This window comes from Euphorbia lathyris, chromosome 2, assembly GCF_963576675.1.
Source record: "Euphorbia lathyris chromosome 2, ddEupLath1.1, whole genome shotgun sequence".
Taxonomy (NCBI): Eukaryota; Viridiplantae; Streptophyta; class Magnoliopsida; order Malpighiales; family Euphorbiaceae; genus Euphorbia; species Euphorbia lathyris.
The window spans coordinates 40780587-40852675 of record NC_088911.1 but is presented as its reverse complement, the minus strand read 5'-3'; the positions used below and the strand labels follow the sequence as shown (position 1 = coordinate 40852675).

General features: G+C 35.3%; 4 protein-coding genes and 1 long non-coding RNA gene across 7 annotated transcripts; 3 read left to right on the top strand and 2 right to left on the bottom strand.

Annotated features, from left to right (window-relative positions):
- Positions 1 to 39817: 39817 nt before the first annotated feature.
- LOC136220601 (uncharacterized) lies at positions 39818 to 40521 on the top strand. The gene is made up of 2 exons (XR_010684583.1): positions 39818 to 40023; positions 40097 to 40521. It is a non-coding gene; the product is annotated as an uncharacterized lncRNA (long non-coding RNA).
- A 1947-nt stretch (positions 40522 to 42468) lies between these two features.
- Positions 42469 to 45882, top strand: LOC136220535 (uncharacterized). Its single transcript, XM_066008348.1, has 6 exons — positions 42469 to 42823; positions 43745 to 44044; positions 44138 to 44221; positions 44306 to 44809; positions 44898 to 45128; positions 45218 to 45882. Exons 2-6 carry the CDS (start codon positions 43793 to 43795, stop codon positions 45506 to 45508), a joined length of 1362 nt encoding a protein of 453 aa, XP_065864420.1. The 5' UTR covers positions 42469 to 42823; positions 43745 to 43792; the 3' UTR covers positions 45509 to 45882.
- A 2717-nt stretch (positions 45883 to 48599) lies between these two features.
- Positions 48600 to 52123, bottom strand: LOC136217903 (single-stranded DNA-binding protein, mitochondrial). The gene is made up of 4 exons (XM_066004601.1): positions 51733 to 52123; positions 51276 to 51502; positions 49117 to 49217; positions 48600 to 48892 (listed from the first exon to the last, which is right to left on the bottom strand). The coding sequence occupies exons 1-4, from the start codon at positions 51988 to 51990 to the stop codon at positions 48804 to 48806; spliced, it is 675 nt and encodes a 224-aa protein (XP_065860673.1). The 5' UTR covers positions 51991 to 52123; the 3' UTR covers positions 48600 to 48803.
- A 4599-nt stretch (positions 52124 to 56722) lies between these two features.
- LOC136217901 (uncharacterized) lies at positions 56723 to 65016 on the bottom strand. Of its 3 annotated transcripts, XM_066004597.1 has the most exons (8): positions 64808 to 65013; positions 63961 to 64174; positions 63086 to 63209; positions 62640 to 62980; positions 61229 to 62384; positions 58950 to 59143; positions 58037 to 58543; positions 56723 to 57076 (listed from the first exon to the last, which is right to left on the bottom strand). In XM_066004597.1, exons 1-7 carry the CDS (start codon positions 64888 to 64890, stop codon positions 58460 to 58462), a joined length of 2196 nt encoding a protein of 731 aa, XP_065860669.1. In that variant the 5' UTR covers positions 64891 to 65013; the 3' UTR covers positions 56723 to 57076; positions 58037 to 58459. The 3 variants fall into 3 exon arrangements, with proteins under 3 accessions (XP_065860669.1, XP_065860671.1, XP_065860670.1); XM_066004599.1 differs by lacking the exon at positions 63961 to 64174 and having other exon boundaries at positions 64808 to 64954; XM_066004598.1 differs by lacking the exons at positions 56723 to 57076; positions 58037 to 58543 and having other exon boundaries at positions 59048 to 59176; positions 64808 to 65016.
- LOC136217902 (peptidyl-prolyl cis-trans isomerase CYP26-2, chloroplastic) lies at positions 56860 to 58246 on the top strand. Its single transcript, XM_066004600.1, has 2 exons — positions 56860 to 57713; positions 58048 to 58246. The coding sequence occupies exons 1-2, from the start codon at positions 56860 to 56862 to the stop codon at positions 58148 to 58150; spliced, it is 957 nt and encodes a 318-aa protein (XP_065860672.1). The 3' UTR covers positions 58151 to 58246.
- Positions 65017 to 72089: the final 7073 nt, after the last annotated feature.

The following is a 72089-nucleotide window of genomic DNA, read 5'->3' as shown; positions in this document are numbered from 1 at the left end:
TCACCTTGCCGAATACCCCTAGAAGGAGAGAACTCCTCCGACATATCCCCATTAATCATGACTTGGAAGATAGGAGAAGAGATACAATCTTCAATCAGCCTTCTCCAGTTCTCAGGAATGCCAACTCTATCTAAGCTATCCATAAGAAAGCTCCAATTTAAGCGATCATACGCTTTCTCCAAGTCCAGCTTAAGAGCCACAATTCCTTTCTTACCTTTCCTCACCTTCATGGAATGAACCATCTCCTGGGCGATAACCACATTATCCATCATTTGCCTGCCAGGGACAAAGCTACCCTGGTTCTGGCTAATAACCCCAGGAAGGATAATCCGGAGTCTATTTGCTATAATCTTAGTAACAGCTTTATAAATAACATTACCAAGACTGATAGGCCGCATTTGCAAAAAAGAAGAAGGTTTCTCAACTTTAGGGATCAGAACGAGGAGGGTTTTATTAACCAGACTGATGTCAATGGAACCCCCAAACACCCCAAGGATAAAGTTGTAAACGCCATCTTTAACCGTATCCCAGTGTTTATGGTAAAAACTAGCAGGAATACCATCGATCCCAGGAGCTTTAGTACCTCCAATACTAGAAAAGGCGAGATCAATCTCTTTAATGCTAATAGGTCGAAAAGCTTCTTTTCTAACCTCCTCCTCTAATCTTGGAAATGAAATCCCAGAATGAGCTCTACTCAAATCCACCTCATCAGCTTCAAAGAGATTTTTATAGAAATCGAGAGCAAGGCGGCGAATGATTTCCTCCTCATAAATCCAATCACCATTCGAGTCTTTGATGGCGTCAATTCTATTTCTCTTCCTCCTGATAATAGTAGAAAGATGGAAAAATCTAGTATTCCGGTCGCCATCCTTAATCCAAGCTTTTCTAGACTTTTGGAACCAGAGGAGCTCCTCTTGTCTGAGAACCGCTTCCAACTCATTCTGGAGGCCTCTAAGTTGACAGCTCAGACTGTGGTCGAATCGAACCTCCAAACAACGTTGAATCCCTTCCATCCTACTTAACAGTTTATTTTTCCTTCGGATAATATGGCCAAAGATATTTTTATTCCATCTATCCACCTTCCTTTTGAACTCCTCCGCTGCCAGAAGAACATCAGAATGGGGTTGCCAATTATCTTTAACAAAGTTACCAAACCCAGGATGGGCATCCCAAGCAACGAGGTACCTAAAAGGTCTGTTCCCTTTCAGCTTATTACTCTTAACCATTCTAACCAGGATAGGACAGTGATCAGAGTGGGCATTAGTAACTGATGCTCATGTTTTTAATCAAGTATAATTTCTTTTTGAATTTAATCTAATGTCAAGATTTTTAATTTGGAAAGAATCTTATAACAATGTTTTTAATCGAAGTATATTTTCTTTTTTAATTTAATCAAGTATAGTTTAAAAGCCTATAATAGTACCATATATTACTATAATTGGGCCCCTTTCATCCATGGGCCTGGGCAAGCGCCCCTTTCGCCCATGCGCAGGGACGGGCCTGGGTTTGACAGCCACACATGGCGCCAGATTTGGCGCGTGGCTTACACGCGCAAGATCTGGCGTGTATGGCGCCATCTACGGCTGTTGTTTTCATGTCACCATATATGATAAATTATTTATTCAGTGCGTGATAAACTACAGTTTTGATATCTATTTATAATTAATAATATTTTTTGACCCCATAAAAATTTTAAAAACTCATCTCTTCTAGTGGTTATTATCAAACATTGTTACTTCCCCCTCTAAAATCACCGGGAATGAAATAAAAAATAGTTTTTTTGTTTCCTAACATTCACGGTCTGTACATGGTGATTGAGTTTTATTTTAATTTAATTCATTTTTTTATATGTTAATTAGGTTTTTTTTATATATAGAGTGATATCATATCACTACAAATTTATATTACTAACATATTGTGAAGGATTATTTTATTAATACTAGACTTTTTAATATTTTATATCACACAAATTAATTTTAATTTTTCAGGTTTATTTTATTTTTTTTTTTTTTGGTAGAAAAGGAAAAGAAAAACGAATAACAACAAACTACCCAGGAATTAGCCTAGGGAAGCTAACCCCAATCCTATCTTCTAAGAGAAGATGAGAGATGAAACTAGGGGAAACAGGAAGGGTAGTAACGCCTAACGTCCCTTCATGGCCCGCCGCCGCCAAGCGATCAGCAACACGATTCTGCTCTCTAAAAATGTGTCTGAACTCTACGAACTCAAAGGAGGAGCAAAGCCTTATAATAGCTTTGATGAGGTTGCGACTGTTAAGACCCATAGAATGATTCTCAGAAATCATTTTGATTGCTTCCAAATTATCAGACTCCACAGAGAGCCTCTTAACACCCAGCCTTTTAGCAAGATTGATTCCAGTAAGAATAGCCCAGAGCTCCGCAGAAAAGGAAGAACCCAACCCTAAATTCTGGGAGAACCCAGAAAGCCAGACGCCCCCTACATCTCTAAGCACACCTCCAGCCGCAATCTTACCGTTACTGAGGCAGGAACCATCAGTATTCAGCTTCACAACCCCCTCTCTTGGCCTGCTCCATCCCACGAGATGGACATCACAACACTGAGAGGCTCTGGCAAGGGACTCTCCTTTGAAACTATCGATAATAGAGAAAAGTTTTTTCGAGAAGAAATCAGCTAAGTTTGTCATAAAAACAGTTTTATCTCCAAAAATCTCCTCGTTTCTCCATTTCCAAACTTGGTGACAGATAATAGCAAAGAAAATGTCACCATGCTCCATGTATGGAAGCAACTTTCCTCTAACACCATCAGAGAACCAGTCGACCTCAGAATGTGCCATGAAGGAAGAGAAAATATGGTGTGGGAGAATTTTCCTCCAAACCTCTTTACTATTAGAGCAATCTCTAAGAGCATGGCACAAAGTCTCAACATGGCCTCTGCATCTACTGCAAGCTCCAGAATCAGCCAAGTGCCTTCTGTGCCTATCCGAATTAGTAAGAAGCCTGTCCTTAACGCCCAGCCACAGGAAACTCCTAATACGGAAAGGAACTTTAAGGGTCCAAATCGACTTCCACACATCCGAGGGAGGATCAGATCTAAAGAGAGAGAAAGCTTCAAAGGCCGATTTGCAAGAATAAACTCCATTGTTAGTCAGCGCCCAACAGTGCCTATCCAAGTCCTCCTCTTGATTACTCACCTTCACTCCCCGCATTCTAAGGAGAGTCTCAAGGCTAAAGAAAGTATCAAACTTTGACCAGATCCAGTCCCCTTCCGAGTCAACCATATCGGCAATCCTCCAGTTGCGTATATCACTAGGCGGGGGGGAAGAACACACCTCAATTAACGGTTTATCCCCAATCCAGTTATCAAACCAGAAACTAATGGACTTACCATTCCCCACCTCCAGGCCAACTCCCAAGCAGAACTCATCAAACACAGCACTAAGTCCTTTCCAGAGGAAGGAACAATTAGCAACTCTCTCTTTCGGGCCCCCGAAGATTTTGTCTTTCCGATACTTACCACAAAGGAGGCGAACCCAAAGAGAGGAAGGGTTTTGCCACATACGCCAAAGGAGTTTCATTAATAAAACTTTATTATTGTCCTTTGCTTTCCTAATACCCAGACCCCCAGAATCTTTAGGCTGGCAAACCTCACTCCAAGGCACAAGATGGATCTTCCTGCCCTCCGCAGCTTCCCCCCACAGGAACCTACGGTTAATCTTGTCAAGATCATTAAGCACAGGATCCGGAAGCTTACAAGCCTGCATGATGTGATTGGGAGCAGCACAATTAACAGATTGAATTAACGTGAGGCGGCCAGCGAGAGACAGAGTCTTGGCTTTCCAAATGGCACACTTCGAATTAGCTTTATCCAAAGTCTCTTTGAAGGAGCCTTTAGACACACGCTCACTATGGAGGGGAACGCCCAGATACTTCCCAAGAGAATCAGTAAGAGGAATACCTGAGAGATCACTTAATCTCTTACAGACTCTCTGATTCATATTCTTAGAGCACATCATCCTAGATTTCTGGATATTAAGCTTCTGCCCAGAGGCCGAACAAAAACAATCCAGAATATCCATAATGACTCTCAACTGCTCCTCATTACCCTCAAGAAAGATAAGGACATCATCTGCAAAGAATAAGTGAGTCACCTGGCGACAGAAGCTGTTGATCGCCACAGGGTGGAAACTCCCATTATCAATCGCATCCTGAATCAGGTGAGAGAGCCTCTCCATAGCAATAACAAAAAGGAAAGGGCTCATAGGATCCCCCTGACGGATTCCTCTGCCCGGGGAAAATTCCTCCGACATATCCCCATTGACCATAACTTGAAACACAGGAGAAGAAATACATACCTTAATTAAACTTCTCCAACTGTCCGGGATTCTAGCTCTCTCAAGGCTCTCCATCAAGAAATCCCAATTAATTCGATCATAGGCCTTCTCTAAATCCAGCTTCAGAGCCACAATGCCTTTCCTCCCCTTCCTAATCTTCATCGTGTGGACCATCTCTTGGGCGATCACCACATTATCCATCATTTGTCTACCAGGCACAAAGCTACCCTGATTCTGACAAATGATCGCAGGAAGAATGCCACGGATTCTATTAGCCACAATCTTTGTAACAGTTTTGTAAAGAACATTACAAAGACTGATAGGTCTCATATGCAAAAAGGAAGAAGGCTTATCAATCTTAGGAATCAGAACCAGGAGGGTTCTATTAACCAGCTCAATATCCTTCGAACCACTGAACACCCCCAAGACAAAATTATAGATGCCTTCCTTCACTACATCCCAATGCTTATGGTAAAAGCCCGCCGGAAGACCATCAATCCCAGGAGCTTTAGAAGCCCCAATGCTGAAGATAGCTTGGTCAATCTCTTTTCGGGAAATAGGTTGAAAGGCCTCCTGACTACAATCCTCACTGATTAAAGGAAATGTAGCAATAGAGTGAGCCCTCTCCAAAAGAACAGGTTCCTCTTTGAACAGCTCTCTGTAGAAATCCAGGGCTAAGTTCCGAATAACCTCATCTTCATAAACCCAATCACCATTAGAATCCTTAATGGCCTCAATTCTATTTCTCTGCCTTCTGATCAGGGTAGAGAGATGGAAGTATTTGGTATTACGATCCCCATCTCTAATCCAGGACTTCCGAGACTTCTGGAACCAAAGGAACTCCTCCTGCCTAAGCACAGCCTCCAGCTCCTTCTGAAGGGTTCTGAGGAGGCCCTCAAGGCTATGATCAAACCTCCCCTCCAACCTGCGTTGAATGCCCTCCATCCTCTTTAATAACTTGTTCTTCCTTCTGATAATATGCCCAAACACATTCCTATTCCACCCCTGCACCTTATTCCTGAACCCTTCAGCAGCTTGCAGTACATACGAATGAGGTCTCCAACTCTCATGAACGAACTCTTTAAACTTAGGATGGGACTCCCAAGCCAACTGATACCGGAACGGTCTCTTACCCCTAGGGTGCTTACCTCTCAAAAGTCTAAACAAAATAGGACAATGATCCGAATGACGGAACGGGAGGTTCAACACAGAGCACTCGGGGAAGGAAGTTAGAGCTAAAACATTAGCGTAGACTTTGTCCAATCGAACAAAAGTATTATTACGCTTCCAAGTGAATTTATGACCAGAAGCCCCCAGATCGGAAAGCCCACATAAATCCATACTATTCTTGTGATGCAGACAGCGATTAACATAATGATTGGATCCCCCTCTCTGATCACTCATAAAGGCGATATCATTGAAGTCACCCGCCACAAACCAGGGCTCCGAAATGCTGACACTCATAGAATAGAGAACCTCCCAGAGCCGTTTTCGATTAGACAAGATAGGGTCAGCATACACAAGGGTAATAAAAAAGGAAGTATTGCCGGAAATACTCACTTTACAATGAATGAACTGCTTATCCATGCTAAGAATATCAAAATGAATCCGATCTGGCCTCCAAAAAAGCCAAATCCCCCCAGCCCGGCCAGTTGCCTCCGATCTAACACAGTGCCAGTTCTTAAACTTCTTAACCACCTCATCTGCTTTCTCACCACTAATCTTAGTTTCCAAAAGAGCAAAACAAGATGGATTAAACTGCTTAATAAGATCATTAATATGGATACGGGTAGCCTTGCTAGCCGCACCCCTAACATTCCAAAATAACAAATCCATAGAAAGGAGGACAACTGACCACACCCCTACCCTAAGCTAGGTATTTACTAGGGGCTCCTGAGAGCCTTACCGAGGTACCCCCGGGCCCCCTCTTATCTGGAAACGCCAAAGTGTTAAGGCCACTTTTTTGTTTTCCTTTAAGCTTTTTCATATTAGTTTTGTTAACTCCCATAGATTTCCCAATCCCAGGATCAATACCAGGAACAGGAATACTAACCTCATTTGAATTCTTCATCCTTCTAGCTGCAAGGGTCAGGGTCCCCCCCTGGGCTTCATCCTTAGAGACAAAAAGTGGGTTCACAGATTCAACCACCTTCTCGACTGGATCTACAGACTCTAATCCTGGAATACTCTCATCCATATGATTCTCATCTTGGTCTGACTCTTGAACTTCCTCAATCATCAGGGCCCCAAATCTGGACCCAGGCAAGGCTACTGAAGAAACCCCAGCCTCCTTTCTAGCTTTGAGGACAGGCTTCTCCTTGACATTTGGAATAACAGTAGCTTTAGGAGAAAGGGACTTAGAATTTGTGTTGATATCAGGAGGACGATTGTGAACCACTGCAGGTTGATTCCTACGTCTAGCGGGCCTCTTTGCCACCATCCAGGGACCAAAGTTCCCTTCATACCCCTGGTTCCCTCCAGTAATCCGCACACTACTCTCAACCCTCTCTATAACAACCCTCTCCCTTTTAGGGCAACCCTCCTGAGAATGACCATACATGCCACAATCATAACAGATGTTATGTAAACCTTCATACTCAATAAAGAACACTTTATCCTGAACACAGAACTTAGAAAGTAAAGGTTTAGCCAGATCAACATCTATACATACCCTAGCAAACTTACCCCTAATGGCCCCAATTGTAGTCTTGTCCACATGGTGGACCTTACCAACCAAACCTCCTATTTTACTCAGAAAGTTTTCACTGTAGTACTCAGAAAGTTTTCAGGTTTATTAATTATTAATGTTTTTATTTTTATTTATCTGTTAAATATATTATTATTATCTAATTAATTTTAATTTTATTGTATTCTGATTCCAATTCTAAAATTTGAACCAAATACTTATAAAAGTAATTGAATTTCGATTCCGATTTTAATTTTGATTCCAAAGTTTGAACTATATGGAGACATATAATTATTAAATGGTCTTTCTAAAATTTTCAAAATATGGATAGGAATTTATAATATATAGAAAGTAAATAAATTAATTTTACTTAGACTTAAGGAATAAGTAAATTTAAAATATTATAATAATGAATAATGGACTTAATATTCCTATATAATATTATAGTAATAAAAATAGATCTTATATATACATGTATTATTTAAAAAATGGAAGTTTTATAATATAAGAATTCCTATAACATAATTGCAATGATAAACAATGAATCATACACAGATGTGTAATTATTAAATGGTTTTTCTAAATTCTCAAAATAGCGTTGCATTTTATGGATAGGAATTTATAATATTAAAAGAATAAATAAATGAATTTTACTTAGATATAAGGAATAAGGAATAAATAAATCTAAAATTGAAATTCATTGTTTGTTTTTTATGTGAAATTCTTAACAGCTATTTTATTTTATTTTATCGTATTTGAAATTCTAATAGATATATTAAAATAGAAAGAAATTTAGATATTTAGTCAAATTTTATAAAGACTCAAATTTAAATAAAAACCAACATAAAACTTTTATAAATTTATAATATAGGAATAATATTTTGTTTATTAAGTCAATGTCATATAAATATAAAAAGTAAATTACCTAAAATTATAGCATGATTTAGGGCAATCAACAATTAATATTGTAACGTTTATTTAGGACCGTCATTATTATAATTGAACTTTTCTTTTATGTCGTTGTTTCTTCTGTCTATAAATAAAGAATAATTTGTTCACAAAATTATATGATTTATTTTAGTATTGAATTGAAAATGGCTAAGAGAAGAAATTCAGAAATTGAAAATAGTTTGAATACAAATAATAACAAAAAGCCCGCCACAGTTTCATTTCAAACTGTGATATTGGACTCAAGTCCTTGATTCAGATAAACGATGATACTAAGGATCCCAGAATCATATCTTGTCTACCCAAACCCCAGCATTACAGACGTACTTGTACACCGCCTGCTACTCCTTACGGTGGTGGTGGTGGTCTTCTCTCCAAGCTCTTGGATCCTGCTCTCCGTCTTGCTTACTCTGGAGCCAACCTGCTATTCGGTTCCTTCTTCTCCAAATCTCAATCTTCTACCAATCTCAATCATGGTGGAAGTTTCAGTCCACAACTGGCTCCTATTGTGGATGCCGTGGTAATAATTAGTCACCAGAAAATTCTAATTGTCATAGGAAGGTTTTTGAATTGCATTTTATGCCTATTTCACAACTCACTTTGGTGTGATTGAAATGTACTTCTGTTAATTTGCTACCATATCTTCTTTTCTTTTTAGTTTAATTAACGAATTAATAGATAGAGACAAAGCTATTTTCTGTGCTTAAATTCCTTAATCTGGCTTTGTTTAAATGTGTAAAACTGTTTGTAGCCAGTTTGTTCTTGCAAGTTTCATGGGTCTCTAGTGACATATCCATTCTCCCATTTAAGATTCTATTATTTTTCATTGATGTTTTGGTGGAGTTGGAATATATACTTGTAAATTGTTGTTATCTATTTGCTCTTATACTAAGATTGTTTTAAAGAAGTTGCATCTGTTTATTCTGTGTATTTGATTAAGATCGGTCTTAGAAGAAGAAAAGAGTTCATCTCACTGCATAGTAAATAAACTTAGTTGGAGATCCTCAACCCCTATCCTGCCCTGCAGTCATTACCACTATTATCAGGCTTTTTGTGTCCTAGGCCATGTTTAAGCCACTGGCTTGATATTTTCTGTATTCTTGAAGAATGGAACATATAATTGACCTTATTTTTTAGCCAAATCCTAGTTTGTGAGAAATCCAATCCAGCATGTGTACCTCAAAATCTAAAATATGTATAAACACCTTGACATTGGGAACCAAATTGGGTTCAGTTGGGAGTTTCTTAATATTGTATGTTGCTGTTTCTCCTTTGTTTGGATTGGAGGGCTTGTGAAAGAAGTAGTAATATATTTTTTATGTATTGTATTGTATGGATGATAAATGCATTCAATTTTAATGGTGTTTCTTTTTCACCTACTTTCTATCCATTTACATTTTGTTTCAACAGCTGCAAGATGATATTGGCTCTTCACCAATTGAAATTGCTAGAGCCTATATGGGACATCGAACATCAGGAGTAGGCTTTGGTACTACCAGCTCAATGTCAAGAGATAGTAATGAGCTTGTGGGAAAGCCATCGGAAGCACTTAGGTCTACCCCACGCTGGCCTGGTGCCTTAGTGCAGGATCATCATGGTTATATGATCCCACAAACTCAGAGAAAGAGATTTGGGTTTCATAATTTTCCCCGAACCCCATATTCTAGAACCAATCATTCGAAGGCCAAGTTTAGGGTATGTGAAATTATGGTTTCATTTTATGCTATGATGCTTTAAAAATGAATTATTGCTCTTATTCTTAATAGTTTTGTTCCTCTGTCTCATCAGTTGATCCAGTTACAGGGAAATCATGGTACGCACCCTAGCATAATGACAAATCCATTTGAGCAGACTACAACTCCATAGTTTTGTTTCTTTTATGAAATTTTGTTGATCAAGTTTCTGGGTTGATTCTTATTGTCCGAGTCTTTGTTGTACTGCATAGGTATATTCAAAGACCAATGCATTAAATGCTTACCAAAGATATGTGGGACCCATTCGTAGGCTGCGGCACAAGTTTAATGTTGAAACTCCCGCTAGAGGATCAGTGAATTTAAAAGGTGCTAAAAGGGGGTACTGGTGTAACTCAGAGGGCTTATTTTCTGCTCCAAAGCAAAATGTGGAAAAGGGACGAATAGATAGTCAGTGTACTAAGCCACAGAACACTGAACTATTTACTGTAGGAGTCCCTGCTCAATCTAGTCGGGTGGCTCGAAAAATATTAGAGCACATTGATAGAAAGCCACCTACTCGTATAGATAAGTCTGCTGAGTTGCGGATAGCCTCGTCATGGAAGAAACAGCAGCAGGAGCCTGGTAATAAGGTGAATGCAGTGGCAAAAGCTTCAGATATAAAAGTTGGCACTACTTTAACACATGGCAATTATGCTTGGCCTTCACAAGATTTGACAAAAACCCAGAAAGCTCAACACAAGGGTGCCAACAAGGTTTGTATTTCCTGTTTTATTATTTATGCATAGCATCTTTTAGAATTTGTTTGTACTCAAATTTTGATCTGACTAATTATGGTACAGGATGTTTTGAAGGTGCAATGGGACGCTTCTGCTTCTGCTTCGGAACAGAAATCTGCTGAGTTGCAGATAGCCTCGTCATGGAAGAAACAGCAGCAGGAGCTTGGTAATAAGGTGAATGCAGTGGCAAAAGCTTCAGATATAAAAGTCGCCACTGCTTTAACACATGGAGATTATGCTGGGCCTTCACAAGATTTGACAAAAACCCAGAATGCTCAACACAAGGGTGCCAACGAGGTTTGTATTTCCTGTTTTATTATTTATGCATAGCATCTTTTAGAATTTGTTTGTACTCAAATTTTAATCCTGACTAATTATGGTGCAGGATGTTTTGAAGGTGCCATGGGATGCTTCTGCTTCTGCTTCGGAACAGAAGTCTGCTGAGTTGCCGTTAGCCTCGTCATGGAAGAAACAGCAGCAGGAGTCTGGTAATAAGGTGAATGCAGTGGCAACAGCTTCAGCTTCAGCTTCTGATATAAAAGTTGCCGCTGCTTTAACACATGGCAATTATGCTTGGCCTTCACAAGATTTGACAAAAACCCAGAAAGCTCAACACATGGGTGCCAATGAGGTTTATATTTCTTGTTTTATTATTTATGTATAGCATCTTATGGAATTTGTTTATGCTCAAGTTTTGATCTTGACTAATTATGGTACAGGATGTTTTGAAGGTGCCATCCGATGCATCTGCTTCGGAACAGAAGATTCCGCCTAGAACTTCCAGTGCAAAGCCAATGTTACCTAACATTGCCATTGATAATAGCATGGGATTTAGCTTCCCTGTTATTGCACCTTCATCTGATCCACCGACACCCACATTCAAGTCAACTTTCTCGGTGGTTGGTCAGAGCGAGGGATCATCAGTCCCGTCTTGCAGTTTCCCTTGGACGAGCAGTGGCTCCATAAAATACATCCCGCCTGTGCCAGATACAGTTTATCTGATAACCCTTTCTTTCCATTGCATGAAAGAACAGTTTATCTGATAACCCTTTCTTTCCATTGAGCAGTTGTAATCCATTCTGTAGAGCAAGCCAAATACATCTTCCAAGAAAATCTCAATAGTTTGCCAAACATTCAGTGTTATATCATCACTAGGATCAAGACCATAAACCACCAAACCTTTGCATCTTTAGGAACATCAGTATCTCCCATACAAAAAGAACTGGTCTTTGAAATCTTATGAATGCAAGACTACTTCCAATTGGCATTAAAAACTAAGTCTTTTGAGTTTATTATGCAAGGACTTTTAAGATCATATAAGGACCTTTTCTTATAACCAACAACATTCTATGCCATAAGAGCACTAGAAAAAATCAATTCTACTACGTAATTGACCTTTAAACTCAAAATAGTTTGTTTAAACTCTATTAGATACCAACCATTTCCAAAACAAAACCAACCTTCCCTTTACATAATAAAAACAAATTTTTAAAGGTCGACGACACTAGAAACGGGTGACATCCTTGAGAGTCACGGAAAAAACCTTGTTACTTTTCATTGATCATAATAAAGAAACTAGTTGATAAAGAATTTATCTCTTCCAAAAGTTCCTCTAAATACTTATGAGATCAGTTTTAATAATATAATTAGGAACAAGCTCATGAGTCATCTAAACATTTTCAACAATTTGTCTCCTAAGGATAAAAGCAGATTTTAAAGCTCCTTGTTTTTAAAAGCTACATGTACAGTGTTTTTAATTAGAACAACAATACATGCTTCCATAGCATCTTTTTAGAATTTGTTTGTACTCAAACTAGTTTTGATCCTGACTAATTGTTTTGAAGGTACCATCCGACGCTTCTAAGCCACCGATACCATCTTTCTTGCTCACAGTCCCATCTTTCTCTTTCTCTTCGACGAGCAGTGAAGAAGAAGAAGAAGAAGATGATGTAGCTGGCGGTCGTCGCGACAGTTTTATTTCCTGGAAAAAGAGGAAAATGAATTAGTTAGAGAAAACATGTAAATATTTAGGAAATCAGCAAATCCAATCCAAACCATGTTTATAATGTCCATCATATATATAATATATATTGTTTTAGCTTATTTAGCTTTTCAAAAACCTATCTACTTATGCAACAACAAAAGATTTCAGATAATAAGCCAAGAGTGCAAGAGAGACAAAACAATTTTAATAGCTTAAGTAGAAGAAATATAGCGTTAAAAATATGAATAAAAATTATACTAACAATAATATTTATTTAATTGATAAATTTATTAAAATTCAATAAATATAAAAATTAAAGAAGAGATACACTTTTAAACTAAATAGTTGTTTCTTTATTAATAATAATAACACATAAATATGATAAAATAATAAATTTTATGATTCAATTTAAAATATATAATTTATTATATTTCTAAATTTTAATTGTATGTATTTAAAGTTTAAATGGTAATTAAAATTTATTAATATTGAGAAGATAAAATAATTTTTTATGAAATTTATCTAAGTATAAAATAAAATAATATTTTAATTTATAACGTAACTATATATTTTTAAATAGTTAATAATAATCATAATTGAAATAATGGTGTAGTGGTGGTGAGTTTTAGTGTTTAAAGTCCAATGTTCAAATCCCGTTTTTGTTAAAATTTACATTTTTTTTAAATAAAGATATGACTTTAATGCGGGTTGTGGTGCTTGTACGAAGACTGGTTTATCTCTTTAAACAGTGCTTTGTCAGGATTTCAATAGTTTCGTTTTTTATTTTCCCTTCATTTTGGATATTTGATTCTTAACCTTTTTCCTTCAACAAGTATTTCTATTGTTGTGAACATTAAGGATAGTGGCACTTTTTTTGTTCTCGCGGGGTTCGATAGAGGGATCCGCTTTCTCGGTTACTTTTCTTTATTGTAGATTTTCCTACCCATTTCTTTTATGTTGATGTTGTCTTACTTTTTATGCACAATGTCATGGAGCTTACTTCGATCTTTTAGGCATAAGTCTACCTTTTATGCGAACAACTCCATTCATACCCTGCTGCATTTTTGACAATAGAGTATCTTCAATGGTTATAGTGAGGGACCATTTTGCATTTTTTCCTTTGAAAAATACAATGTCCAACCAGTATAAATGTCAATTCTACATAGTTGACCCACGGTTACAATTTTAAAAAAAACAATGGGTTGCTGTTATTTTGTATATTGATTTATATATTTTTACTTGGTTTTATTATTTGTTACTTTGTTTTTTCTTTTAATTTTGTACACGAACAGATAGTATTTATACTAGTATTTAAATTTAATATTCAAACTAATATTCTTTTTTATACTGTGTTTTTAATAGTGTTTAAATTTAATATCCAAAAGACGACTGTTCATCTGATAGGCTGGGATAGACCAGATGAAGGGATGGTAAAGTTGAACACTGATGGGTCGCGTAAAGAGGACGGAAGAATTGCTGTCGGCGGTGTATTGAGAGTTGCAGGAGGTGCTTAGTTAACAGGTTTTGCTCAGAATCTGGGTTTGGGCTCATCTTTTATTGCTAGTGGAGTCAGACAATCTCAAAGCAGTCAAGATGATTTCTGATCAAAAGGGCTCTGTGTTTAGGGAGCTACAATTTAGTTAAAGCAATTAGAAGGATTTGCTTCTCTTTCGATTCTATCAACTTTTGCCATGTTTTCAGGGAGCAGAATCGGGTGGCAGATCAGCTTGCTGCTGAGGGCCATGAGAGGGCTTTGGGCGTCTCTATTTTCTATTCTCGTCCTGATTTCCTGTTATCTTTGCTTTTTGAAGATATTGTGGGGGTTAGCTTTCCTAGGCTAATCCCGGGTTAATTTGTTGTGGTGTTCGTTTTTGTGTTTACTTTCTTTTCCCTACCAAAAAAATAGTGTTTAAACTAATATTCATTCAATTTTTGTAAAAAAATATTTATTTAATTAATAAAAATAACAAATATTTTTATTTATATTATTTAAGAACATTAATATTATTTAATAATATAATATTTAAAAATATTATTAATACAACAAACTTATAATTAATTTAAAATAAAAAAATAATAAGATATATGGGAGCCATCGAACAATGAAAATTTATTCGACCATTACATCATTTTTTTTGTTAGAAAGTGTTTTTTTGGATGAGTTGACATGGTTGGAGGGCTAAAAACTCTCCAACAATTAAAGATGCTCTTAGGAGCTCCATTTAGACTATAATAGAAAGAGTTTATGGAGAGCGGATTGGTTGTTCCTCAAATTTTATTAAATTTAATTTAGTGGATTCTTTAAGTTTCTTTTAGTTCCTAGATTTAGGCTCACTGGAACCACACCGTTATCTATATTGTTTGGGTGATTTGACATATGGGAAATGAATATGTCTTTAAGGACACGATGCCTTTTATTGAAAATACTATTCGTTTGATTTGTAAAGTCGTTAAAGAAATTAGCTTCTTCAAAAATGGGTACATGCATAATAATGTTTCTGACCAAGAGCCTTCCATTAGAAAGAGCTGAGTACCAAGGTTATTTCCCTTTTCACACCCTCAAACCTATAAATAGAACCACTACTCACTATAATTGAGTATGGTAACATTCTCTCACTACTCTCTCCTTCTACTCTTATCTTTTCTTTATATCTTCCGCTCTCTAATTTGATTGTCGGAGTGTACCTCAAGGCATTCTAACGCAGGTTGGCGAACGACGTGCACATATCTCAACTCCTCATCATGTACTTTTCAACATTTCTAAAATACTAAAAAGTGTTCTCTCTCCCATCAAAGGCTAAATGCTTTCTTTCCTCTCTACCAATTGTTATTCTTCTTTATTTTCTCCATTACTGGAATTCAACTTTTATTCTTCTTCGTAGATCGTCCAACTTATCCATTTCTCTCTATTGGATTCTTCCAATGTTATGCTTGAAAATAATTTCCCATCTTATTCCAACTCCTCCACCTTTTAGAGTTTATGTCTTAATCATTTCTCTGCTAATGGAAATAGAGAGCCCATATGTGAGTTCTACTATTGCAATTACATGTGTTATTTGGTTGGGAAGCAAGCAATAGTATCAGAGATGGAGGAACTAGTAAGGAAAATAGAATTATGATTTAGTGAAACTAACTCATTAGTCCATGGTGGGTTAACTAGATTGGAGAGATATGGATCAAATGAGAGGTCCATTTACATATTTAACTCATTTACTAAACCTACTACATATCTAGATTGTTTTTGTGTGACTTTTCCATAATATCTCTAACCTTCCCACTTCCCCCAACGCGAACGGTCTCTCCCCCCTTTCTCCTTGGTTGCGCAAAACAGTTGGCTCCTCCATTAATGATTACAAGATTTTTGATCTTTCTATCTTTCTTTAAATTGCACGAAATGTGCACTATTTCTCCAAATCACAATATATTTCTCTTTTTCCTCTCTTCATCTCTTGATTCTACAACTTCTTAATCCTAGAAAACGAAGCAATGGTTCTTCATCTTCCTGTTCCTGCTCGTTACTTGGTTTCTTTCTTCTTGTTACCATCAAAGAAATGGTCATTCTACGTTATTTTCATCGTTTTTCCCAGTTTATCATATTGTTATTGTCGCTTTTAAAGGTGAAAGGCGCGAAAAATGTAAGTATATGTTGTTTCTTTTGTGTTTTTCCATGAAATCACTTCGCATAGTCGATGATTTTGCGAAGATCTGCGAAGAGAAAGAGCATGAAACGTGTCGATCTACTTCGCGAGTCGATTAGTTCACGAAGTCTATAAGTAGAAAAGTTCATGATTTCACTCGCAGACTTCGCGAAAGCATCGATATGCGACGTAGATCGTCACGTTTCAGACCTCGCAGACTTCACGAACACATCGATTCGCGAAGTAAAATCATCCTTTTCCCTGAATATTTACATTCGCATGCTTCGCTAATCCTCATTTCATGAAGCCAAAATCGTCTTTTTCCCTGCATAACACGATTAATTTTTCCTGAAGGTGGCTGATTACATAACATCCCTTTCTGGAAGGCGGTGTATTAAGCTGCATGGGAGATGACTTTCCTTCCTGTATAGGGAGAAATTTCCCACAAGATTGGCAAATTCACTTTGAAATGATTGGTTAGGAGAGATTGTGCCGATCTTGGTGTGCACCATGGGACACGTCCATCCCAAAAGGTCTGGATTCCATTTCTCATCCCAAAAGGTCTCGACTTCCAATACAGGGAGAAATTTCCATCCAGATTCGTTACGTTGACTTTGAAATGATTAGTTAGGAGTTCATTGTGGCTAGGGGTGTGCATCGGTTCGATTTAAACCGCATACCTGTAACATCCGTGTCTAAAATTTTGTTTTTCGAAATAGATAGCGTTAACTATTTATGAATTTAAATATACTATTGGGTTTAATTTAATATTTTTAGATATAAATTAAAAGTATTGGGTAAGTTTAAAGAAATTATAAATTAGAAGGACCTTAATTAATATTTGGGTAAAGTTCAAATAAAACCCCTGTGGTTTCACTAATTTTCAGATAAAGGACTGTGGTTTACTTTTTGTCAAAACAATGACTAGGGTTTTCAGCTTTAGCAAAATAAGGACTTTTTCGATTGATACTATTAAAATCACCATTAACAACTTCAAAAATGACATATTTTAAGAACTACTAATATTCTAAGCAACTTTAATTCTTCAACTTTTTTATTTCGAGATTATTTAGATGATGTTTGGTAAAGAGAGAGAAAGTTAATGTTTAGAGAGAGAAAGTTCCAAAAAAGATGATTTTCTAAAATCGAAAATGTAGTTCTATAGGAAATATGACATTGAACAACTTTAATTCTTGAAAATTTTCATTTTCAGATCGTTAAAGATAGTTTTAATAGTATTATTAAAAGTGCGAAACCTAAATCCTCGTTTTGACAAAAAGTAAACCACAGTCCTTTATCTGAAAATTAGTGAAACTACAGAGGTTTTATTTGAACTTTCCCCTTAATATTTTGACAATTGTATTTAACCATTCTTACGGTTTAAAAAATTGTTAAAAATAAAGTAAATTGAATTTTTTTTATATTATATTATTATTAAGTTAGTAATAAATATTTACTTGTTAAAAAAAATATAATAATATTATATAGGGATGAGATCAGGTGTGACACATTTCTTATGATGTGACAAATCTTATTGTGTGGTAAGAACCAATTTTGTAATTAACCAAAAGGAGGTGGTAATTTTGTAAATAAAAGGAAATAGAAATTTTTTTATTTTTTTTCTTTAAAATGCATTTTCCCAACTTTTCCAACTTCGTTTTCCAAAAAATTTTATATCGTTGGACTCATCTTAATTAGACGGTCATTTTAAGATCCATGAAGCTCAAGTAAAAAAAAAATCTGGTGAACGGAATCCGGGTGGACTTTTTCCGGCGAGAAAAAAAATGCCCATAAAATTCTTAAAAAATTCCAGAAAATGTAAAACATTATTCTAAGAAACTTTAATTCTTGGGTCGAAATGAGATTTCTTACGTTTTGGTCCCAATAAAACTTTTTTCTTAATTTTATCAATTTTACATGTTTCAACAATTTGTTGGGTCAAAACTGTAAGGAATCTCGCTTTGAGCCAAGAATTCATGTTTCTTAAAATAATGTTTTACATGTTTTGGAATTTTTTGATAATTTTCTGGGTACATTTTTTATCCTACTTACATTGTTCCAAATCAGTCTACCATTTGTTCCAACATAATACTTATATTGTTCCAACAGAAAATTGTTTTATTTTTATTCTTTAAAATACATTTTTCCGACATTTCTATCCTTGTTTTTTGAAATTTTTTATACTATTAGACTCGTTTAAATTAGGTAGCCATTTTAAGATCCCTGAAGCTCAAGTAAAAAAAATTCGGGTGAACGGAATCCGGGTGGGCGTTTTCTGGCGAGAAAAAAAGTGCCCCGAAAATTCTCAAAAAATTCCAGAACATGTAAAACATTATTCTAAGAAACTTTAATTCTTGGGTCGAAGCAGGATTTCTTACGGTTTAGTCCCAATAAAACGTTTTCCTTAATTTTATCCATTTTACATGCTTCAACAATTTATTGAGTCAAAACTGTAAGGAATCTCGCTTTGAGCCAAGAATTAAAGTTTCTTAAAATGATGTTTTACATGTTTTGAAATTTTTTGATAATTTTCTGGTTATATTATTTGTCCTACTTACATTGTTCCAAATCAGTGTACCATTTGTTCCAAATTAGTGTATCATTTGTTCCAACATAATACTTATATTGTTCCAACAGAAAAATGTTTTATTTCTTTTCTTTAAAATATATTTTCCCAACATTTCTAACCTCGTTTTTCAAAAAATTTTATACTATTAGACTCGTCTAAATTAAACGGTCATTTTAAGATCCCTGAAGCTCAAGTAAAAAAATTTCCGGTGAACGAAATCCGGATAGGCATTTTCTTGCGAGGAAAAAATTGCCCAGAAAATTCTTAAAAAATTTCAGAAAATGTAAAACATTATTCTAATAAACTTTAATTCTTGGGTCGAAGTGGGATTTCTTACGGTATAGTCCCAATAAATTATTGAAGCATGTAAAATGGATAAAATTAAAGAAAACGTTTTATTGGTACTAAACCATAAAAAATCACGCTTCGACCCAAGAATTAAAGTTTCTTAGAATAATGTTTTACATTTTATGGAATTTTTTGAGAATTTTCTGGACACTTTCTTTCTCACCAGAAAATGCCCACCCGGATTCCGTTCACCGGAGATTTTTTTACTTGAACTTCAGGGATCTTAAAATGACCGTCTAATTTAGACGAGTCTAATAGTATAAAAATTTTCGAAAAACGATGTTAGAGATGTCGAAAAATTATATTTTAAAGAAAAGAAATAAAACAATTTTCTCTATCCTCTCTTTCATTTTATTTACCAATTTATCACCTTCCCTTTTTAATTATCATCAAAACTACGTAGTTTTGTTATGTCACACAATAAGTTCATTGTTACAACTTAAGCCATTGTCACGCTGGATCTCTCCCAATATTATATTATATTACATATAACTTAGATCCATCATCAACATTTAATATCCAAATAATGATTAAATGTTCTTTGATTTTCATGATAAGAATGATAAAATAATAATAATAATAATAAAATAATAAAAAAAACAAGTGAATAACACTTTTTACATTACATGTAAATGTTTTATTTTACTCTAAATACAAATGTCCAACATCATGGTAACTTAAATGTAATGTTGACATATGGCAATATTAGTTGCCATGTGTCATATTTAAATACATGTTATATTTACCATATTAATTTTATGATCATATACTTTATATATATATATATATATATATATATATATATATATATATATATATATATTATATTTACCATAAATTTTAGAGGGAAATGGAGAGCAATTGTGTTCAATAAATGTTTTCAAGAGTTTGATTTCAATTTGGAAAATCTTATGAATTATGGAGAGGATTACTTAAGGAATAAAATAAAACAATCCTTAATGTTGCTCTTTATTTTTTATCGATGTGATATTCCGACCACATTTCGGATCAGCCGTCAACGGATCATACCGGTAAATTTTCGGTGACCGACGACGACATTTCGGTAACTGTATTTTAGATTTAAATTATTTTAAAATATTATAAGAATGATTTTGAGTAAGTTAGGTTCCGTTTCGTTAAATTCTAACATGTTTACGATTAATGATTTAGCGTCTATCAATTACTAATAAAAATATAAATATTAGACAGTTGTCCTTAGATGTATTAAAGTGGAATTTAATTCGGTATTCATAGGCTTTTAGTAACGTCGTGGGTTTAAAGGTATAATTAGTCGAAATCGACTATGTCGGTCTAAAAATTACTATCTCAGTGACCGAAAATAATCCGATAAGACTATTTCGATTATTTAAATTTTATCAATAAAATATTCTAAGAAACTTTAATAGTTAGAGTTAAAATAAGTTGAAAATAGAAGGACTAATACTGATATTTTTCAAATAGGGTCGAATGTAAAATTAGTACGAGAATTCGAATATAAAGTTAGTACAAATAGACTTATGATATAACGTGTCTAACGGTATATTCAAAATAGTTATTTCGGTGATAGATAAAAATAAGTTTCAGTTTTATATACTTTTAATATGTTTTAAGTGGCTTTGAATAATTATTTAAATTATTTAAGTGGCTTTGAATATGTTTTATTATATTGTTTAAAAATATATCGTTTAAAGTATTTATATACTTTTGATTTGATTATTTAAAGAATAATTATTTATTATCGTAGTATTTCCGAAATTTGATCCAAAGAAATGAATTTGACAATCCTATTCGAATTGTTTTTGGATTGAGAAAGCTATTGCGGTTGTTATTATTATTATTATTTATGTGATTTGGATTGAAGTTCAAATGTGATTTTTATGTTGCGATATTTTATATAAAAATGGTTTTGTCCATCTAGGATTTTCCGGGGTAGGAGTTGTAAATTGTAAGACCATACTTAAGGGCGGTATGGCAGAGTGCACGGCTGGTAGTCCTAATGTTAGGCAAGGCGAGATATGAATGAGATATCTCGATTATTGATATGATTGATGTTATGATAAGCTACACGGGTGGAATTCGAGGATGGACACACACACGCAAAGTTTGTATTACGTTTTGATAATGTTTGATGATTTGAATTATAATGTTTTATGTTTGTTTGATTACGAGTTGATTTGTTAAAGCGATTTATTTAATTACAAGTTGGTTTGTTAAAGCGATTTATTTGATTACGAGTTGTTTTGATAAAACGTTATTCGATTTGATTCGTTTTGATAAAATGATTATATATATATATATATATATATATATATATATATATATATATAAATTATATAGTAACAAAGTGAAATATACCATTAAATCATTAGCAAGTTAATCAACGTATCAATAAGTTAAGAGAACTACTTAAGTTAAGAGAACTACTTAATTTAAGAGAACCACCTAAAATAGGTAGAACTACGTGGCTTTGATTCCCGATTTAAAGATCAAAAGACGTTCGGGATACGTAGGAAGCTTGATAGAATTATCGAGTCCAAGCCAAATAATTAATAAAACTTTAGGTAGTCCAAATAAATTATTATCTATTAGAAAATAGATTCGTGTTTCAGACCGATAGGCGTTCGTTATCCTGTTTTCCCTTCATACCCGATGCCGTTTTGGGTCGGGTGTGACAATACCGAACCGAACCGAGTGAATTTGGTTTTTTGGTTCGGTTTTTTTAACAATTCGGTTCGGCATCTGATGCGTGTAACGTACGGTAGAATTTCTACGATGAAATATTTATATTATGATAAGTGCGTTATGACTATGGATGTGATCTTTCTAAATGCTCTAGCTCTACTATACGCCACAACTTAGGGGCAAGTGTACCCCGTCGTATCAAGTAATAATCCGGTTAAGACTGGGTATCAAATCCACGGGATTTATAACTACAAGTATTAGATGATTCGGTTTTATACGTTATCTAAGCGGTGAATACTTTGAGTTGATTCGGAGAACAACTACAAACTACTCCTAACTACGGGTGAGACAAGTTTATATAGCAAAACTCTACGAAATGATATGGATGGCGATAAGTTATAAATATGACAAATAATGACTCCCAATATATAAACGGTTAAGGTTTTACTCTTGCAATGATGACTACGTGTAGTGCGACCGATCCGTGAGGTACTTAGACTACGTGATTCCTAGTCAAGGCGTGTCTAATGCTTGGGACCAGAAATTAGGGCCCGTAAGTTCCGTGGTTTTTCAATTCCTACGGTTTCTAGAGCGTCACTTCCGGTAAGGCAACACCTATATGAATCCCTAAAGATAGCCCGAATGGCGTCGGAAATCGCGTTCTCCTACACAATAATCAATTACGAGTATCAAAACAAGTAGCAACCATCAACACAAATATAGAGAAAGAGATTATGAATCATAAATTATAAATATGAAGAATGTAAATGTGAAATACAACCAAGCCTAGTACATAGGAAGAGTACAAGCTAATTAGCAAGTGAAAAGGGAAGAATCCACCCTCGGAACTAGCTAACCGGACTCAAGGCCGTCTCTTAGGACTTGGAGGTGGAACTTTCGAGCTTGGTGAACGGAGATGGAACGGAACTTTGACGGAATACCGGGATCAACGAACAAGCTCTCAAGGTGGAAGAGAATTGCTATGTAAACTAAAATCTCAAACTATCTAACAAGAACTATATTAAGAATCAAAAAGTGTATATAAAGTCTAAGATGTGTAAGGTAAAAGAGATGTCTAAATGAGTGCTAGTCACTCTTATTTATACACATCAAGCTAGGGTAAAGTTGTAATTTCATAAGATACAAGCATGGAGGAACATAATTTTCTGCAGATTTCCCATGACACGCCTCGCGTATAGTGGAGTACGCCCTGCGTAATTACCCATTCCGTCAGAAATCTCCTGCATGTGGACCAGATCCAGATCTTGTTGTCTCAATCACGCCTCGCGTAGACTGGGGTGCGCCTCGCGTGTTTGAGTTTCTGAGATTTTATTACTTGAATTGGGCCTTTTACGCACCGCGTAGCTGAAGCACTCTTCGCGTAAATAAGTTTATGAGCTTTTTGGATTGAAGAACTTCCTTACACGCCCCGCATGTAAGGTGGTACGTCCCGTGTAGGGTAGTTGACTCAGGGAGACCATGCAGTCTGACTTTCAGGATTAGGCTTATCATTTCTGACACATGTTCCACGCCTCGCGTGGTGGTTGATACGCCCCGCATATTGGTGACTAGATCCCACGTGATGCCTTTGGATTGAGCAATTATTTCTGACCAAATGTTCCACGCCCCGCGTGAAGGGTGATACGCCCCACGTATGTCAAAGGATTTTTGCTCCTTGCTCGTACCTGAAATACAATTCTCGAGAGCCGAGTTAGCTTGACGTTTTATTTTCTAAATTAATCAAAAATAAGGAAAATTATCCGAAAGTACGGAATTTATTTTTATTTCGTTATTTTATTTAAAACACTCTATTTTTGCAATTAAACTTATTTATTTCATCTAAAACTAAACCGTAAATCACGCTAAAAGATAGGGACGAAATCCCCTATCAGCATCGGTTTTAATTTTATGTGTATTTCGGTATTTGGTTCGGTTTGACAGAAAATGCAAAAAAATCGAACCGCACCGAATTACACATATTTTACATTTTTATATATAAATACACACATATATTTGATTATATAAGTTTAATTTTTATTATTATTGTCGAGATAATAACCCAATATAGATATATTTTGGAAATATTTCAATTTTTATTGTTGTTGAGGTAAATTTAATGAGAAAATATAGTGATTTTTATTTGTTATTTGTTATTTTTAACTTAATTTGGTTTGTTCGGTTTAAACCGAACCGAACCGCATATTTCGGTTCCGTTTTAATTCGGTTTTACCTGTTATTCGGTTCGGTGTCGGTGTGAATTATTTTGATCATTTCGGTATTCAGTTTTTTCGGTCCGGTTCGGTTTTGTACCGATGCACACCCCTAATTGTGGCAATCTTGTTATAAATTTTGATAATGTTATGATTTTAATGTTAGAATCCGTTGTTGTTTGACATTTTTTGTTATATACCACTTCATGAATTAGCTTAAAAACACATCCAAGCTTCGCATATGCTAATTAAATTCATCAAATAAACCAAACATTAGCTTCGCATATGATCGAATCTGCGAAATCAGATGGGAGGGAGACAGATGCGCGTAAATATTGAGGGTATTATGGGAAAGTCAAACAAAAACAGTCTAGATATGTAGTAGGTTGAGTAAATGTGTTAAATATGTAAATGGGCCTCCCATTTGACCTATTTTTGTAATTTACACTAACATTAGGGTTAATATTTTTTCAAAATAGTTTCAGACAATTTCATACATATTTCAGTGACATATATATATATATGGTTGTTTTCAATGGTGAGCACTAAATTATCTCCATGGGTGGTGAGTGATTAATATCCATTGGATCAAGATCTAGTGGTCCATGATTTAAGTTGTGATTTAATATTAAAATTGGTTTACCTGATGACATGTCAGTTGTAACTTAGAATATTATGCTTTGAAAAACGTTTCTCTTTCCTCAAGATATAACCAACTTTCAAGAAATAATTTTTTTTCCGCATGTTTTTATTTTACATAAGAAGACGTCTTCTTTTAAGTAATTTTGTATCCGTCTAATCAATGTTATATGCATTAAATCTTAATAAATGACTATTCATTGGAAACACGAAATGTTTGACATTAAGAATGTACAGCATTATTTATGATAACCAAATACAACATTAATGATGTTCTAATTAATGGTGTTGTCCCCCTATTTATTACCTTAGAATTGTAAGCTCAATTTATAAATTTCTAGGATTGTAAGCTCAATTTGTAAATCCATAGGATTCCAAGATCAATTTGTAAATCCTTAAATTTTTTTTTTTATTTCTTTAAGCATTCATTTATTTATAAACAATCATTAAACTTGCAATCTCTATAATTCATATATTCTAACGACACGCTAATAACAATAATAAATGTCTAATGTCATCCATTTAGATTTTGTATTAAATACTACTTCTTTCATGCAATTGATTTATATCCTCACACAAACATAATGTAACGTAATGTAAATATCACTGAACAGAAAACTTTACGGAACTCAAACATCACTGAACTGAAACATTACTTAACTGAAATATTACTGAACTGAAACATCATTGAACTGAAATATTACTGAACTGAAACATTACTAAACTAAAACATTACTGAACTAAAATATCACTAAACTGAAATATTACTGAACTCAAATATTACTGAACTGAAACATCACGAAACTTAAACATCACTGAGCTGAAACATTCTGAACTCAAACATTACTGAGCTGAAACGTTACTAAACTAAAACATTACTGAACTGAAACATCACTCAACTAAAACATTACTGATCTGAAATATCACTCAACTGAAACATTACTGAACTGAAATATCACTAAACTGAAACATTACTCAACTAAAATATCACTTAACTGAAATATTACCGAACTGAAATATTACTAAACTAAAATATTACTGGACTGAAGCATCACTAAACTGAAATACTACTAAACAGAAACATTACTCAACTGAAATATCACTAAAATTAAATATTACTAAATTGAATATCACTGAACCAAAACATCACTCAACTGAAATATTACTGAACTGAAGCATCACTGAACTGAAATACTACTAAACATAAACATTACTCAACTGAAATATTACTGAGCTGAAACCTCACTAAACTGAAACATTATCGAATTGAAACATTACTAAACAAAAACATTCCTGAACTCAAATATTACTGAACTAAAACATCATTGGACTAAAATACTACTGAACTGAAACATCACTAAACTGAAACATCATTGAACTGAAACATCACTCAACTGAAATATTACTAAACTGAAATACCACTGAATTGAAATATTACTAAACTGAATATCACTGAACCAAAACATCACTGAACTGAAATATCACTGAACTAAAACATCACTAAACTTAAACATCACTTAACTAAAATATTACTAAACTGAAACCTTACTCAACTGAAACATTACTAAACTGAAATATACCGAATTGAAACATTTCTAAACTGAAATATGATTGAATTAAAACATCACTAAACTGAAACATCACTGAACTGAAACATTATTGAACTGAAACATCACTGAACTGAAATATTACTGAACTGAAATATCATTAAATTGAAACATTACTTAAGTAAAAGATTACTAAACTGAAACATTAGTGAACTAAAATATTACTGAACTGAAATATTACTGAACTAAAACATCACTGGACTGAAATATTACTGAACTGAAATATCACTGAACTGAAACGTCACTGAACTCAAAGATTACTAAATTGAAACATTACTGAACTGAAACATTACTAAACTCAAATATTACTGAACTGAAATATCACTGGCTTCAAACATAATTGAACTCAAACATCACTCAACTGAAATATTACTGAACTGAAACATTACTAACCAAAAACATTACTAAACTGAAACATTACTGAACTGAAACATGACTAAATTGAAACATTACTGAACTGAAATATTACTGAACTAAAACATCATTGAACTGAAATATTACTAAAATGAAATATTAATGAACTAAAACATCAATGAACTGAAATATTACTGAACTGAAACATCACTAAACTGAAACATTACTGAACTAAAAGATTACTAAACTGAAACATTACTAAACTCAAATATAACTGGACTGAAATATTACTGAACTCAAACATAACAAAACTCAAAAATCACTCAACTAAAACATTACTAAATTGAAACATTACTAAACTGAAACATCATTCAACTGAAACATTAATGAACTGAAACATTACTGAACTGAACGTTACTAAACTGAAACATCACTAGACTGAAATATTACTAAACTAAAACATTAATAAACTAAAACATCACTGAACTGAAATATTACTAAACTGAATATCACTGAATCAAAACATCATTGAACTAAAACATCACTGAACTGAAACATCACTGAAACGAAATATCACTGAACTAAAACATTACTGAACTGAAACATTACTGATCTGAAACACCACTTAACTGAAACATCACTTAACTGAAACATTACTAAACTGAAATCTTACTCAATGGAAACATTACTGAACTAAAAAATCACTAAACTGAAACATTATCAAATTGAAACACTACTAAGCTGAAACATTACTGAACTGAAACATTACTGAATTAAAATATTACTGAACTAAAATATCACTGAACTGAAATATTACTGAACTAAACCATCACTGAACTGAAATATTACTGAACTGAAATATCACTAAACTAAAACATCACTAAACCGCAACATCACTGAACTGAAATGTCACTGAACTAAAACATCACTGAACTAAAAAATCATTGAACCGAAACATCACTAAACTGAAACATCACTAAACTGAAACATCACCGTAACGTAACGTAACGTAACGTAACATAACGTAACGTAACGTAACGCAACGTAACATAACGTAACGTAACGTAACGTAACGTGACCTAATGTGACGTATCCTAATATAATGTAATGTGTCGTAACATAAGTAACGTAACGTAATGTAATGTAACATAATGTAACATAACGTAACGTAACTTAACGTTTTGTTACATTACATTATATTATGTTACGCTACGAGAAGTTGTGTTATGTTAAGTTGCATTATTTTATGCTAAGTTATGGTACATTAAGTTAAGTTATGTAAAGTAACGTAATATACTGTAACATAATATAACTTAATGCATAAAATATCCAATTAGTCCCCTAAACTTGTGTAAAATCTAATCAATTAATCACTCAGTCGTAAAAAAACTAAGTTAAATATTTGGTTAGTCCCATGAACTGAAACGTCACTGAACTGAAACATTACTGAACTAAAACATCACTAAACTGAAACATCACTGAACTGAAACATTACTGAACTGAAACATCACTAAACTGAAACATTACTAAACTCAAATATTACTGAATTGAAATATTAATAAACTAAAATATCACTGAACTGAAACAATACTAAACTGAAACATCGCTGAACTTAAACATCACTGAACTGAAACATTACTAAACTAAAATATCACTGAACTGAAACATCACTAAACTGAAACATTACTCAATTGAAACATTACTAAACAGAAATAATATTGAACTGAAACATTACTTAACTGAAGCATCACTAAACTAAAACATCACTAAACTGAAATATTACGAAACCGAAACGTTACTGAACTTAAACATCACTGAACTGAAACAACACTGAACTGAAACATCATTGGACTGAAACATCACTGAACCGAAATATTACTGAACTAAAACAATACTAAACTGAAACAATACTGAACTGAAACATCACTAAACTAAAACATCACTGAACTAAAACATGACTAAACTAAAACATCACTGAACTGAAATATTACTGAACTGAAACATCACTAAACTGAAACATCACAAAAATGAAACATTACTTAACTAGAATATTACTGAACTGAAATATCACTAAACCGAAACATCACTGAACTGAAATATTACTGAACTAAAACATCGCTGAACTAAAATATCACTGAACTGAAACATTACTAAACTGAAGCATCACTGAACTGAAACATTACTAAACTGAACTATTACTAAACTGAAATATTACTGAACTAAAACATTACTGAACTGAAATGTTACTAAACTGAAACATCACTGAACTGAAATATTACTGAACTGAAACATCATTGAACTCAAAATCCTTAAGATTGTAAGCTCAATTTATAAATCCTTAGGTTTTTTTGTTTCTTTAAGCTTTCAACTTAGTGTAACGTAACATAACGTAACTAAAGTTAGCGCAATTTAACATAACGTAACCTAAATTAGTGTAACTTATCGTAACGTAACTTAACACAACGTAACGTAACATAGTGTAACTTAACCAAACTTAACATACTACAACTTAGCGGAACTTAACGTAACATAACTAAGTTATAAAGTAACTTAATGTAAGCTTAATTTATAAATCCTTAGGATTGTAAGCTCAATTTATAAATCTCTAGGATTGTAAGCTCAATTTGTAAATACTTAGAAATATAAGCTCAATTTGTAAATCCTTTGGGTTTTTTTTATTTCTTTAAACTTTCATTTATTTACAAAAAATCATTTAGCTTACAATCCCTAACGTAACATAATGTAATAAATATAAGCTCAATCTAAATCCTTAGGGTTGTAAGCTCAATTTAAAAATTTGTTAATGTTAGGGGTAAAATCACTCTTCACTGCCAATGTTAGGGGCAAAATTACACTATTTTAGGATTGTAACCGAAATATTACTGAACTGAAACATTACTAAACTGAAACATTACCGAACTGAAACATTATTAAACTAAAACATCACTAAACTCAAAACATTACTAAACTAAAATATCACTGAACTGAAACATCACTGACCTAAAATATTACTCAATTGAAACATCACTGAACTGAAATATTACTAAATTAAAACATCAATAAACTAAAACATAACGTAACGTAATATTGCGTGATGTAAATTAACATAACATAATGTGGCGTGACGTGATGTAACGTAATATAATATGGCATGATGTAAATTAACATAACGTAATGTGGCATGACGTGACGTAACGTAATGTAACGTAACGTAACGTAACGTAACGTAACGTAACGTAATGTAACGTCATGTTATCGAATGTGACATCCTTAAGATTCCCATATCTCAGTAGAGATCGCGACCGAGATTCCCAAATCTTGATTGCGACACGCCTTTTTCAGGCATTTCGCCTTTACGTTCTGAAGACCAAAAAATTGCTCCCCTAATCTCGGCAGGGATTCCATGATCTCGGTAACATCAGAAAATCTGGCAGCACATCCTTCACATGTTTTAATTCAAAGAAACACGTTCGTTCGGGTGGATAGAAACGTCTCTTCGTAGCGGATACGACTCTTCACAACGGACACGACCTTTCAAACATGACTCTTCAACATCTATAAATAAAGAGTTGATTTCAGAGTTGTGATATATAGAGAGAGTTAGATTATTAAGATTAGTGCAGAAGTTATGCAGAAACTCTGACTCAGAAATGAGTCAGAGATTATATTTCTTTCTTGTAAAAGCAATCTGATGTACACACATTGTTCTTAAATTAATTACAAACATAGTAGCAATTAGATTTAGATTAAGATATGTTCTTAGATTAGTTTACATTTTGGTAGTAGAAGAACCATCTCTTCATTCTGCCTACGTATTTCCTCCCTGATCTGTTCAACTATAGAGCCCTGATTCCTTCTTAGGCGTCTCCTACTATGAGATCTACTCCGCTGAGAGGAGGAGGAGCTAGATTCTGATGAGGGATCCGAGGGTGATCTTCTTCCACCTCTTCCACGGCCTCTTGGTGGGGAACGTCTGCCTCCTCCTTGATCTAGTGGCGACAGCGGTATCTCCTAGCGGGGTGATCCAGCTCGGCGTCCGCCCTCTCCTCGTTCCAGGGGTGGTGGTGACCTTCCCCGACGGGGTGATCCAGCTTGGCGTCTATGGTGAGAACGTGATTTGGATCGTTTTTTATCACGTGATCTGGTCCGCCTTTTATGTCTGTGATCATCACGTCCGCCGCACGGGTGACCATGATCCGTGGCCTCACTAGTTTGCCCTTGACCAGCCTACGTTCTAGTATGCTCCGAAGGGATTCGAGGACCGCCAATAGTGATTCCTGGATTTGTTGTATTCCCTAGAGGAGCTTGAACATTCCTCCGACTTCCTTCTGGAATTTCCTCAAACAGTCTCCTATTCGTCGGTAAAGCACTCCCTAACTCAGGATTGGTGACCACTGAATCTGTGGGTTGAGAGAGAAAAAATGTTGATCCATGACGAGCCTCTGGCCTAACAAAGGCGGGATGCCATGTTGAAGCCCGAGGCCGTGGCAGGGGATGGTTAAGAGGAGGAATAGTTCCTATTGTGGGTCCATCTGCAACGAGATTCGCCAGAGAAACCCTTAATCTATCCGCCATGATTGGTCCATATAGGGTTCCCACCACGTCTGCACATATTTCCGAAAAAGACTCGGGTGACATTCCTCTTTCATCATGGACAATTGGTGCATCAGGATCTACATGGCCAGTGTTTGTTTGGGGATTGACTGAAGCGGGTACTATTGGTGTTGTCGTTCCAATAGGAGGGTTTGACCCTCCACTTGCCATTTTTGCAACCGTGAACTAAGTCCTTTTTTTTATTAGAACCTCCACCTTCACCGCACCAATTGATAACTGGTGGTGAATTCTCGATCGGTGTCCTTCCCTGCAGGGGGGCGCCATTAGGATCAACGGGGGGAAGCTCCGATGCCAAAGTCAGTATAATGTAATAGAATAAACTATAAGCACAAAGTAGGGTTTAGGAGAGCGTGAATGTGTACCTCAATAGCTTGGGATGCAAGCTATTTATAGTCATGTAGCTGTAACCCTCGGACGGGTGTAGTGATAAATGGGCAAGGGTTGATAGGTCGTCGCCCCGAAGCGGCGCGCCACCCCAGGACCCGGGGGTGGTGTCAAATATGCAAGGGTTGTGGGTAAATAAGCTAGTCCATGGTAATGGTAGGGGTAGGGGAAGGGATAAGGGTAGTAGGTTACGCTTTGGGACATGGAACATAGGTTCTTTGACAGGAAGATTAGCTGAAATTGTAGATGTTATGAAGAGGAGGAGAATAAATATAATGTGCCTACAAGAAACCAAGTGTGTTGGAGCTAAGGCTAGAGAGATAGCTCCTTGGGGTTATAAGCTTTGGTACTCAGGAAAGGATAAGGGTAGAAATGGAGTAGGTATTCTTATTGATAGGGAGTATATTGATGATGTAGTAGCGGTGTCTAGGAAGAGCGATAGAATTATGAGTGTCAAGCTAGTGATAGGGGATGAGGTTATGAATGTCATTAGTGCATATGCGCCATAAATAGGATTAGATGTCTCTATAAGACAAGCTTTTTGGGAGGACTTAGAGGAAGTGGTGCAACAGGTTCCTAGGGATGAAAAAATGGTACTGAGGGGTGATCTCAATGGACACGTGGGTTCTCGGCGAGATGGGTTTGAGAGTGTTCATGGAGGGTATGGTTTTGGAGATAAGAATGAAGCAGGAAATGATATTTTGGAATTCGCATCAGTCTATGACTTGAGTATCATGAACACATGGTTTATGAAGAGAACATCCCACTTAGTGACTTATTGGAGTGGCGGTAATGCGAGCCAAATTGACTTCTTCTTAGTAAGGAGTGCTTGGAGAAAGAGTTATATTGATTGTAAGGTGATCCCTGGTGAGAGTACGACAACCCAACATAGAGTAGTGGTGATTGATTTTCGAAGTAGGAAATGTATAAGAAAACAAACACCACAAGTAGAGACTAAGATTAAGTGGTGGAAATTGCAAGGAGATAATCAACAAAAATTTGTGGATGAGATGACCAAAAAAGATGTTTGGACTTGTAATATGGATTTAGATATAGATTCGATATGGACTAAGATGGAGCATAGTATAAGGGAAGTAGCGAAGGAAGTTCTAGGGGAATCTAAAGGTAGCATGCCACCGGGTAAGGACACATCTTGGTGGACAGAAGAAGTACGACAAGCAGTAAAGAGTAAGCGAGAATCTTATAAAATATTGGGGAAATGTAGGAGTGACGAGAACTACGAAAAATACAAAGAGGCTAAAAGGGAAGTGAAAAAGGTCATACGAGATGCTAGAGCAAAGGTGAATCGGGATCTGTATACCAGATTGGATATGAAAGAAGGGGAAAGAGACATATATAGAATTGCTCGGATGAGAGATAGGAAGACGTGAGATCTCAGAAAAGTTAAATGTGTGAAGGATGTGGACCAGCAAGTCCTAGTTGGAGATAAGGATATCAAGGAACGATGGAGGTCCTATTTTGATGACTTATTTAATGGAGATCACAGACAAGATGTGGGAGATATAAGTATCCATCACGATATGATAAATCATGAATGCCTGCGGAGAATTCAAAAAGGTGAAGTCAAAATGGCATTAAGTAAGATGAAGTTGAAGAAAGCAGTAGGACCTGATGGCATCCCTATTGAGATTTGGAGATGTTTGGGAGAAAGAGGAATCGAATGGTTGACGACGTTCTTCAACAAAATTTGGAGAAGCAATAAGATGCCATCAGAATGGAGGAAAAGTATCTTAATCCCTTTGTATAAGAACAAAGGCGATGTCCAAGATTGTGCCAACTATCGGGGAATCAAATTAATGAGTCACACTATGAAACTTTGGGAGCGAGTGATCGAACAAAGGCTAAGGAGGACGGTGAAGATCTCGAAAAACCAGTTTGGCTTTATGCCGGGAAGATCAACTATGGAAGCCATCCATCTAATGAGACAATTAATGGAGCAGTATCGAAATAAGAAGAAAGACTTGCATATGGTTTTCATTGACTTGGAGAAAGCATATGATAAGGTACCAAGGGAAGTACTTTGGTGGGCCTTGATAAGGAAAGGCATTTCGCGGAAATATATTGACATCATAAAGGACATGTATGAGGGAGCATGCACGAGTGTACGTACTAGTGTTGGGAAGACTGAAGAGTTCCCTATTACGATTGGAGTGCATCAAGGCTCCGCACTAAGCCCATTTCTTTTTACCATCGTTATGGATGAACTAACAAGTTCACTTCAAGATGGTATACCATGGTGCATACTGTTTGCAGATGATATTGTGTTGGTTGATGAGACGAAAGAAGGAGTGGAGAGGAAGTTGGAACTATGGAGACAAACTCTAGAATCTAGAGGCTTTAAGTTGAGCCGAAGCAAGACAGAATATTTGGAGTGTAAGTTTAGCGGCCATAGGAGTAGGGAGGTAGGGACAATCACCCTAGATGGGAGAGTTGTTCAGGCCTCGGATTGCTTCCGGTATTTAGGATCTATTATCCAAACGAATGGAGAAGTAGATGGAGATGTTGCTCATAGGATTAAAGCCGGTTGGTCGAAGTGGAAGAGTGCTACGGGTTTCCTTTGTGACCCCGACATGCCTAATAGATTGAAGGGGAAATTCTATCGGACGGCAATTAGACCAGCATTGTTCCATGGTACGGAGTGTTGGGCAGTGAAACACTGCCACATCCATAAGATGTCGGTGGCGGAGATGCGTATGTTGAGATGGATGTGTGGTCATACGAGAAAGGATCGGGTGAGTAACGAAATAATTAGGACAAAAGTAGGAGTCACATCTATTGAGAATAAAATGAGAGAAAACCGACTAAGGTGGTTTGGTCATGTGAGACGTAGAGCGCTTGATGCGCCGGTTAGGAGAACCGAAGAGTGGCAAAGGGATGTAGTGGTGAGGGGTAGGGGAAGACCTAAGAAAACTTGGAGGAGGGTGATCGAGAGTGATATGAGTTTACTAGGAATTGAGGAAAATATGGTAGTGGATAGGACGGAGTGGAGGGAGCAAATTTGTGTTGCTGACTCGACTTGATTTCACGGTTTTATATGATGGTTCATGTTAGCCGACCCCGAATCATTTCGGGACTAAGGCTTTGTTGTTGTTGTTATTTGTTGTTGTAGCTGTAACCCTCGGTAACTAGAAAGTCCCTATTAATGCTCCATTAATGGCGGTTACTGATCTCATTCAAGTATGACCATTAACTCATTAATGGGTTATTAGTTGCTTTTATCGGGAATCGGCCCAACCGTTCTGAAGGCGGATCGAAGTGAGATGGCGGGTCTCCCATAGGTTTGACTATGGATAGTGTATGGAGGAATCCATGTGATCCGCCGCCCGGGTAACTTGCTTGATACGCCATAGCTTTCCCGATCGTCTTGATACGCGGTCGTTTGGTCAATTACCCTTTTGGTCCCGCGGATAATATCTGGATGTTATCAGGTTTATAGAAAGTATCAATTTAGGTCTCACGTACAAAATAGCACCAATATAGGCTTAACGTTTACAAAATAATACGAATTTATGCTTAACGTTTATAAAATATATCCAATTTAAGCTCGTCATAATTAATCATATTATATTCTTTCCCTTTTCACTTTATAAGTTATCTTTTTATTTAGTTCTATTTTCATATTTATTATAAGACAATTAATTAGTATTCTTACCCATTAAGATCTTATATTTGTTTTTCATCAATGATTCCATGACTCATGGCCTAAATTGATATTTTCTATAAACCTTAGGCCTATTTTGGTACCTTATGTGACATGGCGCTGAATTGGTAGACTTAACGGATGATGTGTCACATTCTGTTAGTAATTCCTAAATTGATGCTATATTGTAAATGTTAAGCCTAAATTGATGTTATGTTGTAAACGTTAAGCCTATATTGGTGCTATTTTGAACGTTGAACCTAAATTAGTACTTTTTCAAAAACCTTAAGCCTAATTTGGTACTTTATCCTAATTTATTATGAATGTTTATAATGGAAACTATGAGTGGAATTAATAGTTCATAAAAAAAATTGAAAAGCATAATAACATTAATGGTATTGAATCTAAAAATCTGTTATTAATATTAGAAAATTTTAAAAATTGCCAATACAGCTGTGTGAATGGAGAATAGAAGAGGGGGGGGGGGGGGGGGGGGGTGATGAACAACAGCTGTGATAGAAGAAAATGGGAGTGATGAAGAATTCACACAATTTTAGTTTTTTTTAATGATTTTCGTATATGATTTTAAATGATTTCATGTACACATTATTTTTATGAATTTATTATAGAGAGAGTATTTTTGATAAATGTAGACAATCATTTATTATAGAGAGAGAAATATACATTTAAGTAACCTGATAACTTTTTGGTAACCTGCTATAGCAGGTCATCTATTCAAAATATAATAGTCTCCATGGATGGAGACTCACCATTGAGAACTCTTCCATATATATATATATATATATATATATAGAAAGAGAGAGAGAGAGAAATATAAATGTTTTATTCATAAAAAATATTACATCTTGACATAAGTAATTAAAAAATACAATCCAGAAGTACGTAAGAGGAGCTTGAATATTTATCTTCAATATCATAAATCGTGATAAAGCAATGGTAGGCATTGCTTGAAATTATTTTTGCGACAATAGAAGGAAACAAACTCCATCCAGAATCATGACGAAAGTTATAGCTAACAGGTTAAAGGGCATCTTGAATCATATTATTTCTGCAAACCAAAGCGCTTTTATCCCTAAACGCTCCACTACAGATAATATTATGATTTCATATAAGGTTGGTCATGCTCTCAAATTGAGGAAAGGAGGCAAAAAAGGATATGCAGCTTTGAAAATTGACATGTCGAAGGCATATGATAGGGTTGAGTGGGCGTTTCTACAAGCTATTATGATTCAATTCGACTTCCCCAGTCAGTTCATCGATCTAGTATTGAGCTGTGTATCTTCGGTTGAGTACCAAATTGTTAATCACAGCTCTGAGTTCCCTGTTTTCAAACCTTCAAGAGGACTTCGACAAGAGGACCCCATCTTGCCGTATCTCTTTATTCTATGCACCGAGGGACTCTCAGCGTTATTACAGAAAACCGAGGTCGATGGAAAGCTTCACGGCTGCCGGATTAGTCGAGGCGCACCTATGATTACTCACCTCTTATTCGAGGATGATAATTATTTTTTCTTTCGAGCTTCGGTGGAAGAATGTATGGTAATCTAGGAGATATTTCATCAGTATGAATCAACCTCGGGTTAGAAAGTAAACATCCACAAATCCAAAATTTCATTCAGTGCAAAAGTCCCTTAGGAAAGGAGGACGGAATTAGCGTCACTGTTACAAGTTGAAACTGCCGCTCTACAAGATAGCTACCTTGGCCTACCATCAGCGGTTGGACGCAATAAAATTGCTGCTTTTTGGTATATAGTGGATCAAATGATAAGAAGGGTTCGAGGTTGGCAGAATAGACAGTTAACACAAAGCGGTAAAGAAATCCTGATAAAAGTTGTTGCACAATCACTCCCGTCTTATGTTTTTCAGGTTTTCCTCCTGTCAAAGTCCATCTGCAATAAGCTAGAAACCATCCTCAATGTATACTGGTGGGGTAGAGAGATTAAATGGAAAGCCTGGGAGACTATGTGTACGAGGAAAGACCGGGGGGCTTAATTTTAGGTGATTCCACGAGTTTAATCTGGCGTTTCTGGGCAAGCAAGCGTGGAAATTCATGAACCAGCCTCTCTCATTGGCCAGCCACCTGTTTAAGGTGCGCTACTTCCCTAGGACCGATTTCTGTGAAGCGAGTCTGGGAGCAAACCCGAGCCTCATCTGGGCTAGTATATTTCAGATGTAACAGCTGCTTCGTAATGGGGTGATATCGAGGATTGGAAATGGGCAACACACTCATATTTGGGGAGACAGATGGATTGGTTCAGACTCGAGGGTGCCTGTTATGGTTCAGTCAGGCTCAGATCAGAATTGGACAGTTGATAGAATTATCAAAGACGATGAATGGAATGTCGAGTTACTCACGGATCTCTTCACAATTGAAGACAGACAAGCTATACTTCAGATCCCTATTTCTTCTTGTGGAAGAGAGGACCGTTTATGTTGGAGGAGGGATAAGAAAGGAATCTACAGCGTTAAAACGGCTTACTACACTCTATCTGAGGCATTTCCCAAACCACCGGACTCGGTGTGTAATGCCCCATGGAGTAAGCTCTGGCAATTAGATTGTCCCCCAAAGGTGAAAAACTTCATGTGGCGTGCTGCATGGAATATTGTTCCAACCAAGGTAACCTTATACAATCGTCGGGTTGATATTGATATCAAGTGCCCTTTTTGTCAAAACCATGCGGAATCTTTAATCCACATCCTTTTCCAATGTCCGCCCCTTGCTCATGTATGGAAATCTCCATTGATGCTTAATCTCAGAAATCTTGATCATGTCGACACGACAAGTTAGTGGAGCGAGGCGTTGATTAACATTAATCAAGAGGTTGCAAGCAGATGGGCAACAATTTTGTGGTTTGTCTGGTCATGTCGCAATAGCTGGTTATGGGACAGCAAACGCACTCCTCCTGAACAAATGATAAGTCAGGCTATGGAGATTTGGCAAGCGTGGAAATCAGAGAACAGTATGGGTGGTAGCAGAGCCACTCTAGAAAATCGAGTTGCTGCTGAGTATTGGATCAGCCCAGTATCAGGAGTGAAGGTCAATTTCGATGCTGCTGTTAGCAACGCAGGATATATTGGAGTTGGAGCTTGCATCTGAGACAGCGGAGGGAGATTTATAGCAGCTAGGTACATACAAATAATGGGTCTATACTCTCCAACCGTCGCGGAAGCCATCTCGTTTAGAGAAGCGCTTAGTTGGATCAAAAATAGAGGAGAAGCGGAAGTATGTGTGGAAGGGGATGCACAGATAATTATTCAGGCGTTACTTCAGGAAACTAACGAAGATAATTCTCATCTCGACCTTGTTCTTTCTGACTGTTGTGAGTTAGTTAGTTCAATCCCGCAGAGCTCTTTCCGTTTTGTGCGTAGAGCTGCTAATCAGGTTGCGCATGAAATTGCTAGATTAGGATTGTCAAGTCCAGTAGTGACAGTAACCAACTTACCCCCTAGCTCGATTGTAAGCCTTTTGGCAGTTGTTCCTTAGCATTAATTCAATTCATTTATTCATTTAAAAAAAAAAAAAAACTCCATCCAGAATCGACTTCAAAATCTTTTTCTTCAGGGAATGATTGTATAATCTTTCAATGAGCCAGATCTTTGTGATGATAGACAAAACGCTTATATTTTTTTTATAAAGGGAAACATGATAACACTTATATAGGGAGACAAACCACAACCATCCATTCCATATAGAGAGAAAGACCATGAAGTTAATATTTCAATTATAATATTATGTGTATCTAATTTCAGTCATTCAAATGTAATTTTACAAAACTTTGAAGTTAATATTTCAGAATAGTTTAGCCAATTTTATATAATTCCAGTCATTTGCATGTTATGGATTGGATATTGACGTCTTTCCTATTCTCTTATAATTACAATTACATTTAAACATGTTTAAATGTATTTTTATACCAAATTCATCCAATTTAACCTCATGTTAAATTGAACGAAATTGAATTAATTGATTGAAATCGATAAAAAAAAAAACAGGCATCGCAGGAAGTAAAACAAAAAAAAAATGTTTAATAAATTTTTTTTTAATAGAATGATGAATGAATACAATGAAATTGATAATTAGTTGGCTCCTATCCATTTGTTAAAAGAAAATAAAAAAGAAAGTTTTGTAATAAAAGAGAATTCTTATATTTTTATATATAATATTATAATGATGAACAATGGTTTCTATATAGATGGTGTAGTATTGAAAAAATGGAAGTTTTATAAGAAAGTGTTTGGTTGGGTTAAAAAGCATAAAAAAATGTAAGGATGTGAATGAGTTATTTCTATCTAGAGTGTTTGGTTAACCAAATTTAATTATGGAATGGAAATGTGATTCCCCTAAACAAGGGAATGACTTGTTCCATCTTAATATATGTTAATCAAAATTGATTCCTAAGACCAACTCTAGTGGATTGATTTTTGTTGTTATAATCCTATGTGGGGTCATAACAAACCACTAAAGTGGTTATAACAAAATTTATGTATTTGACCCCGACCTATTATTTGGTCACATTAGGCCCCTGACCTATCCAATTAGATAAAATCTCACCCATATTAGATGGAGAGTTAACTATATTAAAATCCGTTAATGACGTGGCAATAATCATCAATGAGAAAATAACACATGGCACCCAACAAAAATCTAATTTTCACTTATATCAAATAATAAGACACCAACATAAAAAAAACTAATTACTAACTCAGTCCTCCTCAAAAGAAAAACGTAGCTCCTCCTCAAATGAAAAACGCAGCTCCTCCTTCCATGGTCGTCGCCCTTCTCCGTCAGCTTCCTTCTTCTCGACCTCCATCTTCTTCCACAGATTCCGGCGTTCTCCTTCCCTTCGGCGACGGTGACGATGATGAACTCCTTCCCTCGGCATGGTAGCGACGACGGTGAGTTTTTTTTTTCATTTCTTCTTTTTAATTTTCGGTTTTTCATCTATTCTTATCTTTTTTTTTCGTTTAGGGTCTAGGAAACATTCCAGATCTATTGATTAACGCTGAATGGTGGTTCTTTGTGGTTGTCTCGAGACTAAGGAAGGCGGTGGTGGAGTCTGGCGGCCTTCCCGGATCCGGTCCAAGGGAGTAAACTTACTAACCCAGGGTGTTTTTAAATAACAGAGAAACCTTGAAATTAGATGGAAGAAAATCGTATGAGTTGTATGAGTTGATTGTGGGTTGGAAAATACTTCGTAGTCTTTGGAATTAGAGGAGATAGTTGAAGGAATCGTATGCGGAAGATGAATGGAGTTGAAGAAGTCGAAGTAAATTTTCCAGTTTTTAGATTTTTAATGTGTTAGCAATTTATTTAAAAAAAATGTGTTAGTAAATTTATTGTTTCCTTGTTATTTGATCTAAGTGAAATTTAGATTTTTGTTAGGCCATGTGTCATTTTCTTATTGGTGACTGTTGTCACATCATTAACGGATTCCAACACAGTTAACTTTCCATCCAATATGAGTGAGATTTTATCTAATTGGATAGGTTAGGGGCCTAATGTGACCAAATAATAGGTTAGGGGCCAAATACACCAATTTTGGATACGTCAAGGGCCAAACAATGCTTTATGCCAAATCCAAATGCAAAAGGTTTGACAACCACACATGGCGCCAGATTTGGCACGTGGCTTAGATGCGCAAGATCTGGCGTGGCGCCATCTATGGCTGTTGTTTTCATGTCACCATATATGACAAATTATTTATTCAGCACGTGGTAAACTACAGTTTTGGTACCTATTTATAATTAATAATACTTTTTGACCCCATAAAATTTTTAAAAACTCATCTCTTTTTTTTTTGGTAGGAAAGGAAAGAAAAACACAAAAACAAAGCCGTCTAACCCGGAATCAGCCTGGGAAAGCTGACTCCCACCATGTCATCCAGGATAAGAGACGACAGAAAATCCGGAGGAGAAGAAAAGGTTGAGAGACCCAACATCCTGGCATGACCTTCAGCCGCGAGACGGTCCGCCACTCGATTTTGCTCCCTATAACTATGGCCGAAGCTAAAGGAATCAAAGAAAGAACAAATCTTTCTGGTGGTTATTACCAAACCTTGAGTTTTTTTAACAAATGGATAGGAGCCAAATAGTTTTTTTTTTGTTCTTGACATCCACGATCTGGACATGGTGATTGAGTTTTTTTTTCTAATTTAATTCATTTTTTATATGTTAATTTTATATGTTAATTAGGTTTTTTTATATATATAGTCTTATTTCTATTTCCCATGTGATATCATATCACTACAAATTTATATTACTAATATATTGTGAAGGATTATTTTATTAATACTAGACTTTTTAATATTTTATATCACACAAATTAATTTTAATTTTTCAGATTTATTAATTATTAATGTTTTTATTTTTATTTATCTGTTAAATATATTATTATTATCTAATTAATTTTAATTTTATTGTATTCTGATTCTGATTCTAAAATTTGAACCAAATACTTATAAAAGTAATTGAATTTCGATTTCGATTTTAATTTTGATTCCAAAGTTTGAATTATATAGAGACATGTAACTATTAAATGGTCTTTCTAAATTTTCAAAATATGGATAAGAATTTATCATATAAAGAAAGTAAATAAATTAATTTTACTTAGACTTAAGAAATAAGTAAATTTAAAATATTATAATAATGAATAATAGATCTTATATTCCTATATATAATATTATAATAATGAAAATAGATCTTATATATACATGTATTATTTAAAAAATGGAAGTTTTATAATATAAGAATTCCTATAATATAATTGCAACGATAAACAATGAATTATATACAGATGTGTAATTATTAAATATTTTTTCTAAATTATCAAAATAGCGTTGCATTTTATGGATATGAATTTATAATATTAAAATAATAAATAAATGAATTTTACTTAGATATAAGGAATAAGTAAATCTAAAATTAAAATTCATTGTTTTTTTATGTGAAATTTTTAACACTTATTTTATTTTATCTTATCGTATTTGAAATTCTAATAGATATATAAAAATAGAAAGAAATTTAGATATTTAGTCAAATTTTATAAAGATTCAAATTTAAATAAAAACCAACATAAAACTTTTATAAATTTATAATATAGGAATAATATTTTGTTTATTAAGTCAATATCATATAAATATTAAAAGTAAATTACCTAAAATTATAGCATGATTTAGGGCAATCAACAATTAATATTGTAACGTTTATTTAGGACCGTCATTATTATAATTGAACTTTCCTTTTATCTCGTTGTTTCTTCTGTCTATAAATAAAGAATAATTTGTTCACAAAATTATATGATTTATTTTAGTATTGAATTGAAAATGGCTAAGAGAAGAAATTCAGAAATTGAAAATAGTTTGAATACAAATAATAACAAAAAGCCCGCCACAGTTTCATTTCAAACTGTGATATTGGACTCAAGTCCTTGATTCAGATAAACGATGATACTAAGGATCCCAGAATCATATCTTGTCTACCCAAACCCCAGCATTACAGACGTACTTGTACACCGCCTGCTACTCCTTACGGTGGTGGTGGTGGTCTTCTCTCCAAGCTCTTGGATCCTGCTCTCCGTCTTGCTTACTCTGGAGCCAACCTGCTATTCGGTTCCTTCTTCTCCAAATCTCAATCTTCTACCAATCTCAATCATGGTGGGAGTTTCAGTCCACAACTTACTCCTATTGTGGATGCCGTGGTAATAATTAGTCACCACCAGAAAATTCTAATTGTCATAGGAAGGTTTTTGAATTGCATTTTATGCCTATTTCACAACTCACATTGGTGTGATTGAAATGTACTTCTGTTAATTTGCTACCATATCTTCTTTCCTTTTGGTTTAATTAACGAATAGATAGAGACAAACCTATTTTCTGTGCTTAAAATCCCTAATCTGGGATTACTAATTTTTCAAACTTTTGGCTTCAGTAATTTGGATATATATACCTTCTGGCTTCGTTTAAATGTGTAAAACTGTTTCTAGCCTACACAGCTTGTTCTTGCAAGTTTCATGGGTGTGTAGTGTAGTGACATATCCATTCTCCCATTTAAGATTCTACTATTTTTCATTTATGTTTAGGAGGTGTTATCTATTTGACCTTCTACTAAGATTGTTTTAAACAAGTTGCATCTGTTTATTCTGTGTATTTGATTAAGATCAGTCTTAGAAGAAGAAAAAAGTTCATCTCACTGTCACTGTATAGCAAACAAACCTAGTTGGAGATCCTCAACCCCTATCCTGCCCTGCAGTCATTACCACTATTATCAGACTTTTATGTTGAAGCCACTGGCTTGATATTTTCTGTATTCTTGAAGAATGGAACATATAATTGACCTTATTTTTTAGCCAAATCCTAGTATGTGAGAAATCCAATCCAGCATGTGTACCTCAAAATCTAAAATATGTATAAATACCTTGACGTTGGGAACCAAATTGGGTTCAGTTGGGAGTTTCTTAATATTGTATGTTGCTGTTTCTCCTTTGTTTGGATTGGAGGGCTTGTGAAAGAAGTAGTAATATATTTTTTATGTATTGTATTGTATGGATGATAAATGTATTCAATTTTAATGGTGTTTCTTTTTCACCTACTTTCTATCCATTTACATTTTGTTTCAACAGCTGCAAGATGATATTGGCTCTTCACCAATTGAAATTGCTAGAGCCTATATGGCACATCGAACATCAGGAGTAGGCTTTGGTACTACCAGCTCAATGTCAAGAGATAGCAATGAGCTTGTGGGAAAGCCATCGCAAGCACTTAGGTCTACCCCACGCTGGCCTGGTGCCTTAGTGCCCGGTGCCTTAGTGCAGGATCAGCATGGTTATATGATCCCAAAAACTCAGAGAAAGAGATTTGGGTTTCATAATTTTCCCCGAACCCCATATTCTAGAACCAATCATTCGACGACCAAGTTTAGGGTATGTGAGATTATGGTTTCATTTTATGCTATGATGCTTTAAAAATGAATTATTGCTCTTATCCTTAATAGTTTTGTGCTTCTGTCTCATCAGTTGATCCAGTTACAGGGAAATCATGGTACGCACCCTAGCATAATGACAAATCCATTTGAGCAGACTACAACTCCATTAAAACAGGTAAATTTTGTTTCTGTTATGAAATTTTGTTGATCAAGTTTCTGGGTTGATTCTTATTGTCCGAGTCTTTGTTGTACTGCATAGGTACATTCAAAGACCAATGCATTAAATGCTTACCAAAGATATGTGGGACCCATTCGAAGGCTGCGGCACAAGTTTAATGTTGAAACTCCCGCTAGAAGATCAGTGAATATAACCGGTGCTAAAAGGGGGTACTGGTGTAACTCAGAGGGCTTATTTTCTGCTCCAAAGCAAAATGTGGAAAATGGAGGAATAGATAGTCAGTGTACTAAGCCACAAAACACTGAACTATTTACTGTAGGAGTCCCTGCTCAATCTAGTCGGGTGGCTCGAAAAATAATAGAGCACCTTAATAGAAACCCACCTACTCATATAGATAAGTCTGCTATGCTGCGGCGGATAGCCTGGTCATGGAAGAAACAGCAGCAGGAACCTGGTAACAAGGTGAATGCAGTGGCAACAGCTTCAGATATGAAAGTTGCCACTGCTTTAATACATGGAGATTATGCTGGGCCTTCACAAGATTTGACAAAAACCCAGAATGCTCAACACAAGGGTGCCAGCGAGGTTTTTATCTCCTGTTTTATTATTTATGCATAGTATCTCTTAGAATTTGTTTGTACTCAAATTTTGATCCTGACTAATTATGGTACAGGATGTTTTGAAGGTGCAATGGGACGCATCTGCTGCTTCTGCTGAGTTGCCGTTAGCCTCGTCATGGAAGAAACAGCAGCAGGAGTCTGGTAATAAGGTGAATGCAGTGGCAACAGCTTCAGCTTCAGCTTCGGATATAAAAGTTGCCACTGCTTTAACACATGGCAATTATGCTTGGCCTTCACAGGATTTGACAAAAACCCAGAAAGCTCAACACAAGGGAACCAATGAGGTTTATATTTCTTGTTTTATCATTTATGTATAGCATCTTTTAGAATTTGTTTACACTCAAAGTTTTGATCTTGACTAATTATGGTACAGGATGTTTTGAAGGTGCCATCCGACGCATCTGCTTCGGAACAGAAGATTCCGCCTAGAACTTCCAGTGCAAAGCCAATGTTACCTAACATTGCCATTGATAATAGCATGGGATTTAGCTTCCCCGTTATTGCACCTTCATCTGATCCACCGACACCCACATTCAAGTCAACTTTCTCGGTGGTTGGTCAGAGCGAGGGATCATCAGTCCCGTCTTGCAGTTTCCCTTGGACGAGCAGTGGCTCCATACGATACATCCTGCCTGTGCCAGATATAGTAGTATGTTTACTTTAAAAAAAAAAACAAGTGTTCAAATGTCTCATATGCACAATTGCATGAAAAAACAGTTTATCTGATAACCCTTTCCATTGAGCAGTTGTAATCCATTCTGTAGAGCAAGCCAAATACATCTTCCAAGAAAATCTCAACAGTTTGCCAAGCATTCAGTGTTATATCATCACTAGGATCAAGACCATAAACCACCAAACCTTTGCATCTTTAGGATCATCAGTATCTCCCATACAAAAAGATCTGGTCTTTGAAATCTTATGAATGCAAGACTACTTCCAATTGCCATTAAAAACTAAGTCTTTTGAGTTTATTATGCAAGGACTTTTAAGATCGTATAAGCCCTTTTCTTATAACAAACAACATTCTAAGCCATAAAAGCACTAGAAGAAATAATTCTACTAGGTAATTGACCTTTAAACTCAAAATAGTTTGTTTAAACTTTATTAGATACCAACCATTTCCAAAACAAAACCAGCATTCCCTTTGCATAATAAAAACAAATTTTTACATGCCCAATGACACTAGAAACTAGTGAAGATCCTTGAGAGCCAAGAACAAACCTTGTTACTTTTCATTGATCATAATAAAGAAACTCGTTGATAAAGAATCTATCTCTTCCAAAAATTTAATAGCATAATTAGGAACAAGCTCATGAGTCATCTAAACATATTCAACAATTTGTCTCCTAAGGATAAAAGCAGATTTAGAAGCTTCTTGTTTTTAAAAGCTACATATATAGTGTTTTTAATTAGAACAACAATACATGCTTCCATAGCATCTTTTTAGAATTTGTTTGTACTCAAACTAGTTTTGGTCCTTACTAAATGTTTTGAAGGTACCATCCGACGCTTCTGGACCACCGGCACCATCTTTCTTGCTCAGAGTCCCGTCATTCTCTTTCTCTTCGACGAGCGATGAAGAAGATGACGATGATGACGATGTTGCTGGCAGTTGTCGCGACAGTTTTATTTCCTAGAAAAAAAGGAAATTGAATTAGTTAGAGAAAACATGTAAATATTTAGGAAAGCAGCAAATCCAATCTAAACCATGTTTATAATGTTCATCATATATATATAATATACATTTTTTAGCTTATTTAGCTTTTCAAAAACCTATCTACTTATGCAACAACAAAAGATTCCAGATAATAAGCCAAGAGTGCAAGAGAAACAAAACAATCTTAAAAGCTTAAGTAGAATCTGAACTTTACTAACAATGTTGTTCAACGTGTTAGTTTCATTTACAGTCATGTAGCTCCTTCTTTGAGACGAGTTATTTGGTCCGATTAGTGACCATTAGAAATTCCTTTTTCGGATCTTGGTGTTTAATTAGTGACTTTAATGCGGTTTGTGGTGCGTGTGCGGAGACTGGTTTGCCTCCTTTAAACAGTGTTTTGTCAGAATTTCAATAGTTTCTTGGGTGATTGTGGTTTTGTCTAATACGGTCACTTGTGGGGCGATTTACACTTGGTCTAATGGTGGACGAGGGAGACATCAAGTTTATTAGCAAATGTTGTTTTGGAAGAGATATAGCTGCTAGGATTGATATCAGAAAGGCCTTCAATAAGATGGACTTGAATTTCTAATTGGAATTTCTCTCTGCTTTTGGTTTTCCTTTCGACAAGGATTTCTATTGTTGTGAACAACAAGGATAGAGGCACTTCTCTTGTTTTCGTGGACTTCGATAGGGAATCCGCTTTCTTGGTTACTTTTCTTTAACGTAGAGGATTATATTTTTCTACACATTTCTATCGGGTCAGCTTGTGAATTTCAATAAGTCTACCTTGTATGTCAACAACTCCACCCCAGCCTGCCATATTTTTGACATTAAGAGCCTCATTTACACTACAATAGGAAGTATTTTTGGAGCGCAGTTTGGTTGTTCCTCAAATTTTATTAAATTTAATTTAGTGGATTGCTCAAGTTTCTTTTAGTTCCACTGGAACCACACCATTATTCATGTTGTCTGGGTGATTTGACATATGAGAAAATTTTAGGAATTGTCATGATTTTCCTATTGCTTGTTTCGCTATTCTAATGGGACGCAAAGATGCTTTCTTTGCAAAATTAAGAGATGCAATCTATATTGTTTTATGAGCTGTTTGTGTTTAACTGGTACGAGTGATTGGTTTGGGTTGTCTTCAACTATTGGATGGTCATATGGTTCGAATCATATTTTCACATTTATTGAGAGGTAATATTGTTGGTAACTATCTTCAAAAGTTCGCGGTTTCGCTTGATTAGCCATGTTAGGGATTCTTTTCGGCTTATATTTATAGATTTCTGTAAAACATAGCAATTTTAGGCTTGTTTAATTAGGTTCATCTATTTGTATTTTTTGTACTTCGTTTTGATTTTACTTTTAATGCATTTTTGTTTGTTTTGATTTTGGTTTTAATGTATTAGGTTCTTTGTTGATGTACACATTGCTAATCAACCTTTTATTTAAGAAAATAGTCTTAAAACACTTATAAAATTTCTTCTTTTTTTAATGTATTTTTGTTTGTTTTGATTTTGGTTTTAATATATTTGGTTATTTGTTCATGCATACATTGCTAATCAACCTTTTACTTAAAGAAAATAGTCTTAGAACACTTGTAAAATTTCTTTCTTTTTTTTTTTTTTAAGTAAAATTTCTTCTTTTTGAACGGTTATTATCCCTTTAACTTCTTAAAAAAAAACATTCAAACTTATGACATTTTAAACACTTCTATCAAAATACTAATACCAATTCTGAGCTGATTAGTATTAAAAAAAAATAAACATATACAAATATCATTATTTAATTGAACTGAGTATTTCTCATTTTATATATCCCACCAGTGTAAAGTAAATTCCAAAGCATAATAATGTTTTTGCTTATATAAAATCATAAAAAGTTTTTTTAAAATAACTTGCCCATAATAATTTTGTCATAAATTATTCATAGATTTTAATTAAACTTTCGATACATAGAATTAAAAAATAATAATTATAATACAGCATGCTTAATGTTAATTGATACCTATTGCTATTTAACTATAGAATTTACCAATATATATACTTAACAAAACCTTTTACTTTCACCCTTGTATCCTAATTGATTAGATAACCTATGAGTTTGAAAAGCATGCATATCAGAAATTATTTTTTTGTTTTACAAATTTTTCCTGCTTCCACTTCCACAGAATGATGCCAAAACAGGCAAATAAAATTCCAAGTACAATCCCAAGAGAGAAAAAAAAGAAAAAAAAAGAAAATTCTCTCTCTCTCTATGATGGAAATAAATACTCAGGCAGTTCCCAGTAATATAGTCCGAATTAATAATATCCAGCACCTCTCACTTCTGTTGCACTAGCTGCCATTGCATTTTGCTCATCGCCACCATTTCCCAAGAACACTATTCTACCTGCAAAGTTGCACTTACCAAGTTAATCTAATTTAACCATTCCATTGGTCTCTCAAGTATTTAGAAATTACTACACAATAAGGACATGATCGATCCCTCGTTTATTTTCCAGTTACTCAGGCTGAGAATGGAAACATCAAGAAAAATGAACATATAAAGCTTGTATAGTTTCATTCCCATCAACTATCAAGTATATAGATAAAAAGTGGATGTAATTAATATACCATTTCGACGAATAGCAACCTCTCTTAGTCGTCGAACAAGACCAGTAATGGGATCAGTGAAAACCTTGGTCTCTAGATTCCCCTCCAGATACAAAATTGAGCTACAAAAGACGAGAACAATCAAAACATTGCTGCAGAATACATGAACTCGTGTTATAAATCAAGCATAAATATTAGCAGTGGCGGAAAAGGAAAGGTCCGGACTCCGGGCTATCTGAAAAGCAGCAGCCAATATCATCATTCCACACCAATAACAAAACTCACTAGAAAGTTCCTAAAAGTAGAAGTTCAGATATTCAGGTTTGTAACAAAATAAACTCCAGCCACAAATAATAACACTAACACTAAAAAAAGAATACATATTAAGTATAAGAAGTCATTCTGCTTATCATTATCTCTGCAGCTTCTCCAAAGATACGATCAAATGCAGAAAGGAACCTCTAATTGTGGCGATATGCATGATTGTGCAAGGTCAAAAGTAGAAGGGGAAATAAAAGAAGCCTTTAAAGACAAGGTTGAACCACTTCAATGGGCTCAATTAAAAACAATTACATGTAAACAGAGCCCATGCTAGTGAAAAAGCTTCACTGCACAATTATATACACATGTGAAAGCGTTAAAAGAGAAAGGTCAAACGAGGGTCAAAATCCATAAGCAATATTAGCTAAGAAACATATTTTATCAATATAAAAAATATTGCTGCAAAATTGAGGCTACTCATTTCAACTCATTCCAAGTCTATCTGTGGCTCTTTCTCATCGGCACTTCACGATTATCTTAATTTAATTCTAAGACAGCTTAATCATGAATTCTTCATTTACCTTTTTCAGCTTTTTTAGCATAACAATAAGCCCGGCATCATGTAACTTATTTTAACATTTTCTTTTCTTTAAATGTGTCTAGCATTTTCCATTTGACACCGAACAACTAGAAAACATCCCTGAAACAAAAATACGAGATCTAAACAGAACATAGATCTGGTTGCATCTCCAAGATATATATATATATATAGAGAGAGAGAGAGAGAGAGTTTAACGGTCACATCAAAACTTAGAATCCCTATTGGCATCACGCCAGAGCTTGCATGAGCATGACAAAATCCCCAAGAAGCAAACAACAACAACAAAGCCTTAGTCCCGAAATGATTCGGGGTCGGCTAACATGAACCATCATATAAAACCATGAAATCAAGTCGTGTCAGCGACACAAATTCGCTCCCTCCACTCCGTCCTATCCACTACCATATTTTCCTCAATTCCCAGTAAACTCATATCACTCTCGATCACTCTCTTCCAAGTTTGCTTAGGTCTTCCCCTACCCCTCACCACTACATCCCTTTGCCACTCTTCAGTTCTCCTAACCGGCGCATCAAGCGCTCTACGTCTCACATGGCCAAACCACCTTAGATCCCCAAGAAGCAAAACTCAAAAAAAAAAAACCTTTGAAATAGTTCTTTAAATAATTTTAGTGATTCAAAGAGCCTTAAGAACATATTATGAGCTAAATGTAATTTCCAATTTTTTCTGTACTTGGAATTCTCATTCTAAATAAGATCTACTCATAAGAAATCTAAAGAATAAAATATACTTTTTCTTGTAATATACAGCAATGGAAATCTACAGACAATTTCAAGTATACCCAGAAGTCAGAACCCATTAAATTTCTTGGTCATATTGCGTTTTTTAGCAAGGAAGAATAAATCCAATACTTTCAAACAAAGTGCTTTCAGATCTGACAAACTTAGGTTCCCTTTGAAAAGAAAACAACAGTCCTCAAACATCGAATGCATACAATAAAAACCTAACTTTCCATAGATAATTGGGACATATATATGAAATACATTCATCGTATTGAAATTATTTCTTGCTATATATGCAATGTGATGCTGACTGCTGATCATATGAGTACAACAATCTACGCCCAAATCATGCCAATGAATATCAAACTTCAGATCATATAACTTCCAAGTTATAACACATACCATGATCTATCCACACAAAATAGATAAGCAAATGAAGGGCTAAACCTAATTATTCACGGCAAATTATCATCAAATGCTTCTATCTTGATCATAAACTCCATGATGATAATAAAAACCACACCACCGAGCCAATGCATCAGCTAACAACAAATCTTAAGATGCAATATGTAAACCTTACCCGGGTAAAACATTCTTCATAGCAAGGTTCCCTAATCTTTCAGGGTAAACAGAAACTCGGTGCCACTGAACAGCACAACGATTTGCATATTCTTTTGGATCCTCATTCTGCAATGGCCTTCGATTATTGCGAATCCCACCTGTCCCTAGTGAGAATAGTGTTACGGTAGTCCCACTCCTCAACTTCTTCTGCACCGGTCTCTGCCCTACCTGCCCCACTAATATTGCCTAGAAAACGCGCAAAAAGAAAGCACCAGTCAAAATACCAAATGCATTTCAAGATATCAATCTTAGCAAACTTTACTCAATGTACAATTAATTGATGTGCTGAAATTCAAACTCAGACGCTATTTCCATGAGATATTGAACAATGCAATCCCAAATAAAAGAAAATCAAAGACCCTAAAATGCCAAAAGGAAAAAAAAAAAAATTACGGTGAAAATGAATGTAATAGCACCTTATAAATGCCCACATCCAGACCGTTCTCGAGCGGTTGATTGTACACAGGTCGCTCCTCACTCGATCCTGGTGATGCTGGTTCAGGTGAAGGGGTGGAGAATTCCGCGGTTGAGCTTGGAACGGAATCGATGTCTGATTCGCTTAAGTTGAGGTCCTCATCAGAAGAGAGGTTGCCCGAGGAAAAGGACGCTGAATAATGAGAGAATTTGGACTTGGAGAGAAGGGAACGACAAAGCCTTCGTGAAAGTGCAGCCATGAAATTGCGAATTAAAGCTCAGAATTTGGAAGTTGAAGTTTCAGAGGCTTAAATCCTTAAACCCTACAAACAAAACTGGAAAAACCCACCCGCACTTGGCTACTCCAAACCAAACCCCAGAGTACCAACACAAAATAAGCTTCTTTAATTTCTTTAATTTTATTTTTTTAATTTTAAATTATAAACGATATGATCAATTTACTGTATTTAGAAAGTTAAATATCGCTAAAATCTTACATACTAAACATTTCATTTTAATTTTTTTTCTTGAACACTTGAAAATGATATGTGGTTTGCCATGACCTTGGGAGTGGGATAGACCTGTCCTTACCTAAACTTTTGCCTACCAAAAAATAAAAAAAATTATGTTTACCAATTAAAGTTGGTTTTACTAGTTAATGATATCAAGTCACTTAAAGTTCGAATCTTAATATATGCAGAAAGTTTAAATTGAGAGATGGTTCACTTTAAGGATATCTGACGAGTATCGAACCGAGAATTTGGACAAACTATATAAAAAAAATCATGTTCACAGATTTACCTCAATTTTGAATTAACTTGAAAATTCTAAAAGAACGGGGAGGGAAAATGACAGAATCAGCCAGCTTTAATCATGAAAGTGAGAATTGAATAAAGAGAAAGAAAAAGAAAAAAAAAAGCTTGAAAGATTTGCATTTAATTGAAAATAAATTACGGCGCATGGTGTCTCAATTTTGTTTACTTTTTTTAATAAGTCTTTGTGTTTGTTAATAATCTTTAGATACTAGTAGCAATATGGAATATGTTTTTATCTAAACCTAGTAACTTGTCTATTATGTGGTATGTTCAATTGAAGAATCAAATAACGTGGATCTTTTAATTGTGGATGAACTCCAAAGTAACCTTCTAATACATGAAAATGAAAGGGTCGGTTGAAGAAGAACAATCCTTGAAAGTCACGCATGAAAATCGAGTGGAAGAGGTAGAGGTATGAGTATGGGACGCGGAAGAGACAGGGGCAAACAACCCATTGATAGAGATGCGGTGCAATACTATAAGGGTCACAACTTGAGGCATTATCAGTGGGCTCACTATGCTGAAATTAATGATGAAAATGAGATGCTTCTAGTGGCACAAGTAGACCTCAAACAAAGCAAATGGGAAGGAATTTGGTTTCTCGATTCTAGTTGCTCAAACCGGGTGATTGGGAACAAAGAGTGGTTTACACAACTTGATGAAGAGTTCAGTCATTCTGTAAAGCTTGGAAATGATTCCACCAGTGGCAATGGGAAAGAAAATATCAAGCTAGAAGTTGGAGGTCAAGCTCAAACTATAAGTGATGTGTTTTTTGTGTCTAGTTTACATAACAACTTACTCAGTATAAGTCAATTACAAGGCCGAGGAATCACCATTCTGATCAAACATAGAGTTTCTAAGTTGTATCATCTGACCCATGGTGTCATAATAGAGAGCAAAATGACAGCAAATAGAATGCTTGTAGACATTACAAACATTCTCACAGCATCATCTTCTTGTTTTAACACACAAGTTGAAGAACCTAGTGAGATTTCGCGCAAAATATATGGGTACATAAGCCACAAAAATCTTGTATTCAACAAAGAAATGGTTTGAGGGCTCTTAAATATCGAAACACTAACAACAAGGTGCACAAGTTGTTTGTTGGGAAAACAACACAGAGAAGTCATGCTAAAGAAAAGCAAATGGTGAGCTACAAAGAAATTACAACTCGCCCACTCTGACATTTGTGGTCATATCTCACCAACAACCTACGGCAAAAGAGGTACATGTTAACTTTCATAGATAATTTTAGCCAAAGTTGTGGGTCTATTTTCTAAACGAGAAGAATGAAATATTTGTAACCTTCAAAAATTTCAAAATAATGGTGGAGAACGAGTATGGTTTGTCATTGTGCCGTTTGAGAACAGATGGAAGAGGAGAATTCAACTCTAATGAATTTTTAGAGGTTTGCAAAACACAAGGCATCAAAAGACATCTTACTACAATATATACGTGTCAGCAAAATGGAGTTACGAAATGTAAAAACCGTACCATTCTCACCATGGTGCGATACTTGCTCAAAGAAAATGTGATGCCCAAAATGCTTTAGCCTGATGTTGCCAAATGGACTTGTCACTTAAAAATAAAACTCTGAAAGAATGTTAGAGTGGATTGAAACCTAAAGTTGAATATTTCAGGGTCTTTGGTTGAATTGGAAATATAAAATTAGATGCCAAAAGCCAGAATTTAGTCTTGGTCGGCTACAGTGAAGAGTCCAAAGGATATAAAATGATCAATCCCTCCACAAAGAAGATAACCATCAACAGAGATGTGATTTTTGAAGAAAATGAAAGATGGGATTGGACAAAAACAAAAGAGGAGACAAAATATGTACTTGAATAGGGAGAAAATTATAAAGAAACTTACAATCAATGAGATGAAAGTCAAGAAGTATCAGATTTAAATGAAGAAAATACAACAGATGATGACAACGACAACATCTCCAATAATGTAGAAAATTCTAGCTTTAGCAGCGATGTCCCAAACTCAGCAAATTCCAGCTCCAACGACATACCAAATTCGTTAAATTCCAGCCCCAGCAGTTACTCAAATTCACCTTCTTTAGTGAGAGAACGAAGAGCTCATGTCTATTTAGAAGATTACACAAATGGAGAAGGACTCTATCAAGATGAGGTACAAAACTTTGCATAAATATGTTGACCCCTTTTTTTATGAATAAACAGCAAAATAAAATAGATTAAGGGATACAATGAACCTTGAAATCGAAGCAATAGAAAAGAATCATACTTGGAAGCTTGTAAAGGCCATTTGGGAGTGAAGGTGACTATTTCAACTAGATGTCAAAAGCACATTTTTTTTTCATGGAGAACTCAAAGAAGATGTTTATGTCGCTCAACCACGTAGTTAAGGGAGAGGAGAATAAGGTGTATAAGCTGAACAAAGCTCTCTACGGCTTAAAACAAGCCCCAAGGGAATGGTTCACTAAAATTGAGGGTTACATTATCAAAGAAGGTTTGATAGAAGTTGTTGTGATGCTACTTGGTTTGTCAAAAAAACATGAGAATAATAAAATTCTAATTATAAGTCTTTATGTTGATGATCTTATTTTCACACTCAATGATTTTCTCATGACACAAGACTTCAAAAACTCAATGAAGAATGAGTTCGAGATGACCGATCTAGGAGAGATGAAGTATTTCTCAGGAGTGGAGCTAGATCAAGGAGTTAATGGCATTTTCATCAGTCAAAAGAAATATGTTAGTGAAATGCTTGAAAAATTCGGGAATGAAAAACTGCAATGGGTCAGAAATCTAATAGTTTCAACAGACAAATTATCAAAAGAAGATAAGGAAGGTGCACAAGTAGATGGAACTTTGTTCAAACAGATCGTGAGAAGCTTATTATACATGACAATCACAAGACCAAACTTGATGTATAGTGCATCCCATGGAGACACACATGTTAGCAGGTAAAAGCGTTTTAAGATAAATTCAAGCTACTACAGATTTTGAAATCTCTTATAAAAGGAGCTTCACAACTAAATTAATGGCATATACAGACATCGATTACGATGGTGACATAAATGATCGAAAGGGTACTTCAGGCTATGTTTTCGTGTTAAGTGGAAGAGCAGTAGCTTGGGCATGAAAGAAGCAGCTTGTCTTAACTCTATCAACTACAAAAGCAGAGTATATTACTACTACTTTATGTGCTTGTCAAAGTGTCTGGATGTAGCGGGTTCTGAAGCAAATTGAAGGTGCACAAAGTGATTCTGCTAAAATTCTCCGTGGTAATTCGTCTAATCAAGCTTGCAAAGAATCTAGTATTTCATGGGAGAAGTAAACATATTTCACTTTCTAAAAAAGCTTATAAAAGTGAAGGTTAAAGTAACATGGAATATTATGGGCATAAATAAGCAAATTGTCGATATCATGACAAAACCGTTGAAACTTTGATCAGTTCGAAAAACTCGTATATTTCTACAACCATGGTTAGTTTAGAGGAGAGTTTTGTTGTGTCACGGTAGTTTTTTTTTTTAAATAAATCTGTCTATTAATAATTCCTAGATATTAGAAGCAATAAAGAGTATTTTTTATCTAAACCTAGTCTCTTGCTTATAATCACTTCGCTTATTTTTAGTTTATTTATGTTTTATAAAGCTATTTAAAGTCATCGCTTTCTAAATAACCTAGCCAACAACTATCTTAAAATAGAATAGTGTAAGAATTAAAATTATTTAGAACCACATTTCTCATAAAACCATCATTTTCAATCTTCCAAATCACCGTTTTCAATACTCTCTCCAAACAACTAATTTCTCTCTCTTAATCAAGCAACAAATAAATGACATCAAAACCAAAAAATTCAAGAATTAAAATTTCTTAGAATATCTTTTCCATCAACTCTATATTCAAGATTTATCTAATAGTGATCATTTTGATCAACTTCAAAAGGGATTAACTTCAAAAGAAATTATTATGTTAGTAAAGTGCAAAATTCATGGAGATATTCAATAACTATAATGAAAGTATGACCAAAATTCAGAAGCCATGGAGGTAATTTACCCTTTAATTGAAGATCTGCTACAAATTAGAGAAGTTCTCTTTCCTTTTCTTAGGTTCAAAAAAAAAAAAAAAAAAAAAAAAAAAAAAAAAAAAAGTGAAAGTTTTAAACAAGTCATGGCTACCCCACACCATACTATTAAGATAGAATAGAAAACCAAAATCTCATTTATTGGCTCTGCTTCGTATCTTTCTTATCCTCAAAAAATGCCTTCAAACAAAACCAACACTACACATAACGCAGAAGAAAAGCCGCCTCGCGAATTGAAAACAATAAATTGACGCAAAAATGTTACAAAACCCCAAAATCCTTCAAACCTCCTGTTGCGTTAAGCTCCCATCTCCAAAATTACCACCAATACTTCCTCCACAACTCGCACAATGCTGCAACTTCTCCCGCAGAGAGCTTACGATTTTGAGCAATTCTTCATTGCTTCTTCTGCTAAGCTCCAATGTTGTAGAACCATTCATTCCCAAAGCACGAGCAGAAGAAAGCTACCCAGATACTGCTAGAAACGATCAACAAGAAGAGAATAAAATTACAAGTCCAAATTGCAGTAATACATACGTAACAAAAAGAGCATTTCTTGATATATCCATTGATCGACAGCCCGTAGGCCGTATTGTCATAGGTGTATATGGAGAGGCTGCTCCGGCTGGAGCAACTAGGTTTAGCGGTCTTGTAAGTGGAGCTGCTGGTATTAGTTACCGAAGAAAAGAGTTCATCAAGATTATGCCTAACTACGTGCAGCATGGTGGAGTCAGATCTTTTGGTGTGGATGCGGAGCTTGCCCAGAAAACAGGAAGTAATTTGGCAGTTGAAAGGCTGATAAACGAATGGGAAAGAGAGAGCAAGTGTGCAGGCATCAAGAATTTGGCTGGAACTGTTAGCCTAATTGTGAGGGATCCGTTAAAACCGCCTCCAAAGATGAAGTTGATAGCAAGGGGAGGAAAGCTGGAGATCGATGAAGAACAAGTTGGAACTGATCCGAATGGTACAGAGTTCGTAATAGCTACAAAGGATTCACCAGAGCTTGATGCTTCAAATCTGGTGATAGGAAGAGTCCTGGAAGGGATGGAGGTTGTGGAGAGACTTGGTCAAGTGAAGACAGTACAAGAGAATACTAGTTCTCCTTACTTTAAGTGAGTTAACAACGCTGGCTTCTTTTCTGACAAAACATTGTCCACATAAAAGGGCCAAAAAAGAAAACATTTTCGGTCCCTAACTTCAATTCTTTTGTCAGATTTAGCCCTCAGTGGACGAAAACCATCATGCTTGAACGCCATTCGCCATGAACTCCTCTTGTCCACAAGGGTTAAATCTAACCGAAAATTAAAGTTTTAGCAAAATTTGGCCAACTACAAGGCCAAAATTATTATTTTGCCTAAAGAAAGTGTAGCATGCACAAAAATTTCAACAGCAGATATCATTGTATAAATTGATGAGTAATATAACTTTCTTTTACCTGGTGTGCAGAGTTGCCAAGCTCATTGGAGACAAGAGAGCTGTTGTTGCAGAAAGAGGCTTTAACAGACCATATTCGAAGGTGACAGTCACAAATTGCGGTTTGATGGAATAGTACCTAATGCTGATTGCAATTCTTTCCTGGTTCTTTTTGTCTCCTAATGAAACAGAGTAACAATTTCATGCAAGAATAAAATTCTATTGTCAATCCTGCCGAAATCTCACAACATTCTTTTAATAAGAATGCTTTCCTATCACCAAAATTACAGAGTAATTGACAAAGTACTTGGGCGGTAAAATTTATGGGGCCACTCGCCATACCTAAATGATACAACAGTCAATCATTAATACAGTACCCATACATCGTCTCTGAGATTGCTGCATTACAATGGTTTAGGAGAGTTAATGAGCCGAACTTTATGCTTCAGCTTGATCCACATGTGGGTTTCATTCTTTTAGCGGATGGAGTCCTGAAGAGGTTTCTCACTGATGTAATGGGATCATCCACCTAATAAAATGAAAAATAACAACTCAGAAATCATGCTATATAAAATAAAAATATAGCACAATTAAGGCATTGTAACAGGGAACCCCTAATATAGCAGTATAATGATATAATTTAAACACAACTTATAACATAACTAACAAGATCAGAGATTTTGAAGCCCATTTTACAAACTCCATCTTCATCACCAGCATTACCATCATATGATCAACTAATTATTATATCGTGCTCTATTTTATTTCAACTGTCTGAACCTCACTTGTGGTTTAGAGTGGAATATCAGTTGGGGGGAACAAGGAGCAAAGTCTTCCAACATTATTGCTTTTCACCTATACCATCCATCTCAAACACATTGTTTTACCAAACCAACCCTAATTCTTCAAGAACAAAAAGCATAATATTCTGATACCTTAATCATAGAGGTGGGTGGAGGCGATTTTTCAGAAGGCCTAGAATGTTCTTTCTGACGAAATAAAGCCGATAGTGTCTGCTGCCAGCCAGCTGCTCCGCTATTTGTCGATATAATCCAGGGGCAAAAATGTCTATGCTGTCTTATTGGATCAAACTCCATTGCTTCATCTGATATTTTCTTGGGATCCCTTCCTGGAAATTTTGGCTAACAGAGTTGGCAAATGTCTATTTTGGACATATGAAAATAAGATGAGCATTTCGCCATAAACAGCATATTCATCAAATGCATGACAAAAAGAACATTCAAATTATGAACTACAGAACAGAACTTTAACAAAAGATTTGTTATGATCCTGTAGCCAAACTCCTGTAAATCTCCACGTGTAAGTTAATCTACCTGTAGCTGAAACATTATTTCAAAAGATTTTAGATAATATCTGATATGCTGCTAACGAAATTATTTTTTACTGTACCAGTCAACAGATGGAATATTAAGCTCTGCTTCCTATTGTCTGTTCAGAAAAATGCTTCTTAAACAATCTGATTTACCACTTTTGCACGAAAAGGAACCAGTGCTACTAACAGTAACAAACCTAGTGAAATTATTTCAGATAATCGCGGGGACATTTCCTCTTTAGGGGATTTTGATATTACCCTTTATTTCTAAGAAAAATTAGCTAGGAAAAGGTAATGGAAACGGAAACAGATAAGGAAAATCAGCCCATATAAACTTGAAACTAAAATCACCCCAGTACACCCTTGTGGTGGGACCCCTCCCCGGACCCTCGCTCAGCAGGGACGCGTAATGCGACCGGGCCGCCCTTTATTATTCAAGTAAATTTCTGAAAGCAAGCAATTGCAATAAGTAATGCCATCTCCGACAAATGTATGATTGGTGATGTAAGATTGAAAAGAAGAGGCCTTAAATTGGAGTTGAAGTACTTAACTGAGATCCAGTTAATTTGATATGGAGCAAGGATAATAAAATATACTCCCTCCATTCTTAAATATAAGTCGTTTAAATGTTTGTAATTTGTTCCTAAATATTTGACGTTTGTAGTTTTCTAGTTATTATTTGTCAACGTTGCCCTTAATAATTAAGAAGAATAAAAGGTTAGGTTCAATGTCTGTGTTTAAAGAGGAGAAGCAAGGGTTGTTTTCATCCTTTTGGTACTATATTAATTGTTTTCTTAATATTGATGAAAGATCATTAAACGTCCTATATCTAGGAATAGAGGGAGTACTAAGGAAGTTGGTTGATGATAAAAATGGAATTTAATTTCCACTTTGTCTAAGCACATAAAAACAGGAAATCACGATGAATGGGTCTCCAGAAGCAAACAAGCACGTTGTGCAATTCTGTGCACAAAGGCAATGATGGTGAAAAACATATAAATCAAACCGCATAACAACTTTGGGAGCAAAAGCACCTCAAGGGTTAGATAAAGCCACTCGCACAATGAAGTTCCGAAGGTATTCATCACTTTCGTCAAAATAAATCATGCTAGCTGCCAAACCTAAAGGGTAATACAACATTGAGGTGAACATCCTTCCGCACAATAATTTCAATTTGGTTTTGGTATTCTGACTAAAACAAAGTAAACGTTATTACATGTCTAATATGACATGCAAATGAGACAGGCAAATATAATTGGTCTCATAACAACTTTTCCCTTTCAATCAATGCCAACAGACACCATTAATAAAAATTAAATTATATCAAGGATTCATGTCAAATCAACAATATTTGTCTATGTTAGTCCTCACAGCTCTAATGTTCTCAAAAAGGAGCATATAGCATAAAGCTCAAATAGAGGATCTATCAGATACAGACCAACATCTCACGTTTAAATTGAACAAGACAAAGCTTTGAAGCAAGGAGTCGAAAGAGTATTAAAGATAACAAAAGCCCATATAGCTATTGCTAAATGAGCAAGAAGGTCACATGTTACAAAGATATGCAATTAAAGTAAGTTTATAGATATGCTATGAGGTTTGAAAATAGAAGTTTTAGTACATAAAATATAATATAGAAAAGACTTGAACAAAAAAAATCAAATCACCATTCATTAATGGACCAAACAAAAAGAGAAAAGCTGAAAAAGTTTAAGCTTAATATCCTAACAAACAAGCAATACATGTATCCTTCAGCCTACAACTAGAGTAGGGAGAAGAGAAGCCATGACACTCTATTGCATTGAACCATGCATATCATATGAAAATTGAAAGAATGATCATAATTGAGCAGGAAGAGAAGACTAGTCAATCATTGCTTACCTTTACCAGTGGCTACAATTGCAAAACTCGGAGGATCATGCACCCTGTTATTCATTACTTGCTCACCTTTCTCTTGTGTGTTTGATGTGTTCTGGGCATTTGAATCATATATACTACTCTTGTTCCCATTGATGATATTAACACTAGGGTCCAATATTGTAACTTGAGACCTACCAAAACTTTGGGCTGGTGGATTAGGGAAACCAACATTCTGTGCATTTTCAGAAAATGTACTACTTTCATCAAAACCTTGTGTCATTTCTTGTATGCTCTCTTTTGGGAATTCCATAATCGAATCATGATTTCCTTCTCTAGAGATATCTGTACCTTCCAATGATGTGTAGATACCGCCCTCCTTTCTGAGAGCACAACCTTTTTCACCACTTTCAAGATTCAAAGAAGATGATTGTTCACCAATGGCATTACTGCATTGTCCTTGATCAATTGTTTTACTCTTTAAATTACCCTCAATTTCTGGCTGAGAAACTTGTTTGCCCACAGTGGATCCGGCACTATTTTCTTCCAAATATAGGTTCTTGTTTTGAATTTCAGACTGGGGTTCCTGGACATTGAATATACGATCTCTAAAATCAGAGTCATAAGAAAACCTGGCCCTTAAATTCCGCCCTATAATAGGCAGTGAAATTGTTGCTCTAAAGTTTTGTTTAGTCGGTGGAGGACCCCCAGCAATTGTTAAACCTAAAGTTGATGGTCTGTCTATACAAGATGAAGTGCCATTCAAGGCAGAATTTACAATAGCTACCCTCTCATCAACTTTATTTCCATTACTTGAATCTTGGCCATAATTCTTTTTGCTATGTGGTTCTGCAAAACCAGCCAATCTGAGTAACTCCAAAGGCCGTGGGACAGTAGAGAAAGTCCATAATCCCACAATAGCACCACAAAGTTTGCAATCTAACACCATAGAATGAGGATCCGCACAGAGTCCAGTAAGTCCATTGAAGTCGTCCGATGCCTCTCTATTCTCATTTGCAGTGGACGAATAAAAACTGATGCTTGTATTTTGTGCACTAACTATATGCGATTTACTCAAAGTGTCAGCATCCTGGATGAGTTGCTTTGCTCTGTTATTGCAATCAACAAAATAAGGCAGTGATCGTGGTTCCCAGCCGCATAAACTTATGAGCTTTAGTGCCTGTAAAAGATTAAAATGATCATTCCCATGATGATGAAAAGGAAACTAGCAAAAAAAAATTCTAGAGGACATACAGAACAGTAAATTAGCACTAGAAGACACATTGTTTGAACAAGTAATTGCAGTGAACATGTCACTGCAGTGCATTAAAAAATCTACATATTTAGACCCAAACAGAGATGTTCTGGACCAACTGAGACAATACACACCCGCACAAAAACAAACAAACAAACAAAAAGTTAGCAGCAATTAAACCTGGTAATACACGCTAGCAGAATCAGCTTCACTGTCATTTTGAAAGGATTCTCCTTGAGATATACTAATAGATCCATTGCCATAATCCAATATTTCTGACAGTCTAAGAAATTCTTCCAGCTGGGCACTTTTCATGTGTTTCATGGCTGCAGATGAGATCACCGGAAGGGCTAGAAGTTGCATTAGAGAAGAAGAGCGTTCTCTGAATTTATCAACTAAAACTGGATGCGGAGTGGGAGGAAAATCTGCCAATCTTTCATCACAAGCATTATTGATCCAAGGACACTGTAATTTGTGTCCATTATCCAGCTTTAAGCTAAATACCATGGCTGCCTTCTCAACTGTAAACATGGCAAAATATTTCAAATCCAAATGCCATAACCAAAAGTGTTATTATTCACTGAATTAGTTATCAATCCCTGCTGTTGAAAAGTAGTATTACGTGCCTTGTTGGTGCGTCCATGATGATGGAGCGGAGAAAAGGAGACGAGATCCACAGGCTTCACAGCCTATAATATCCACATCCAAATTGATCCATCCCCTTCTTGCACAATTTACAGCACTCACCACCTAATAATGATGTTGAGGTTTTAGAATGTATTACTCATTTATTAAAAAAAGAGCATGGAACAATTTGAGAGGAAGACAAAAATTGATAAGGACACAACCCATGCATGAAAGGAAATTTGGCAAAAAAAAAAAAAAGAACGCTGTTTCATAGATGTACTAACAATCTACTTATGCTGAGAGTCCCATAGCATTTCTCCCGGACTCCTGATTGATACAAGGTTAACAACTAGCTACAACATTTTCTAGAAGATAAAGTTTGCATTGCAGAATTACTATTTTCTACAACATAGTATCAATAAATCAAGAAGGTCTGAAACATGTGAATGCTGAAGAAAAAAATCCCAAGAAATGTGACCTTCAGGAAGCATGGACAAATACAAGCATAAACATTAAGGAAAACCATGTAAGGATGAGCAACTAACAACACAATTAGACAAAAAAAGTTTCCAGCTTCAGGATGTTGATATTGATAACTTGCTTGGACCACTATCACTTCTTTTTATGTTTATTTATCCTCGAGATGGCTAGCATCCATTTTTAACAAAAGAATACATAAGCAAGGACAAGATAGTCACTAATCCTCTTCAGAAATAGGAATAAAACTATTTTGCCTTCATTGAATTTCCCTTCAAGCTAGCATCTTAATTTGAACAAATGTGATATCTAACCCTACTAATAACAGACATGGAAGTTCAGAACTATAATGTATCCCTAGATTTCGAAAATCAACAAAAAAAAAAAGAGAAAAGACCTTGGGCTTAGCAAACCATGTCATTGACTTAAACGTGGCCATCCTCCTCATGAGGTCCCCTCTGTCCCAAGGTCTACATAATGGAGCTACAGCTGCAGCCAGTGAACGCTGTGATAGCCCAACCACATCGCCTCTTGTTTTTGGTTCCACTAATGCCAATGCAGACTCTGGATTGGATCGCTTTTTCCCCCTTGATGACTCCACTCTAGATGAACTATCATGGAAAGTAAACATTCATAACTAAATTCAACATCCACCAGCACCAACCCAAAATAGGCCTGTTTGTTTTTGGGAAGTATCGATTTACGCTCCATGTACAAAATACTACCAATATAGGCTTAACCTTTAACACAGGTACCAATTTAGATATCGATAATGGAACGAGACAGGCCATTGATATTACTCTCTTAAGTTTTAACTCAAAACTTAAGGGAGTAATAGGAATGACATGTCCAATCCATTCTTGAGACCTAAATTGATTTTTTTTTTTTTTTTTTAAGGTTAAGCCTGTTTCAGTGCTACTTTGTAGGTGCACACTTGCCCAAAAACAAACCATAGGCCTATCTTGGTACCTTGACCCTAAAATAAACACTGCTAACTCTTCAGCTAAATGCATAAATCAATTGAAAAGAGAACAAGAATTCGAGGAACAGTATCTAAAATAAAGAAAAACCTAAACCAAACTGAAGCACATAATAAGAAGATTATAAATCGGTAATTTAACATGTAAATAAATCATAAGCAGTGAATTGAAGAAAAGTTCAAGAGAAAATTGTACTCATAGCAGAGCAAAAACCTCGAATTCCGTTTTGGGCAACCAAACAGAAAAAATGAAGGAAATAGAAACCTGGGAGGACTGGAAACGGATTTAGGAGAGCTAAATAGCTTGTCCATGATCGAGTGGAATCTCTTCTCAGGGTCCTCCGCCATTTTCTTTTGCACGAGTAGTTCTGTTTCCGCGCAAAGATGAGAGCTTCGAAATTTGGCCTTCAAATTCCTATTAGCTTAGAGATGACTGGGATCATGACCTGTGCGGGTAAATCTATATTATATGGATAGAAACTTGGAAAAGCGTTTTAGAGGTCTGTTTCTTTTACCAGTGGCAGTGGTTAACCTTTGTAAAAAATTAAAATTTAAAAAAAAAGTTTAATTAATAATAGCATAAGTCAAAATTGAAAAGTCAATTAAATATATTTATAATTTATAATAATAATAAAAATTTATCAATTACTAATCCATTAATTAATGTAATAAAAAAATAGGAAAATTACAAAATTAGATCAAATGGGAAGCCCATTTACATATTTAACCCATTTACTCAACTTATTACATATCTAGACTGATTTTGTGTGACTTTCCCATAATACCCTCAATATTTACGCGCGGTTGTCTTCCTCCCGTCTGACTTCGCAGAGGTTAGCATATGCGAACCTTGCGAAGCTAAATATGCGAAGCCTGCGAACCCTGCGAAGCTAATGTTTGGTTTAGTTGATGATTTTAGTTAGCATATGCGAACCCTGCGAAGCTAAATATGCGAAGCCTGCGAAGTCTGCGAAGCTAATGTTTGGTTTAGTTTATGATTTTAGTTAGCATATGCGAAGCCTGCGAAACGATTGTTTGGTTTAGTTGATGATTTTAGTTAGCATATGCGATGATTTTAGTTAGCATATGCGAAGCCTGCGAAACGAATGTTTGGTTTAGTTGACGATTTTAGTTAGCATATGCGAAGTCTGGATGTGTTTTTAACAAAATTCGCTAAGTGGTATATAACAAAAAATGGCAAATAACAACGGATTCTAACATTATTTAACAAAACAATCAGAACATAGATGAATACACCAACAATAATTCAGTGAGATTTATAGAATTAGGCATTTTATCTGTGTTTTCCAATCTTCCGCCTCACGGAATGAGGTTGTCGTTCGCTCTAAAATCGCCCTCTTTCTTCCATTTTCTCTGTTGTTCGCCTTCTTCCTCGTCTTTTCTCTCACTGTTCACCTTCTTCTACCGTATGTTCGCATTCTTCCTCTTCTTTGCTCTCACTGTTCACATTCTTCTACCGTCGTTCACCTTCTCTCACCGTCGTTCGCCCTAAAATCGCCCTCTCGTTTTTCCTCTACCGCCGTTCGCTTCCCTTTTCTCTCGCCGGAGTAGAAGTTGCTGGAGAACGCCGTCAAACAACAACGGATTTTGCAGGTTAGATCTCTGTGGAAGGAGGATGAGCCATTTTGGGTGAAGAGGAAACCGTAAGGAAGAGGAAGAGGAAGATGAAAGATTGGGGGTATTATGGGAAAGTTACACAAAACAGTCTAGATATGTAGTAGATTGAGTAAATGAGTTTAATATGTAAATGGGTTTCCCATTTGACATAGTTTTGTAATTTTTCCTAAAAAAATAAACATTATAGAACGATAAAAAAAACATAAAGAGTCAAAAAAAATCACAAATAAATCTATCTATAAAGTATGATAGGTAGACTTTCATTATTATATTCATTGACCACCGAAAACCAAAGTCTTCATCGACTTTTAATTTTGTTGGAAAATTTTGAATAAAATTACATATTAATTTAAATACCAACAAACACATCCTTTCACGAACAATTGTGTCCATCGTGAACAGTTGTGTTCGTATATGAACAGCCGTATCTGTCCGTGTACAGTCGTGTTCGTTCGTGAAAAGACATATCCTTTAAGTTCTATTTATATAGAATGAAATTGTCAAATTCAATGACTTTGACTGTTGGAAAAAATATTCTCTAAAAAATTTCCTGCTCTCTGTCCGTTTATAGTATTTTGTTTTCCTACTCCGATGATAGTGAGTCTACACGTAGTTTGAGTTCGTTTGCGTAATCTGTTGTATCCTGGGAGACGATCGTCAATAGCGACAACATCTGTTTTAAGGAAACTACTAATATGTCTCAGATTTGTCTAGCTTTTTCTTTTGGCTTAAAGCATTATTTGGCCCCTGACCTGTCCAAAATTATGTCATTTGGCCCCTTATCTATTATTTGGTCACATTTGGCCCTTGACCTATTCTATTTGGTGAATTTCGCCCAATTTATATGAATACTTAACGTAATCGTTATCTCATTGATAAGTAACGATATTTTGACACTTAAACTTGAAACGTGATATTTCTTAAAAAAAAAATTCCACATTATGTGGAAATAATTAATTAGATTAAAAAAAACAAAAAACAAATCCTAAACTAAAATCTATTAAGTTCAAGTGTCAAAATGTCGTTACTTATCAATAAGATAATGATTCAATTAAGTTAGAATCCAAATTGGGTGAAAGTTCACTAATTTAGGATACATCAGGGGCCAAATGTGACCAAATAATAGGTCAGGGGCCAAATGCCAAAATTTTGGATAGATCAGGAACCAAATAGTGCTTTAAGCCTTTTCCTTTTAATTTCTAGTTTTATTGTTTGTATGTTTTTGTGTTCGATTTGTTTCTTGGTTAATCACATCTAACATTCTTAAGATAGATTTATTGTTTTTTTTAAGAATCTAACATTCTTAGGATAGATTTTTGATTTCTTAAGAATCTAATATTCTATTATTGTGTGATTTTCAAAAAATACACAGAAAAATAGAAGAAGCTTTTTCTCTGATACTAGATTGAAGATGGTAAATTATGATGGTGAATTATAATTTTAAGTTTCAGATGTTCTAGTTTGTTTCAAACTGGTGAATATATAGAAAGCAAAGATGGTTTTTCTGTTTATATATAATAATAATAAAAAAAATTAGATATGTTTTTTGGTTGGAACGTTTTTTTTTTTTTGGTGTTCTTCAAATTATTGACAGTAACTTGTTTATCTACTTTATGAAGTTGATTTGTTTAGTGATGGTAAAGGTTGGAAAACCATTTCATTTTAATGTTATTATTATTATTATTATTTTGTAGGAACACGAAAGAAAAAACAAAAACAAAAGATTAACCCGGGATTAGCCTAAGGAAGCTAACCCCCACTACATCTTCCAAAAGAAGAGAAGATAAATAATCAGGAGGAGAAGATAAGGATGTGACGTCCAACATCCTCTCGTGCCCAGCAGCCGCCAAACGATCCGCTACCCGGTTTTGCTCTCTGAAGACATGGCTGAAACTGATGAGGTCAAAGGAAGAACAAAGCCTTCTAATACCTTTAATTAAATTTTGGTTATTTAAACAAATAGCTTTTTTTTATCGGAGATCATATTGATGGCCTCGAGGTTGTCAGATTCTACAAGCAACTTTTTCAACCCCAGACTCTTGGCTAGTCTAAGGCCAGAAAAAATCCCCCAAAGCTCAACCGAAAAGGATGAACCCAAGCCCAGATTCTGAACAAACCCAGACAGCCAAGCACCCCCATCATCCCTTAGAACACCTCCTGCAGAAATTTTACCGTCTTTAAGGAAAGAACCATCCGTATTTAATTTCACCACCCCTTCCCTAGGCCTACACCAGCCAAGGAGGTGAAAAATCTTCTTTTGGGTAGATCTAGCAAGAGCATCTCCTTTGAAGCTATCAATAATATTAGATAATTTTCCCGAGAAGAACTCTCCCAAATTAGGAAGAATAACAGTTTTCCTTTCAAAAATCTCCTCATTCCTCCAATTCCAAATCTGGTGACAGACAATAGCAAAGAAAATATCACCATGCTCAAGGTCGGCCAACAACTTCCCACTAACTCCATCTGCAAACCAGTCAAGATCAGAGTGGGTCAAAAAAGTCGAAAGCAAGCGGTTAGGGAGAACTTTCATCCACACCTCTTTACTCCTAGTACAATCCCTAAGGTGCCGTTTAGTAAGATGTAATGACCTTCGTAATGGAATGACCATTACATTGAAGGCTCATTACCATGTTTGGTTGCATGTTACAATTTCATTGTAATGGAATGAGAAAACATTGAATTAAATTTTGTTGAAGAAACCTTGTAATCCCCATTACATAGAAAAATGACTTGAATTCTCATTACATTGTTATCTAACCTCCCATTTCTCAAATCTCACCTCACATTCTTGTCAAAAATGCAAAAAGTAGAAAAACATGAAAATTGAAAGCCAAAAAAATGAAAAAAAATGAAAAACCGAAAAAATGCGAAAAATGAAAAAAAAAATGGAAAACCAGAGAAATGACAAAATAGAAAAACGGTGAAAATGTTGAAAATGTAAATTAAAAGAAACGAGAAAGATGTAAAAAAATATGAAAAAGCGAAAAACTATATACTAATTTATTGATTTCGGTTAATCTAATTTTGTATTTGATTTCGATTCGATTTTTCACATTTTTCGTTGATTTTAATTATGTAAATAAAATTTTATGATTGCATTTAATAAGGAAAATATAAGTATTGTAATGGTTATTACAATACATCATAATTGTCAACCAAACATGGTAATAGAATCACTATTCCATTCCATTACATTACAACTTTGATTACATTACGACCTTGATTACATTACATTGCATTACGGCATACCAAACGGACCCTAAGAGCATGGCAAATTGTTTCTACATGCCCTCTGTGTTGAAACACCTTTCCACATGATTTTGATTTGACAAAATTATTTAAGTAATGATAAAAAATATTCTAACACATTAAATTTATAATGCTTTGATTTATTTACACTAATGTGTTTGTTCAATGTTGAGTTTAATTGTGTATAAGACATTGAGATTAAAAAGCCCAAAGGCCCATAAAGTGGAAGTCAAGCCCAAGTCAACACATCAACACCATTCGGCTTAAAAGTTCAAAACGAAGCCGTATCAACCAAAACGACGACTCAGCAAGAGAAGGATCGAGAAGCCTTCGTGGCAAAAGCTTCAAGAAGAAGCTGCTGAGTTGGACGACAAAGCAGTCTGGACAGCGGCAGGCAATGTTCAACTTCTAGACAAAGTATTTCTACTTTGGGAAAAGTTCAGAAGGCGCAGAATGCTGTCTCGTGGACTTTTCCTTAAATGGCGAAACATTCTGCCGAAGACTGACGAAGACAGAAGATGCAAGAATTGTATTGGCCAACGACGCTGAGCACGCCCAGAGTGACAACGACAGGAAGCCGTTTTCCTCCAACGGTTATTTCGAAATTCGAAATGAACAGGTGCCTCAAGTGTCACTATATAAAGGCCATCCATATGCTTCAATCCATACAGAACTTCAAGTTGTCGAAACGCTGACCAAATTCATACTCGAAGATTCTGTGAGAAAAGCAAAGCAAATACCTTACACCAATTCCCATATTTTGTGTAAAAGTCTAGAGTGATTTTCAATCATCTAAAGTGTCTTAGCAATCGTTGTTTAGGACAATCTCATTATCATTTCTAGAAGAATAGAAAGGAGAGGTTGAGTACTCGGTTATAGTACTCAGCGTAGATATAGGAGTGAGTAGAGGTATAGAGGAAGGTACTCTTGTTATACTCAACTTCTCTTTGTAAAAGGTTTGGTGCTCTACCTTTAAAGAGCTCAGTAGATAATTCAAAAAGCTCGGAAAGTGTTCCGAGGACAGGACGTAGGCGGAGAGGCCGAACCTGGATAAATCTGCTGAGTAATATCTTTCTAACCCTTAAACTCCTTTGATATATATTGTTTGCTTGAAAACTGACTAAGTAAGGAAGTCACGCCGAGTAGTGTGCATTGAGTATCTGAGTTCAGGAATAGACTCAAGTGCTATCTCCTGACTCAAGGAAAGAAACTGACTTAGTCACCAGTTGACTAAGCTAGTGTCTTAGATTCACTCAGCGCGCTGTGTAACCCTTTTCATAAAGAAAAGAAGTCAGCCTTAACGGACAAAATTTTAAATAGTTCATATCCCCCCCTTGGAACTATACCTGTTACGTTATAAGGGACCAACACTCTGCATCTGCTACAAGCACCATTATCCACCAGATGCCGTCTATTTCTATCTGAATTAGTAAGCAACCTATCCTTGACACCAAGCCATAGAAAGCTCCTGATACGGTAGGGAATTTTTAAAGCCCAAATAAGCTTCCAGACTTCAGAGTGGGAACCCGCCCCATTTTGATTGAAGGCCTCAAAGGCAGACTTACAGGTATTAGCCTCGTTATTTGTCAACGCCCAACAATGACTATCCTTATCTTCCTCCTTATTGCTTATCTTAACCCCTCTAATCCTCAGGAGCGTATCAAGACTGAAAAAAGAGTCAAATTTAGACCAAATCCAATCCCCCTCAGAATTCACCACATCAGCAATCCTCCAATTACGGATATTATCAGGCCGCTTTTTATAATTGAAGATATGCATATATAATTGTGTATTTAATTTCTTTTGTTAATTATATCATTGTGGAATTTATTGTTTTTACCAGTTGAAGGTGAATTTATTTAAAGTGTATTATACTCATTAATGATGTATGCATAACAGAAAAACAATCAAAATGAGCTTATCTGGTTTATTGTCTTTAAAGTTGAATTTGAGAAGTAAAATTAGTTACCAGGTGTGTGAAATCATGGAGAAAGATGAGGTATTTCCTAAGCTGTACTCTCAGTATATATATACATATATATGAAATTTGTGATAGAGGTTTTTTGTTTTGATTTAAAGAAAAAACAAAAATAAAAAAAGTACACAAGTTTAGACAAATTGTACAATATAAAAATATATAAACGATATACTTTTTTGTTGTTAATTATTGTGATGTACGTTAATTGAAGATGGATGAGGTTTTATAAACACGGTCACTTCAGAGGCTTTAAGCCCATTTTTACCAATGACAATGTAAAAGCCACAACAAAAGTCTAGAAAAATTCATTGGTATAAATTTTAAGACTTGACCATATGCGAAAATTCCATATTTGACATTCTCACGTGTAGGGGTTGGTTTACATTAGAAATCTGAAATGTTACGAATTGAAAAATCTGAACGGTGATGTTATCTAACCGAGTTAGTGTGAAGCAAAAATATCATATCAATTGGTGAATATACGATACAAAAAGCTTCTGAATGATAAACTCGGGTAGAAAAGCTTTCGTGTGATAACATCGTTAGTCAAATTGATCTCAACGAGTGTCGTCCTTGTTGATTTTTTAGAATCAAAGGTTAACACGGCGGATCCGCTAACCTAGAGGTTAAACCGAGATCAAATTGAAAAGACATCAAAAGGAATGGGACTAAAGCCCATTAT

Excerpts from the sequence above, each read along its gene's own strand:
- LOC136220535 (XM_066008348.1), top strand. The coding sequence starts at position 43,793 with ATGGCACATCGAACATCAGGAGTAGGCTTTGGTACTACCAGCTCAATG. Across the intron at positions 44,222-44,305 it reads CTACAACTCCATTAAAACAG|GTACATTCAAAGACCAATGC; the intron begins GTAAATTTTGTT and ends TGTACTGCATAG. Across the intron at positions 45,129-45,217 it reads AACACAAGGGAACCAATGAG|GATGTTTTGAAGGTGCCATC; the intron begins GTTTATATTTCT and ends ATTATGGTACAG.
- LOC136217903 (XM_066004601.1), bottom strand. The coding sequence starts at position 51,990 with ATGGCTGCACTTTCACGAAGGCTTTGTCGTTCCCTTCTCTCCAAGTCC. Across the intron at positions 49,218-51,275 it reads ATGAAGAATGTTTTACCCGG|CTCAATTTTGTATCTGGAGG; the intron begins GTAAGGTTTACA and ends CGTCTTTTGTAG. Across the intron at positions 48,893-49,116 it reads GGTTGCTATTCGTCGAAATG|GTAGAATAGTGTTCTTGGGA; the intron begins GTATATTAATTA and ends GCAACTTTGCAG.
- LOC136217902 (XM_066004600.1), top strand. The coding sequence starts at position 56,860 with ATGTTACAAAACCCCAAAATCCTTCAAACCTCCTGTTGCGTTAAGCTC. Across the intron at positions 57,714-58,047 it reads ACTAGTTCTCCTTACTTTAA|AGTTGCCAAGCTCATTGGAG; the intron begins GTGAGTTAACAA and ends CCTGGTGTGCAG.
- LOC136217901 (XM_066004597.1), bottom strand. The coding sequence starts at position 64,890 with ATGGCGGAGGACCCTGAGAAGAGATTCCACTCGATCATGGACAAGCTA. Across the intron at positions 62,385-62,639 it reads CTGCTAGCGTGTATTACCAG|GCACTAAAGCTCATAAGTTT; the intron begins GTTTAATTGCTG and ends AATCTTTTACAG. Across the intron at positions 58,544-58,949 it reads CACCCACCTCTATGATTAAG|GTGGATGATCCCATTACATC; the intron begins GTATCAGAATAT and ends TCATTTTATTAG.